This window comes from Lytechinus pictus, chromosome 2 (genome assembly GCF_037042905.1).
Source record: "Lytechinus pictus isolate F3 Inbred chromosome 2, Lp3.0, whole genome shotgun sequence".
Lineage (NCBI taxonomy): Eukaryota > Metazoa > Echinodermata > Echinoidea > Temnopleuroida > Toxopneustidae > Lytechinus > Lytechinus pictus.
In genome coordinates this window covers 31,560,475-31,632,563 of record NC_087246.1, presented here as the reverse complement: position 1 = coordinate 31,632,563, position 72,089 = coordinate 31,560,475, and the positions used below count along the sequence as shown (strand labels likewise).

Genomic DNA, 72,089 nt, shown 5'->3' with positions numbered 1-72,089 from the left:
CTTCCGGGTTGACAAAAAGTTAATGTAGATTATCATTTCGTATCAGAATTGCTTCTTCAATATTTTGACTGGGGAAGGTGGGGCATAACGGACCCTTGTGACAAAATGGAATTTTTTAAATGTGCATAAGTTAATAAAGTACGCCCTCTTTACAAATTCTTTGAAGCAGACAATATGGCGGCATTACATCAACCATAAACTTTCATCCAGCAACATCTGAGCACATCCGAGTAATGTCTCTTAAAATATAATGCACCCTCGTGATCTAAGATAAGTGGTGATTTATATAGAGCTGTAATTTTCCTAGTTGCATGTATCAATTTTGATAAAATATTCGTAAATATTAATTAAAAAGATATCAACGTTATACACATGTTTTACATGCCTTCTTTGCTTCAGGGATTTAGCATGTAAATCTTTTATAAGAAAATACACCATTGGGGCAAAATTGATTATAAAAAGTAAGGGGCAAAAATGGAACCATTTTGTTATAAGTACTATGTTCCATTTTGCCCCAGGTAAAAATATGTTTGCATCACGCGCTTTAAGATCAATTTCATTGTTTGTGGTAGTTGGATAACCTCAATAACTTTCAGGTGTATTGAGGGGCGGATCAAGGATTTTCCAAAAGGGGGGGGGGCACGTTTTTTCCGAGGAAAAACGATGAAAAATATGACAACAAAAAGCTTTTAACAAAAAATTAACGATATTTTGTCCCCTAAAGAATTTGACAAGCCCCCCCCCCAAAAAAAAAAAAAGGTGCCGGGTAAAAATGGCAGAGGTAAAAATGGGAGAGGTAAGAATGGCAAAGGTAAAAATGGCAGAGGTAAAAATGGCAGAGGTAAAAATGGAAGAGGTAAAAATAGCAGAGGTAAAAATGGCAAAGGTAAAAATGGCAGAGGTAAAAATGGCAGAGGTAAAAATGGCAGAGGTAAAAATGGCAAAGGTAAAAATGGCAAAGGTAAAAATGTCAGAGGTAATAATGGCAGAGGCAAAAATGACAGAGGTAAAGATCATGACATGCTAGATCAGCAAGGAAAAAATAGAGCCTATCCAGTTAATATTAGTCATAACTATTGACCTTGAATGGACTCCTATCGACAACATGAGTATTATGAACTGATGAGATATTATTTGATTTTTTTTCTCATCATTTTAGGTCTATATTTCATCGTTGCTATGAGTAAACTAAAATATTTTCATGCCACGAGGATTTCAATTAGTGAGTGAAAGGATTTATCTTGCCCAGTTCGTATAGTACAACAGCACTTCATCACACATACCAAACAAATTGTAATGTAAACACCTATGTCCGCTACCATTAACACACTGAAATAAACGAGTTTGGCATAAATTGATAACAGGAAAATAACAAAACGTTCGTCTGTAATAAAAGTAATTTTTCATATTTCAACAACACAATGGATCCGATATTGATATGATAGGTATATGGTTTAATGTAAATGATATAATGATAGAAACTAGTGCTCATTATTTTCAGAGTAATACCTCATTGCAGCTAGTCCAAGTGGATATCAGATTCCTTAAAGGTCAAGTCTACCCCAGAAAAATGTTGATTTGAATAAACAGAAAAAATTCAAACTACAGGTAGCATAACCCTGAAAATTTCATCAAAATCGGATGTAAAATAAGAAAGTTATGGAATTTTAAAGTTTCGCTTATTTAAAAAAAAAGTGTGATATGAACAATTAGGTGAGTCAGTCGATGATGTCCATTACTCAATATTTCTTTTGTTTTTTTCATTGTTTGAATTATACAATTTTTCATTTTTTTACAGATTTCACACTAAAGACCAACTTGACTGAACCATATAGTATAAACAATGCTATCTACACATGTTCAGGGAGGAATTAATCATTGTTTCATTTGACAATGCGGAGAAAATTCGAATATTTCATATTTCATATAATAAAATACAAAAGAAATAGTGAGTGGATGACGTCATCAGTCTCTTCATTTGCATACCGACCAGGATGTGAATAGAACTGTTTTGTGAAATTAAGCAAAACTTTAAAATGTCATATCTTTCTTATTTCACATCCGATTTTGATGAAATTTTCAGTGTTATGCTTTTTAGATTTTTCTCTTTTTATTCAAATCAATTTTTTTTGTCGGGGTGGACTTGTCCTTTAACTTGTTTCTATGGTAACGTGTACCACATGAATTTTGAAATGTGTAGCGAATCAGGGATTTAAATTTATAGGTGTTTTTTAGGTACCATTCTATCGACCTGTTTTGAAGGGAAAATTCACCCTGACAAATGGTTTACTGTAAAAATAGCAGAAAATATATATTGGTGAAGGTTTGCGGAAAACCTATCAAAGATTAAGAAAGTTATTAGAAGTTTGAGTTTTTGATCTGTAACTTCATATACTAGGAACTACCCCGTATTTTATGCACCAAAATGTCTACTTTTCAATTTTTTAATCAGTGGTTCATGATTGCTAAAAAAAATCTCTCAGGAGCGGATGTGAAATTATTTGTACGTTAATATACTTAAAGTACAATTAAAACCATTTTCATTTTTTTCTTAGAAAATGGCATTTCATTGGGTTTTTTATTACACCATATATGGGGGAAAATTGATGACGTCCCTATTAACATGTATAATTTTAGTAGCTTTCTAAGTCTTTGATGGATTCACTAAAACCCGCATCAATATCATTTAAATAAACTTTATGTCAGTGTGAATTTCCCCTGTAATAAATTAAGTACAATATTTACAATATTAATAAATTAAGTACAATTAAGTACAATATTTGGGATCCAAAGTGTTCTTCAAATTTGAATATTAGAACAGCGATTTGACATGAGAAGGTCGTGCGTGTAAGTCCAGGAAAAAAATAAGAAATACTTAAGTGTTATCATTTTCACCTCTGCCATTTTTACCTTTGCCATTTTTACCTCTGCCATTTTTACCTTTGCCATTTTTACCTCTGCCATTTTTACCTCTGCCATTTTTACCTTTGCCATTTTTACCTCTGCCATTTTTATCTTTGCCATTTTTACCTCTGCCATTTTTACCTCTGCCATTTTTACACCGAGCCAAAAAAAAGGGGGGTTAGCCAAAAATAAATATTTTGTACCCGAAAAAAATTGACAAGCAAAAAAAAAAAAAAAGACAGCCTCACTTTCAAAAGGGGAGGCACAATTCTTTTGCAATGGCATTTTTACATTACAAATGTTGATTTTGCTTCTCAAGGGGGGAGGGGGGCACGGGCCGGCTGTGCCCCCCCCCCCCTGGATCCGCCAGTGGGTGTATTGTTTGCAGGTCGTCATAAAGATGGTCAGGAACTACAAGCGGAAAACGACAAGACAGACATGGGATGAAGACCCAATTAATAGTGCCATAAAGGGTGGGGGGGTCATTTTGCCCCATTTGTGGGGCAAAAGGGATCTTTCTTTTGGAAAAATGAATTCGAATTTCCCTGGAATTTACACCTGGTAATGCATGAATAGTTGATATAACAAAAAGTACAAATGAAATTTATCGGAAATTGTCAGTGTCATTGTCTTTGTGTCATTGATGACGTCTTAAAGCAACTTTGAAATTGAGTATTCTATTATGCCCCACCTGAATTTTACAATTTCAATGTGTGGAAACTATGCCTACACTTACAAAAATACAAGAATAGTTCAATTTACTCACATTTGTCTATATCAGTTAATTCCAGAAGTTGATTTCGTTCTATTTAAAGGCAGGATTATTGGTTTCAGTCCTTCACAATGTCCACACAGAGTTATGCATATCATAATTATGATCTATGATCGTGAACGAATTTTACTTTTTACTATGCAGTCTATTCACGTGACGGGGAATTTTCACCGACCTTTGCTATATCAAATAGTTCTTTGACATATCAAATTAAAATAATGAACGTGACGATGGTGACGTTCTGCTATGATCGCATGCCTCTAGACCTAAATGTTTGTTTGTTTTTTCATATCGGCTAATGACTTAATGTGTATATAGATAAGGAGATTTGAAAAAATAAACACGAGAAATATAATGAAACAAGTTAAATCTTTATCGTATGATAGCATTTCATCAACATTTCATGTCTGACAGGCTGTCACATCTGACAACTTGTCAGATCTAACAACTTTCCACGATTTTGATTGGCTGACAATAAAAAGCACTGATACTAGGGTAATATTGTAGGATAAAAACAGCGATATGAAATGCTCCCCTGGGATGGATCCAGGATTGAACATGCATGGGTACGGGAAGGGCAGTGGTGACATAATGTGCTGCACTCAGCCCAGGTGAGGTAAATGGGTACCGGTAGGAAGTAATTCCTCAAGAAGCTGTGTGCGCTGTGAACGCCTATAGCTTAGCCGGGTAACATACATGTAGGAGCGCCTTGAGCACCTAACAAGGTGGATATTAAGTGCGCAATATGAATACCCTATATATTATTATATCATTATTCTAATAAGCCATTAGAATTTAAAAAAGGGGGATTCTTGAAGGGAAAAAGTTAGTGACAGTGTGAAATCTTCAGCGAGGGTAGGCACTAAAATGGAGTATGGAGAAATGTCGCGATTTTAAAGTACTTTAATACAAATTTCTTGGGAATTAAACGGTATAGTTGGAATTGAATGTGCAGGAATGTAATCATTTCTGAAAACTATTCATGCCTCAGTACTTTTAATGCGAGCGATCGAATGCTTTAGTATTTATGCAGGTTTTCGCACTGATGTACAGATGAGGAGCCCTTGTCCCACCCCCCCCCCCCATTTTTCACGACCTAAGATTTTTTTTTAAAGAGATAAGGGTAGAATGTGATATTATTTTCTGAATATTATGTCAAAATCTATCACAAACTTGGATTTTTGTAATGAAAAATGTCGAAATTACTTTTATGCGATACGCTGTATCGAGCCCCCTCAAAAATTTTGGTGTATTACGCCACTGGGTTTGCAAGTCTGATCAATTAAATTCTGAATTACGCTTTTAATGACTCAAAATATCATAGGTCAGAATTTTCACACCATATCCTTTCAGAAATATTTATTTATACAAGTTTATATACAAAAACGACGCGAGCGAGAGCTCAATCATATAATTTCATTTTTCAAGAACGTTCGTGCATGTATGTGACAAGACTGTGTTTATTAAAGGGATGTTCTGGGCTGAAAATATTTATATCTAAATACATAGAGTAGAATTCACTGAGCAAAATGCCGAAAATTTCATCAAAATCGGATAACAAATAATAAAGTTATTCAAGTTTAAAGTTTAGCAATATTTTGTGAAAACATGAGTCGTCATGAATATTCATTAGGTGGGCTGATGATGTCACATCTCCACTTTCCGTTTTCTTATGTTATTGCATAAAATCATATTTTTTCATTATTTCATACTTGTGTGAATGATATGTCTCCCTTATAATTAAATAAGTTGCAGGAATAAATATAAAATGCACTAAATCAGTTGTCAATCCAATTTTTCTAGTTCTTGGAGGAAAAAATTGAATAAACCTAATTTCATATACTAAAATACAAAAGAACAAGTGGGGATGTGACATCATCAGCCCACCTAATGAATATTCATAATGACTGTTTTCACAAAATATTACTAAATTTTAAAATTCAATAACTTTGTTATTTGTTATCCGATTTTGATAAAATTTTCGGCATTTTGCTCAGTGAATTCTACTTTATTTATTAAGCTATAAATACTTTCAGCCCGGACCATCCCTTTAACCGATATATATAATTCTTCGAGAAATCACTGGCAAGTAGTATGTAATATCACTTTTTGACTCAGAGCACTGTAAGTGATAAATGATTTAGGCATACTGTACATCTAAGTTTGCTCTATTTCCTTTTAGTCCAGTCAATCTAGCCAGAATAGGGGGGGTAACCCACCACTAATTGCAACACGAGATATTCCACTGAAATGCTTTCCAGGAAGGTCCCCTAAACAACATACTAAAAGTCCCAAGAAATCCAAGCAGTGGAAATTTATGAAATTTGCATATTATGCAAATTAGCCATGAAAAATTAGAAAAAGAAGGGAAATAATCCAAAGATTACAAATTAAATGTCCAAAATAATTTGATTTGAATGGAAATTCATGATAAATAACTGAATTCAATGTTTTCAATCAAAAGTGCAAAAATTTCTACTTCATTTGCATATTATGCAAATAAGCATCCTTATATGGAAAAAAATGTCAAGATATTGTGATTTTTCTCATATAGACTGCTTGAAAACATTTCATTAATGTTGGAATTTACATGCTGACATGTTGACATTAATATGCTACTACATCACTAAGCATGAGAATTCATCCCAATGCCTGAAAATTAATTTGCATATTATGCAAATTAGCCATTTAAAAAATAGAAAATGAGGAAATTAATCCAAAGATTACAAATTAATTGTCCACAGCAAGTAATTTTGAACATGATGAATAAATAAGTTCAATGTCTTTATTTTAAAAAGCTAGCAAATCTGCCTCATTTGCATATTATGCAAATAAGTATCCTTATTTGGAAAATGTCAAGAAATTTAGATTTTATCACATTGACTGCAGTGAAAACATTTAAGTTTTTCAAATTAATATGCTGCTATCACTAAGCATTCAAATCTATCCTAATATGATTTATATTCAAGGAAAAATACTGGAAATATGTTCTTCGCTACCTAAGCGTTAGTCTGACAAGATGATGGGATTGGCAAGAACAAAGCGCAGTATTTGAATTGGTGTATAGTTTGTTAGAGTTGACAACCCTTTCTTATATAGATGGGAACGACTTAGACTTTCTTGAAATTTCACCGCATAAACATGATAAAGGGAGGCCAGGAAAAGCAAACTTATGGCAGGTAAGATCTGATGAGTAGTCTCATTAAGAAGTGCAGCAGAGATTCCGTCTGGCCTAGTAGCTTCATGCAGGTTACAATTTCTTCAGTAGTCTGGCTACACCTGCTTGACTAAACAATATGTTATCTGGCCATATCTGGGTCAGGACTGGGTCCCAGGACTTCAGCGTCATCATCATCATGATCAGTGGTGAATACTAAGACTAAAAATCTTTGCCTCCCTTTAATAATGATATTCCAATGTAGTCATAGCTATTGATATTAAGGGCTCCCAACATGCTAATTGTTACAGCCTGGATCATTGTCAATCCGGTCAACAAATTATGTATTATAGGCTTGTCTACAAACCCTCTTATGGTCCTCTTTAATGCATTGTAGCAATTCTGAGCTTTACCTTACTGATGCTTTTGGAGCTCTAAAATGTGCAAGCCTTCCTAGCCTTTCTCTAAAACTCTTGACATCTTCCGACACAACTTATGTCCATTCTCTCATTGAGGCAACTTGTGTCGGAAGAAGACATGGTTAACAGTGTGTTCTTGTTAAAGTCCTCTCGATTGGCATTCAGTCTCCTATGCTCGACTTGTCGGATTTCAGTACAGAGAGCTGTATGATTGTCCAAAGTACATCTGCATGACACTATTAAAGTCAGCATTCCTCCAGAAGAACATCCTTAGTCGTACCATAAAATGTTTATTCCTCTGGATAACCTCACAGTATACCCATGAGTAGCACATAGTGGCAAATAAATCTTGGAAGTGGTACACACTGTCTAATCAATGTTGGATGGTATTTGATGGTGATGTTAAGGGTGTTCCATTATGTTGTGTCCTCTTGTTGGAAAGGCAATAATCTGGCTTAGTTCTCCATCTGGTTTGTTCATTGTCTCACTGAGGAATTTCTGTTTACCATAAATATCAGGAAATTAATATTATAATTTGCATACGACTTACTTAGAAACTATAGCTTTAATATTTGGAGATGGTTGCCATAGGATATTTATCAAAGAGGAGAGAACAGAAAATGGATGCTTCATCATGAAGCAGCAACTGGATTCAGCAAGAAAGTCTAATTACGATTCCTGTATCTGAGAAAGATGCCTATAATGCTCTTTAAGCCTTCATCATGAATTTATGAATGGCCTGCATGTCGCTCGTATAGGCAAATGCCCATTGTTACTCTTATTAAGCATGCCCAGAGATCTTGTGATCCAAGCAAGTACTCATATTCACCACCAAGACAAGTGATGATGATGATGGGTTCTTGTAAAGCGTCGGTATCCGCCTCAGCTGGGCGCTCATGGCGCTTGCTCAAAAATAGGAAATATCTCACAAATTTCAATGTCTTCAAACAGTGCTTAGGATCATCATTCAGTTCAAGTACTGTCCTAGTAATGCTACAATTGAGTTATTCTTGTCTTGGGATAATGTTGGAGTGGGGAACAGAAAGGTCTTCAGGTAAGACTCAAAAGTTGATTGGGTCTCTGCTCTCCTGATAAATTGGGGAAGGCTATTCCACAACTTTGGTCCAGAGATGTAGAAGGCTCTGTCACCCCATGTTGATTGGGTCTCTGCTCTCCTGATAAATTGGGGAAGGCTATTCCACAGCTTTGGTCCAGAGATATAGAAGGCTCTGTCACCCCAGGTTGTGTGGCTGAGAGATTCCCTCAGCAATGCTTGAGCTGCTGATCTGAGACTGCGTGTTGGTCTATGCTGAGATAAGAGCTCTGAGATGTAGGGTGGAGATTTATCGTTAAGCGCTTTAAATACAAGGCCCCCAAGTTTATAAGCTAATTGGTGTGCTACAAGGACCAAATATTCGAAGCTAATGGGCTTTTATTTGTACGGGTGTGACATCTTGTGCTGATCACTTGGCAATCCAGGAGTTGCTAGCGTGGACTATACTCGCAAAAAACGCAAAGTCTCTATACAAAGTCAAGAAGAGAGCAAGACTTGGATGGAAATAATGAAACATTCAAGCAGTGGGATCCATGTAGAATTGACTCATCATTGTACAATATGAGTGGGGTAACTGCTCGTGACAAAACTCAATATCAACCAAGCAAGAAGTGTAGGGAAGGTCATCATGGTTAATACACATAATCTACATGGAATATTAGAGGAAAGTATCACTTATGTGTTTCCTTGAATATTTATAACATGTCGGATGCTTATTTGCATAATATGTAAATTACACTTCAGATATTAAGCTGATTATTAATGTATTTCCCATTCTTAGTGATCAAATCATATTGATCTAGACTGAAATGTTTTCATAACTGTTTTTGTGAGAAAAATCTAAATTTCTGCATTTTTTCCATATAAAGATGCTTATATATATGCAAATGAGGTAGATTTATTTAAGATTTTTTATTTAAAACATAAATAAATTTGTAAAACTTGTCATGGGCTTCAGTTCAATTCGTATTGATTGCACTTGATTTCCAATATTTGGATTATTTTCCTTATTTGTAATTTATTATGGCTAATTTGCATAAAATGCAAATTTTGTGATTTTCCCATATGCTTGTATATTTAAGGACTTTTAATATGGTGTTTAGGAAACCTTCCTGTAAGGTATTGCCATATTCCAATTTCAATAGATAATCTACTTGCAATTTTTGAGGGATGTATCACCAGTGTGTTTTCTTGAATATTTATAACATGTTAGATACTTTTATTTGCATAATATGCAAATTACACTACAGACACTAAGCTGAATGCAAATGTATTCAACGTCCTTAGTAATAGCAGCATGTAAATTCCAACATTAATGAAATTTTCAAGCAGATAATGAGAGAAAAATCACAATACCTACACATTTTTCCATATAAGGATGCTTATTTGCATATTATGCAAATGAGGTAGATTTTTTTTTTGCACTTTTGACAAAAAACATTGAATACAGTTATTTATCATGAATTTTCGCTCAAATTAAATTGTTTTGGACACTCAATTTGTAATCTTTGGGCTATTTTCCTTATTTTTCTTACTTTTTATGGCTAATTTGCATAATATGCAAATTTCATAAATTTCCACTGCTTGGATTTCTTGGGACTTTTAGTATGTTGTTTAGGGGACCTTCCTTGAAAGCATTGCAGTGGAATATCTCGTGTTGCAATTAGTGGTGGGTCAAACCCTATATTGACTGGACTATTTTGGCATTTTAGCACATTTCTATCACTGTTATTATAACTTTGTTGATGAAGTATCAATGCTAAACCAGATTGTTGTATTTTCCATCCATAATCCTTTCAGAAACCTTTTCTTACAATGGGAGTGAAACGACTGAGTGCTCGGATCATCCGGGGGGGGGGGCAGTCAAATATATTGCTGTACACACGCCTGATAAAAAAACGCGTTTAAAAGGTTTTTCAGTTTTGAACCCGGGCCGCGCGTGCACTCGTTAAGGATATCAAATATATATAAAAGGGGTAGTTTTGAAAGATTGGTCAATGATCAATCGCAGGGTCAAACGTATTTAGGGTATGTTTTTTCCAAAGCTTTTTTTTTAAGACTAGCCAAAACTGTTAAGGGTATGTTTTTTTCCCCCAAGCTTTTTCCCGGGGGGGTCATATTCTGGCGACAACTTTGGCCTAGCGTGGCCTAGCGTGTGTACGGCAATACATTTGACCCCCCTCCCCCCCGATCATCTCGTATTTTTATTTGTAATGAACTGTACGACTGTCACAAGTAAATGTTGCTGCAATGCACTTATGATTCAATTTATAGAATACCATCAGAATGGTATAAAACTCTTGACATTGGTTGATTTGTTAATGCAAGGGACTGTGAGGACATTCTATCATCTTCCTGGATGACTTTATCACCATAATACTCTAATGATTCAGTGCCACCTGGTTTAAATAAACAGCATGGTAATGTGTGGTAAGTAAATCAGTCATGTCGAACAAATTTTCTTCTTTTCACAATCAATAAGGGTGTTTTGTTTTTTCTTGTGAAGTAGGCTTTGCAAGATCAAGAAAGAAGGAGGCTGAGTCAACCCTTTCTAAGTCGGCTATTAGTGACCATGATGTCCAAAAGGAGTCACTCGATAAATTGGAATAAGAGCCAGATCCTAGCCAGAGATGACAATAAATACACAAGATGGATTAGAAATACCGGTCATTTACATACAAATGAGAACCGGGCACATTCCATGAACAGAGACGCTGGACAAAATATTTTTTTTTACTCCGTACATTCCCATTCTCACGGACTTTCGCGCTACCGATACTACCCCCATCTACGTCGAGTCAGCGTTAGTGTGAAGAAGCCCACTGAAACGAGTAGGCGAAGGATCACAGGTAAAATCCTAATTGATTGTGAAAAGAGGAAAATTTGTTCGAATTGAATTCTACCAATGAGATGAACCTCTTAACAGTTATCAGCCATGTCTTTTAACTGTAACCAAGTTGTCAAGATTCTGCAAGATAAGCGCTCTGGTTCAGTCTGTTTGGGGTAGCAGAAGCAGATAGCAACATATCGGAAGCAGATAGCTTCTCACATAGGACTTTCTGCAGCTCTGAAGAGGATCATACGATAAAAAAATGCCCCCCCCCCCCCCTCTCCAACCAAAACTAACTTTTTTTTTTGCTTAGGAAAATAACGAGAGATGGCTTGAAACAGGACATACAACACCTCTGCCAGAGTATATGGAGGGATTTTCATCCATTTATGAATATAATGATTATAATGATAATAATAATGATAATGATCCTTAATTATAGAATAAATCCTAAAATGATTGCCTGGCATTTGCCGAAGGTTATATTGACATCTTAGGCCAGAGATTGCATGATCCTGCATCAGTCTGCCGCTTTACCTGTGAGCCACCATATGCCTCTCAACTTGCTCTTTGTGTCCAGTGTTGAGGATTCATCTTTGGTGATGAAAACCTTGAAGATCACTTGCAGTGTGTAGTTCTGGTACAGGATCGGATATGGCAGACCATTTGGTGATTCCTGATCTGACCTTCCTCCCATTCACAAAGCATGCAGGGTCTAGTACTCCCACAGACTCTAGGGCAAGTGTCCTTCAAAAAAACTCTCCTCATGAGAGAGTTGTTTTCGGCGAAGGCAAGAGGGACTGGGGTTTTCAGGTGAGAAGTTATTTGGGACTTGGGAGTTAAATTGATATATTCAGAATGATGATCTACATTCAAATGGCAGGTAGGAAGGAATCAATATTATCAAAGCTGTCATGGAATAATATTGAGAAGAATATTATATTCCATTCAATTCAGTATTTATTTCCAATATAGTAATAAGACTCCCATATTTATTGGCATGATCGTGTACAGTTGAAACCATTTTCCTTTCATGATTTCTCTCCAGAGGTACTAATCAAACCTATCATGAAGAGTATCTTGATAATTGATTATTAATTTTACATTCACGTACATCATCATCCAGAGACATGGTGTCTTTGGACAGTATTTTCGTCTTAGTAATCTCAAATGTTGATTGAATTGGAAATTTGTCCTTGTCCACTACAACTTGAAAGTAATAATTCAAGACTTTTAAATGTACGATTTGGTTCTTCCAGACTGCAATTCTTCTACATATTTTTAACTTTTTTTTCTGACAAATTAAATATATTTGATAAACAGTATGTTTTTAATGAGAATTCTGTTGTATTTTGATTTTATATATCACTTTCACTGATTGAAAACTTTTTAGATATTGATTCTATTAGTGAAATATCTACCATTGTTTGGTCAATGCCTAAAAGTTCTTTGTAGTTGATTTCTTTCCAAAGATGAACCCCTCCCCCTCCTTCTCACATTATGTTTTTTAAATCCTATTTCTCTCTCTCCCCCTCTCTCTACCCCCCCCCCTCTCTCTCCCTCTCTCTCTATCCCCCTCTCTATATATCATGCCCCACCCTCTTGCTCTCTATATACCCCCACCCCTTTTCTTTCTTTCTCTCTCCGTCACCCTTATTAGTTGATTTAACTCTTGAACTAACATAAGACGAAAGCAAAATTCTCGTACAATTATCATGACTTTTATTATGTATCTGTATCTTATGTTTCTGACTATACAAATAATGTACACATATAGTGTGCATGGTATATTTAGATCTTATTGAAAGATGAAAGAGAGAAAGGGAGAGAGTAAAATAGAGAGAGAGAGAGAGCAGAGGAAAGATAACTAGCAGGAATACTGGATAACTAGGAATGTTCAGTAAATGACACAAATGCATACTTAAATTTATTTTGAGTAATCAAATTTTCAGGTTCATAACTAACTTTATTCTTTTTTTTTTTAATAAGACAATTTTCTTGAAAATGATAAAAACATTTTAAATGCAGGTCTAAAACACTCATTTTGATTTCCATATAAATCAGCAATAGAATCCATTCACACCTGTAGTATTATTTTCACTAAATTAATGTAGCATCGTAAACAACATGGCAAACAAATTTTAAATTTTGAGAGTTCAATAACAATATATATATACATTCATATTTTGCATTCTCTTTTCATGTTAGTATAAGGTTTATTGTTGATTATATATTCAAGTAATGTGATTTGGCAAAAACAGCCATATGTATGAAAGCAGAGAGAAGACAGAGTTATCTACTAAAGATGATGAATTAATTTGGTCTTTCACACAAGTCAAGATTCTACAATGTTCATGTACATGTATATGAAAGGATACAGGTAAACATATATACAGATAATAAATCAAAGCCCAATTAATCCTTCATCTTTAAACTATTTTAAGGCTCAGGCTGATGATAACATGAATTGAATGGACTCAAATTGAGCAAGCAAATCACTGAACATTTTCCTCAAAACCTGATGAAAACTAAGGAAGTTGACAGAATTTGAAATTTTATCTATATTGATTATGCATGTCATATTGCAGCAAGTAAGCTGATATAATTATTTCATTGCTTATAAGAGTTTAAACTATGTCTTTATCTCCCAAAACAAGTTAGCTTGATCACCAATGTGGTTCTTATACATCACATTTGATCATTAATAATTCATTTTTGTTATTTCTACGAGTAGAAAAAAAATAATCTTGTAAATTTTCATAATAAAAAAGATATGGTGGTATTGTCAGCTCACTTCATGTTCATATTCATGATGACATTCATAACTGTTTCACCGGTAGAATGCATAATGCAACACGTGAAAATCCCTAATTTTGTCATTTCATTTTAGGTTTTTGAGAAAATCCTATTTTACATAAATAGATGTACTCTTTTACTTCAGATCATATATTTTTTCAGTCTGCACGGAGAACTTAAAGTCCTTTAAAGGCATGGCTTATAACTCTTTTCAGGCAACTACAAAATTAAATATTTGTTTAATATGAAAATATTATGTTACAAGTCAATTGAACACATGATCTATTTCCTTCTTTTTCATCGTACACCTTTTCTTCTACTAGTACAAACCGACTACAAACAAGAAAAAAAATATTATACAAAAAATGTGTTTCTTGCACATCACATTCGGTCAGTAATCAATCATATTTTAAATATTATACAGACAGAAACTAGAATGAATATTATAATTTTTCATAATAAAATACAAAAAAGTATAAGGTGATTGTCAGATCACTCAATCCATATTCATGAACTGTTTCACAGATAACGGGATAAAATGCATGATGTAAAATTTGAAAAGCCATAACTTTGTTATTTCATTTCTGATTTTGATGAAATTCTATTGTTTTACATGTGAAGAAAATCTTTTACTTCTAATCATATTATTTGGAGAATGCAGAGTCCTGTAAACACATATAACTATTTTATTTTGCAGACAAGAAGATCATTATATTTGCTTAATATGAGAAAATAAGCTACAATTCAATTGAACACAATCATGATCCAATTTCTTCCTTTTTTATAGTACACATTGTCCTACAAGTACAAACTGATAGAAATCAACTGTATTGTACAAAATGTATAAATATATACAAATTCTTTTTTAATAATATAATTTCATTTAAATATTCAGTTACATGATTGAGAGAATCTGTGTATGTAAAATTGAGAAATGAATAAACGACTGTAACAACATTTCAAGGAAAAACTCTCACTATTAGAGCAGCCATTATATTTCTTCCTTGAGACACGGCTATATTCCAACAGACCATTCTTCACAACGAGCCTCCAACAAGTTTTATATACATTACATAAAGCATGGGCGTATGGATAGACCCTTCATCTGAAAATGTCGCCGCTGCTCCACACTCTTAAAATGTTGGGCAACATACTGTCCACAGAACATTATTGGTTACAAAATTTATCCAACTCTGGGCAGTTTTCAACCAATACTGAGTAGTTCAAACCAAAGCACACATTATTGGTTTAAAACTACCCAGAATTTGATAAAGTTATAACCAGTTTTTGTGTGGACAGTATGTTGCCCAACATATTTAAGAGTGCATTATCGGCATCAGAAGTTTAGTAAATCATCAGTTAATTTTTATATTTACATAAATGTTTCTTTATATTCTAAGAAATCATGTTTAACCACACTGTACATGAATTTAATTCTAGTCACGATCTCGTCCAAAACAAAAATAGCTCCATGTACTTCCTTTCTTTTGGGGGCATTCTGAAGAATAGAATCGACTGAAAAATAAATTCAATCTTTCTTTGTGGCTTTCAGATATGGAATCATTGCATTAAAAAAAAATGCGTTCAAACAGCCTCTTTTTAAAGGAAATAAAACTGTTAATGATAGAGCGCGATAAAATATGCACGGGCTCGTCGTGGTCTAGTGGTTCTGACTCTCACCTTTCAAACAGAGGGTCGTGGGTTCGAATCCTAGCCATGGCGTGCTTTCCTTCAGCAAGAAATTTATCCACATTGTGCTGCACTCGACCCAGGTGAGGTAAATGGGTACCGGCAGGAAGTAATTCCTCAAAAAAGCTGTGCGCACCAGAATCGTTAGACTAGCTTAGCCGGGGTAATATAGGAGCGCCTTGAGCACCTAGCAAGGTGGATACGTGCGCTATACAAATCCTATAGTATTATTTATTATTTTTATTTATATATATTTTTATTTCTAAACATGTATGTTAATTATATTGTATCATGTATAGGTTATATTTGATTGTTTGTTTTAATAGGAAGGACCCCAATGCAAGGGAATGCAACTCGTATGTTGATTGGACATCCTCTTGAAAAAAATGTTAATAAATGAATACATCACATCTTTGTAAAACTGAAATGTTAGATAAAACTCCATTGTAACTCACTCTATCAAACATTTATAATTAAAAAATATATCAAATGTTTCTGGACAAATGTGGCAAATTTATCAAAATACTAATATTCCATGAACTCGTCACTCAAGGATTTCTCAGAATAACCTACCAAAGCATTGGTTAAAAGTACAATTGTAGGTTGATTTTGAACAATATTGGGAGAAGGGATAGGGGGATCCAGACATGCCAACCATTCCCTTTTTAGAGTATTTGTTCCTCTTTTTTTGCTATGAATACGTCAATACTTTTTTGTATGATTTGTTAGTTTCTTTATTTGAATTTCCGATCATGGAGTATGTAGCGCGCGACACTATAGTGCCGGTCCGACAGTCCCAGATCGGTAAAAATCACTGTCGGGCCAGTAACTTGTTGCATGAAAACAACAAGTAATTTCTTGCCTATGAGCACATGTTTAAAATGTTTTCAAGTCATTTCACATGTTTTTCACCAATCTCACTACAACAGGCTGGCGATTGTTACATTGAAACAAATTTTTAAAAATACTCTTTTTTTGTCAAAAAATACTTTTTTGTAGAAGGTTGGCATGTCTGGGGGTCAGGGACATTTTCACCAAAATTTGTGGTTTTGAGACTTTGATCTTCAAGGATAGACCTAGGCCTCTGAAAAGTGACTGCTACTGTATACTGACTACAAACTTAAAATGTTGGGAAACATACTGTCCACTCTGTTGGGTAGTGTTTGTTGGTAAAAAATATATCTATATATATTCTGGGCAATTATCCAATTAAGCAAAATTATTATTTGTTTTTTTTTACTAATTTGAACAGATTTTAACCAATAGTTTGTGGACAGTATGTTGCCCAGTGATGGTTAAAAAGTTTACCTTTTTTGCCCGACCTTTTTAAGAGTGTAAAATACCACTGTTGATCATTAGGAGGTTCTTAAATCTTTTTCATGTTTTTGTTTTGCATTTGGAATTAACATATAAATTGGCACGAATGTAGCAATACGGTTCAATCAATTTATCAGATTTTCCACAAATCAGTCATATAAATTCAATTAGATTTGAGTTAGATTTAAAAAAAAACAGTATGGGTCGTATTCTAAGCCATGGTTTAGTTAAACCCGAGTTAACTTAGACCACACTTGTATGGAATGCCAGTTGTCAACATTACCAGTTGAAAATTATTCTTATCCTGCTGCCAAAAGTTGTCCAAAAATTGAGTCATGAAATGGGAAGAATACGAAAATTAAAAAGTATGTATCTAGACACTAATGATTTTGGTACATGATAATTTCCAAGATGAAAAAAAGAAGTAAAATGAATCCAGTATTCCATAGAAATGTGGTTAAAATTGTAGTTTAGAATCGGTTAATTATCAGAATACAACCCCTTGTGATTACATAACATCTGGAAAAACTCTTCATTGGCGTTGTCTATGGGACTACTTAAAACCACATGTCAAAGTTGTCAGTCTGTATGTGAGTGCATTGGCATTGAATCATTATTGACAGTATCAAAATATGATACACAGTTAAAGTACTGATTACTGATAATTTCTGTGTTTCATTTAAGAAAGTTGAAGAACTCACATGGTAACATTTACATCTCAAAATGCTAATTCTAATACAGTCATTGCGTATATCTTGCGGTTTCATCTATTATTTATGTGATTATGTAGAGGTTATCTGGAGTACAGAATGCGATCTCTCCTGATCGGTACTGCTGGAGATAATACCAATTTCTCTTTATGGGCTTCTCAATCTTGTACTCATTAACGAGGTTCCGAACGTGCTTCAGCTCGTCTGTGTACTCATCGATGCTCACCAAACCTTCATCGTACTTCACCGTGGCTATCAGGATTGTATTTCTTTGAGACACTGCAGCGTATGGGTAAGTTTTACTTGGTTTGGTTAATGTATGCTTTATATCACCTTCTTTGTCTATCAATCGTACAGTATTACCTGTACTAATGATTAGTGAATCATTGTAAGAAGTGATTTGCCAAGGTTCATATCCTTGGCATGGTATCTCCTTGATTGCCTTCCCACCTGCTGATGAGAACACCAGTATCTTCTTGGGGTTCCTGTAGCTAACATAGATCAGATCATCACTATCAACAGTGAGGTTAGAAAACCCACCTTCATCGTGATTCAGAGTCTCAAACATCACATCCAACTTCGTGAACTCTGGTGTGTACAGTGCTACAGTGTTTGAGTTATCAATTACAACGCATCGACCATCAGAGAGGAAACCTAATGCACAAATCTGAACATCCTTGAGGACTGTCTGCTGGAGACGACCATCAGCAGAGAAGATGTTCACGCCACCTGGATTACATCCTACAGCCATCCTAACATCTGATGTGTTTACCATGTCATTCATGCTATCTTTAGTAGGCAAAGCAATGCTCTTTACAAGCTCGTTAACAATTTTTCCCAGACCTAGTTCGTCCTTTCCAATGTTCCTTTCAAAAAGGGAACTTTTCGCATTCCTGCATGTTTTATTCGGCTGCTCATAATCAGGATTTTCCTGATTTAAGGCCTCTTGTAGGTCTTCACATAAGGTGTCATATACAGCCAAAGTATCCATGTCTACTGGTGCATTTCTCCTATTGGTTACCATCTCAGCGATGGTCGTTAAGTGATTGATGCGCTGCTGAGCTGATTTCTTCATTTCTTCCAGGGCTTCCTCTGCTCTTTCAGTCTTTCCCTTGACTTCACCAAGTAAAATTTTTCTCTTCTCTGTCAACTGTCGAACTGCTTCATCATACGCTTTGTTGATGTCATCTGTACAATGCTTTGTAGCATTATCCACACACTTCTTCTGTTCATCGATGAGATCGATGTAATTTTGAAAGCAAGATTGTTTCTTCTCCACCTGGGATTCAAGCTCTTCGATGGTCTTCGTGTGATTACTTTCATAAGCAGCTGACTCGATGACATGGTGTCCTTGGTCTTTATGTTCCATAACAACACACCTGAAGCATGTGAATCTCTTACAGTTAGAACAGAAGCATTCTTCATCTTCTTTCGGATGTGTCCTGCATTTCCGGTATCTACGTATTGACACCTTTCCTGACGAGATCTCACTCATGGCTATGATCTCATGATTGACGAAGTCTTTCCACTGAGAGTGCATATTATGGCAAGTATTACATAGATACTTGCCACAGTCTTGGCAGTAGACAACAGCTTGAGGATTATACTCGGAATCACAATTCGTGCAAATTTGCTGTTGGTTTTTCACGTCCTCTATAAGATTCCTTAAAGCTAGGCTTGCCGGTAGTTTGCTGACATCTAGATTTGGTACCTGGGTATCATCTCTGCAGACCGGGCATCGGATCATCTGATCATCAGCACGGGATTCCAAGAGCTTTTCCAGACAGACCTTGCAGTAGGTGTGTGAACAAGACAGGATCTTGGGATCAGTGAAGGTAGTCAGACAAACAGGACACTCCAGACTCTGAGCAATCGTGTCTTTTAATTCTTCAGCCATGACCTTAAATCTACATAATCACAAAACAAAATAAAAACAACGAATTCATAAGAAGGGAAAAGAATGCCTTTCTTTCGTCTCTGGAGCGTACCTCTATAGAAGCAGAAGGAATTTGCTGCCACCCCCCCCCCCCCCCCCCCATTAAAAACACAGACACACACGATTTGGAAAGAAACAAAAGAAGGATATATGGCAGCATTTATTTCTAGATTTATTCATAATGATAATGATAATATATGATCATGATAAGAAGATGAATGAATATGTATTATTATATGAATGTATATATGTATAAAATTTAAACTATTATATATATATGTATGTATAAGAGTACAACATAATTCCTTCATTAAAAAAAAAATCCGGGATATACGTTCTTACATTTAAATGAATTTCCATCTTCTGACCACTGAAATTTGTCCTTTCAGATATGAAATTCCGTTGATATGAATATAAAGTAAGCGGAAAATCAAAATGTTAGCAAAATATGATAAAATCATATAAAGCTACCACATTAAGCCTAAATTCGTCGATTGAAAGCAAGCATGACATCACTATATTGAGCTCACAATTAAGGAACAAAAAATTATAATTATCATAATCTGTATATCAATGTGTCATAAGTAAGGTAATTTTTATCATTCATAATAATTCATTCATTTGGTTTTGTTTTTCTAATAAAAAAAAACATAATTCCACAGTGTGGAGTAGGCTGCTTATCATATCTTTGTTATTTCATCCATAATTTTAAAATACCTTTTCCAGCTTTCCTATTCATCTCTAGCTTTTATGGTATTTTCAGTTTCTGTTTGTCTGAATGGCTTTTATCTTTTCAAATGAAAATATACATGATTTTTCAGCCCTACCCCTTCGTAAGAAATATATAAGCGAGTAAATGGTAGTGAATTTTACCTGATTGCTAAGAAAGCATGAATGCTTGCATATGCATTTTCATCTTAAGAATTATTAACATTTCTCAATGTGACAAAGATGACCTATCTATACACATACCTAGCATTTTCAGTCCAAAGTAAATTATGATTCCATGTCGGATATGGGAGACATCCTAAAAAATGATTTGACTTTCATCAATGTAAAATGAGAACACAATATACACAAGTTCTTTTTTACTAGACTAGACTGAAAAGGGTTAATTCACTTACCTTTCCCCCTATGCAGACTGCCCCTATGTACAAAATGATATCGTTTTTTTATAGTATAAATATGCACCGAATTATGAATAGAAGCTGGGTTCTCTTAGCGTAGGCCTATTTAGTAAACTGATCATAATCTATAACACTTCCCTGATAATAATACCATTATCATTGTGTACGAACGGTTCGTTAATCTATTCTTAGCGACTGGGAATTCCCACCGACCTTTGACATTTTCAATAGTTATAATAATACAGTAATAATGCTGTTCTTCTACGGCGCATATCAAAATGTCTTTTTATGTCTTTTATGCTGCATAGGCGAAGCAAGCAGGATATGGATACAGATTCCCCAACCCCCGTATACAAACTTGTATTCAATTGCAATAAGGAGGGTGTCGGAGTTGTACTTTTATACTTCCTTTGCAAACTTACATTGATTTTAAGTGCCATCGACTTGAAGAGATGGCGACATATTTTATCTTGCCATGTCGACATAACGTTATTATATCAAAACGGCGAGATACATTATCTGGTGTCGATCAATGCTTCGGATGCTTCGGATAAAACATATAGGATGATGAAATCGGAGATAGGCATAATGCATGTGATTAAAGCATGTAAATATTTAGTATTAGTAAACTCACAATAAAGTAGGGAATTATTTGGATACGGTAGATTATTACTAAATTGATTCATAAATGAATGAGGGGGTGTTGGGACAACATTGCTACATCACTTGTATAATGTTGTTTATCTCAATCAATGATTCATGCTAATTGTTATCAATACATTGGATCATTTTTATAAAATTAGCTTATAATTCTTGATCAATTATCACTTCAAATATAACAGGGTTTACAATGTAACAGTTACCAATTCCATCTTATGCTTATGTTACATTTATTTATTTATGTATTTATTTATTTATTCATCCTATCTATCTATTCATTCATTCATTTACTCATGTCTTATTGCAAACGATAAAAATGTAAGGAGAAGGTACAATTTTTGTGATTTTCTTTTAAGAATAAATCTGCAGAGGAAACCCGAGGTAACTAAACCATGTGCATAATGTTTCAAGTTTTGGTCAAATTATTTGCCATAACTTGACTTTTCTAGGTAACGGCGGTAGTCACTATTTTCATGCTTTTTCTAAATAAAAACTAGTCTAAATGGCACAAATTTTCCAGTGAAATATATGGTCTTAATACAAAATGTAAAACCTCCAAACAATAAATGTAAAGTATAATTTATACTGAGTAGTGCTGAAATGTTACAAACTTGTTCTAACCCCTAAACAGTACATAGGATAGACGAATGTTGTCCAATTGATTATTCAAAAAGTCCACTAGGAGTTCCATTCCACTTAATTTTTTTTTCACTTCCGGGTTGACAAAAAGTTAATGTATTATAATTATCTCGTAAGGGAATTTCCTCTCCACTATTTCATCTTGCTAATTACTAACGAATTCTCAATGTGCGCCAATTATGCCTACACTTAACAAAATACAAGAATAGTTCAATTTACTCACCTTTGTCTATATCTGTTAATTCCAGAAGTTGATTTCGTTCTATATAAAGGCAAGATTATTGGTCTCAGTCCTCCGCCATGTCCACACACAGTTATGCATATCACAATTATGATCTATGATCGTGAACGAATTTTACGTTTTACTATGCTGTCTGTTCAAGTGACGGGGAATTTCCACCGACCTTTGCTATATCAAATAGTTCTTTGACATCAATATCAAAATAATGAACGTGACGATGGTGGTGTTCTGTCCTATTAGTATACCTATGATCACATGACTCTAGACCTTATTGTTTGTTTTTTCATATCGGCTTGTGACTTAATGTATAGAAAAGGAGATTTGAAAAAAATAAACACGAGAAATATAATGAAACAAATCAAATCTTTATCGTGTGATAGCATTTCATCAACATTTCATGTCTGACAGGCTGTCACATCTGACAACTTGTCAGATCTAACAACTTTCCACGATTTTGATTGGCTGACAATAAAAAGCACTGATACTAGAGTAATATTGTAGGATAAAAACAGCGATATGAAATGCTCCCCTGGGGTGGATCCAGGATTGAACATGCATGGGTAAGGGAAGGGCAGTGGTGATATAAGCTAAATAAAATTAAGAAGCAAAACAGAAGGGATGAAAGGTCTTTATATATTTAAGGGGAGGTAAATCTTGAAGGGGCACAAGTTAGTGACAATGTGAGATCCTCGGCGAGGGCAAGGACTAAAATGGACTATAAATGTCGCAATTTTAAAGTGCTTTAATACAAATTTCTTGGGAATTAAACGGTATAGTTGGAATTGAATGTGCAGGAATGTAATAATATCTGAAAACTATTTATTCATGTACTTTCAATGCGAGCGATCGAATGCTTCAGTATTTATGAAGGTTTTCGCACTGATGTAAAGATGAGGGACTCTTGCCCCCCCCCCCCCTTTCACAACCTAAGAAAAAAAAGAGAAAAGGAAAACGATAAGGGTGAAATGTGATATTATTTTCTGAATATTATGTCAAAATCTATCACAAACTTGGATTTTTTTTATAAAAAAATGTCGAAATTACTATTTTGCAATACGCTATATCGAGCCCCCTCAAAATTGTTGGTGTATTACGCCACTGGGTTTGCAAGTCTGATCAATTGAATTCTGAATTACGCTTTTAATGACTCAAAATAGGTCAGAATTTTCACACCATATCCTTTCAGAAATATTTATTTATACAAGTTTATATACGCAAACGACGCGAGCGAGAGCTCAATCATATAATTTCATTTTTCAAGAACGTTCGTGCATGTATGTGACAAGACTATATTTATTTAAGGGATGATCCGGGCTGAAAATATTTATATCTAAATACATAGAGTAGAATTCACTGAGCAAAATGCCGAAAATTTCATCAAAATCGGATAACAAATAATAAAGTTATTCAAGTTTAAAGTTTAGCAATATTTTGTGAAAACATGAATCGTCATGAATATTCATTAGGTGGGCTGATGATGTCACATCTCCACTTTCCGTTTTCTTATGTTATTGCATAAAATCATATTTTTTCATTACTTCATACTTGTGTGAATGATATGTCTCCCTTGTAATGAAATAAGTTGCAGGAATAAATATAAAATGCACTAAATCAGTTGTCAATCCAATTTTTCTAGTTCTTGGAGGAAAAAATTGAATAAACCTAATTTCATATACTAAAATACAAAAGAACAAGTGGGGATATGACATCATCAGCCCACCTAATGAATATTCATAACGGCTGATTTCACAAAATATTGCTAAATTTAAAATTCAATAACTTTGTTATTTGTTATCCGATTTTGATGAAATTTTCGGCATTTTGCTCAGTGATTTCTACTTAATTTATTAAGCTATAAATACTTTCAGCTCGGACCATCCCTTTAACCGATATATATAATTCTTCGAGAAATCACTGGCAAGTAGTATGTAATATCACTTTTTGACTCAGAGCACTGTAAGTGATAAATGATTTAGGCATACTGTACATCTAAGTTTGCTCTATTTCCTTTTGGCATTTTAGCACATTTCTATCAATGTGATTATAACTTTGTTGATGAAGTATCAATGCTAAACCAGATTGTTGTATTTTCTATCCATAATCCTTTCAGAAACCTTTTCTTACAATGGGAGCGAAACGACTGAGTGCTCGGATCATCCGGGGGAGGGGGGCAGTCAAATATATTGCTGTACACACGCTTGATAAAAAAAAACGCGTTTAAAAGGTTTTTCAGTTTTGATCCCGGGCCGCGCGTGCACTCGTTAAGGATATCAAAAACACAAATTTTTTTTTTTAAAGGGGTAGTTTTGAAAGATTGGTCAATGATCAATCGCAGGGTCAAACGTATTTAGGGTATGTTTTTTCCAAAGCTTTTTTTTTTAAGACTAGCCAAAACTGTTTAGGGTATGTTTTTTCCCCCAAGCTTTTCCCGGGGGGTCATATTCTGGCGACAACTTGTTAAGGGGCCATAATGTGTAAATAAAGCCCGCGAAAAACTTGTTTAGGGGCCATAATGTGTACATAAAACCCGCGAAAAACTTGTTTAGGGGGTCTATTTTGCACACAGAGAAAAACTCGTTTAGGGGGTGTTTGGAAATAATTTGGCCTAGCGTGTGTACGGCAATACATTTGACGCCCCCCCCCCCCGGATCATCTCGTATTTTCATTTGTAATGAACTGTACGACTGTCACAAGTAAATGTTGCTGCAATGCACTCAGGATTCAATTTATAGAATACCATCAGAATGGTATAAAACTCTTGACATTTGTTGATTTGTTAATGCAGGGGACTGTGAGGACATTCTATCATCTTCCTGAATGACTTTATCACCATAATACTCTAATGAGTCAGTGCCACCTGGTTTAAATAAACAGCATGGTAATGTGTGGTAAGTAAATCCGTCATGTCGAACAAATTTTCTTCTTTTCACAATCAATTCGGGCATTTTTTTTTTCTTGTGAAGTGTGCCTTGCAAGATCAAGAAAGAAGGAGGCTGAATCAACCCTTTCTAAGTCTGCTATTAGTGACAATGTAGCCCAAAGGAATCACTCGATAAATTGGAATAAGAGCCAGATCCTAGCCAGAGATGACAATAAATACACAAAATACCGGTCATTTACATCCAGATGAGAACCAGGCACATTCATGAACAAGACGCTGGACAATATAAACTTATTACTCCGTACATTCCCATTCTCACGGACATTCGCGCTACCGATACTACCCCCATCTACGTCGAGTCAGCGTTAGTGTGAAGAAGCCTACTGAAACGAGTAGGCGAAGGATCACGGGTAAAAAAAAACCTAATTGATTGTGAAAAGAGGAAAATTTGTTCGAATTGAATTCTACCAATCAGATGAATCTCTTTACAGTTATCAGTCATGTCTTTTAACTGTAACCAAGTTGTCAAGATTCTGCAAGATAAGCGCTCTGGTTCAGTCTGTTTGGGGTAGCAGAAGCATGCAGATAGCTACATAACAGTAGCAGATCATAGCTTCTCACGTAGGCCTTTCTACAGCTCTGAAGACTGAGGATCATACGATAAAATGCCCCCCTCCAACCCAGTACTGCTCCAACCAGAAGCAAGCACTCCAATGATTTTTTTTTGGCATAGGAAGATAACGAGAAACAGCTTAAAATAGATCATACAACACCCCTCCCAGAGGATAACTCATATTTGAACCGGAGGTATTTTCATCTATTTATGAATATAATGATAATAATGATAATGAAAATAATCCTCAATTATAGCATAAATCCTCAAATGATTGCCTGGCATTTGCCGAAGGTTATATTTACATCTTAGGCCAGAGATTGCATGATCCTGCATCAGTCTGCCGCTTTACCAGTGAGACACCAAATGCCTCTCAACTTGCTCTTTGTGTCCAGTGTTGAGGATTCATCTTTGGTGATGAAAACCTTTAAGATCACTAACCAGTGTGTAGTTCTGGTACAGGATCGGAGGAGGCAGACCATTTGGTGATTCCTGATCTGATCTTCCTCCAATTCACAAAGGTTCTAGTACTCCCACAGACTCTAGGGCAGGTGTCCTTAAAAAAAAACTCTCCTCAAGAGAGAGTTGTTTTCGACGAAGGCAAGAGGGACTGGGTTTTTCAGGTGAGAAGTTATTTGGGACTTTGGAGTTAATTTCATATATTCAGAATGATGATCTACATTCAAACGGCAGGTAGGAAGAAATAAATATTATCAAAGCTAACATGGAATAATATTGAGAAGAATAATATATTCAATTCAATTCAGTATTTATTTCCAATATAGTAATAACACTCCCATATTTATTGGCATGATCGTGTACAGTTGAAACCATTTTTCTTTCCTTCATGATTTCTCTCCAGAGGTACTAATCAAACCTATCATGAAGAGTATCTTAATAATTGATAATTAATTTTACATTCACTTACATCATCATCCAGAAACATGGTGTCTTTGGACAGTATTTTCGTCTTAGTAATCTCAAATGTTGATTGAATTGGAAATTTGTCCTTGTCCACTACAGCTTGAAAGTAATAATTCAAGACTTAAAATGTAGAATCGGGTTCTTCCAGACTACAATTCTTCTACATATTTTTAACTTTTTTTTCTGACGAATTAAATATATTTGATAAACAGTATGTTTTTCATCAGAATTCTGTTGTATTTTGATTTTATATCACTTTCACTGATTGAAAACTTCTAGATATTGATTCTATTAGTGAAATATTTACCATTGTTTGATCAATGCCTAAAAGTTCTTTGTAGTAGAGTTCTTTCAAAAGAGGAACCCCCCCCTCCTTCTCACATTATGTTTTTTAAATCCTATTTCTCTCTCTCCATCTCTCTCTACCCCCTCCTTCTTTCTATATATATATCATGCCCCACCCCTTTTCTTTCTCTCTCTCTCTCTCTCTCTCTTTCTCTCTCCGTCACCCTTATTTGTTGATTTAACTCTTGAACTAACAAAAGACGAAAGCAAAATTCTCGTACAATAATTATCATGACCTTTATTATGTATCATCTTAAAGAATTAGACTTATGTTTCTGACTATATACGCCAATGATATATACACATGTAGTGTGCAAGGTATATTGAGATTTTATTGAAAGATGGGAGAGGGGAAAGGAAGAGAGTGAAAGACAGAGAGAGAGAGAGCAGAGGAAAGAAAACTAGTCGGAATACTTGATAAATAGGAATGTTCAGTAAATGACTTAATGACACAAATGCATATCTAAATTTATTTTGAGTAATCAAATTTTCAGGTGCATAACTAACTTTGAGTTTTATTTTTTTTAATAAGACAATTTTATTGACTAATTAATTTCTAGAAAGTGATAAAAAAGATGAATAGTCTACTCTAAAACACTCATTTTGATTTCCATTTAAATCAGCAATAGAATCCATTCACCTCTGCAGTATTGTTATAACTAAATAAATGTAGCATCGTAAACAACATGGCAAGCAATTTATAATTTTGAGAGTTCAATAACAATATACATAATACATTTATATCTTGCATTCTCTTTTCATGTTAGTATAAGGTTTATTGTTGATGTATTATAATTTATATTCAAGTAATGTGATTTGGCAAAAACAGCCTTGTATGTATGAAAGCAGAGACAAGAGAGAGTTATCTACTAAAGATGATGAATTAATTTGGTCTTTCCAACAAGTCAAGATTCTACAATGTTTATATATATCGAAGGATACAGGTAAACATAATGTACGGTTAATAAATCAAAGTTAAATGAAACCTTCATCTTTCAACTATTTTAAGGCTCAGGCTGATGATAACATGAATTGAATGGAATCAAATTGAGCAAGCAAATCACTGAACATTTTTTTCAACCTGATGAAACCTGATGAAAACTAAGGAAGTTGACAGAATTTGACATTTTATCTCTATCATTCTATGCATGTCAAGTCATGATGCTGCAAGTAAGCTGATGTTCTCACTTTTTTTTTTTTAATATGAATTGTTAATTTTTCATTGCTTATAAGAGTATAAAATATGTCTTTATCTCCCAAAACGAGTTACCTTGATGTTGTTTTTATACATCATATTTGATCATTAATCATTCATATTTGTTATTTATAAGAGCAGAAAAAAATGAATCTTGTAAATTTTCATAATAAAAAAGGTATGGTGGCATTGTCAGCTCACTTCATATTCATATTCATGATGACATTCATAACTGTTTCACCGGTAGAATGCATAATGCAACACTTGAAAATCCATAATTTTGTCATTTCATTTCGGGTTTTTGAGGAAATCCTATTTTACATAAACAGGTGTACTCTTTTACTTCAGATCATATATTTTTTTCAGTCTGCATGGAGAACTCATAGTCCTTTAAAGGCATGTCTAATAGCTCTTTTCAGGCAACTACAAGATTACATATTTGCTTTAATATGAGAATATTATGTTACAAGTCAATTGAACACATGATCTATATCCTTTTTTTTTTTCTTTTTTTTCATTGTACACCTCTTCTTCTACCTGTACAAACCGACTACAAACAAGAAAATAAACATTATACAAACGATGTGTTTCTTGCACATCACATTCTTTCAGTAATCAATCATAATTATTTTAAATATTCTACAGACATAAACTATATATAAAATGATAATTATAATTATTCATAATAAAATACAAAAAAGTATAAAGTGATAGTAAACTCACTCAAACCATATTCATGAACTGTTTCACAAATATAGGAATAAAATGCATAATGAAAATTTTGAAAAGCCATAACTTTGTTATTTCATTTCTGATTTTGACAAAATTCTATTGTTTTACATAATGTACATACCATTTTAAGTATGGAGAATGCATAGTCCACATGTGTAACTCTATGCAGGCAACTGCAAGATTAAATATTTTGTTTTTTTAAATATGATTATAACTGCTACAAGTAAATTGAATACATGATACAATTTATTCTTGTTCATTGTACATCTTTTCTCCGACAAGTACAAATCGATAGAAATGATCAACTGAAATGTACAAAATACAAATATATACAAACTGTCTTAATGATATAAGCATAAAACCCCTGAAAAACGACGAGGAGCAAGATACGCCTGCGTAACACAAACTAGATAACAAAATACAAAATATAAGAACTAAGAGAACGAGAGGGGGCAATTGAGTAACTCCCCTAGAACATGTTTAGAGAAACATGTGTTGTGAATATTTTGCTCGAAAAAACTGCCACTGCTGCTCCATAATATTGGCGTCAAATGATTATCTCTCATGGTCCTGGAAAGCAGGGGGGCCGAGGATGCTGAAGCACCCCCAATATTTTCCTTGGGGGTGCTGCGTGTATTGTTCTCCATAGGCAGCAGCCCCTGGAATTCCGGAAGGTGTGACAACATGGAGAAATGTAATCACCTACATTTTGTAAAGAAACTTTTTTTTCGCTTGCCAAATTTACATCAGCACCCCCAGTCAAACAAGTGGAGCGCCTCTGGCAGTCTCACCTGCATCGCGCGATTCAATATAGCAGCGGTGCTGGCTTTGAAAACTACTATGAAAAAAAATATTCACAAAAACACCATTCATATAATGATACAATACTACGTTCATTGACAATAAATGACATTTGACCTTGATCATGCGACCTAAGACTTGTCAGTAATACTTGATTACCCCTATATCCACATTTTATAAACTATATCTATAAACTTTGAAAGTTATTACAGCTATCTAATAATTACGTTCAAAATGGCCAAAGTTCAATCACCTAAAATGACCTTTGACTTTGGTCACGTGACCTGAAACTCGCATGGGATGTTCAGTGATACTTGATTACTCTTATGTCCCAGTTTATGAACTAGATCCATACACTTACAGAGTTATGATGGTAATTCAACAGATACCCCCAACTTGGCCAAAGTTCATTGACCCTAAATGACCTTTGACCTTAGTCATGTGACTTGAAACTCCGACAGAATGTTTAGTAATACTTGATTAAACTTATGTATAAGTTTCATGAACTAGGTCCATATGTTTTCTAAATTGTAAATTTAGAAGTTGTAAATCATCCATTAATTTTTTATATCTTTATAAATGTTTCTTTATATTCTAAGCAACCTGTTTAACCATACTGTACATGAATAATATTTAAAATGTCACCGTCTTCAATCTTTTACATTAAATTGTGTTTGCATTTGAAATTGATATATTGGCATGAATGTAGCAATACAATTTTATCAATTAAGAATTCATTTATTGTATTTTTATTGATTCATTTCATTTATTACATTTTCCACAAATCAGTCAGATAAATTCAATTTGGTCGGGATTGGATAAGAAAATACCGAGACATCTGAAAACAGATTGTTTTTTAATAATGTCTTGGACTACTTTTAACCATTATGTCAAAGTTTATATCCACCTTCTATTAACTTCTGATGAGCTTAATTGACAGCATCGTAAATTAAAGACACAGCGAAAGTGCCGGTTACTGATAATTTTGGATTTTTTCTAGGAAAGTTGAAGAACTTTATGAAGAAATTTATGTCATCTAGAAAGTCAATTTTAACGCTGTATACAATTTTATTATACGACGTATTTCTTGCGGTCTCATCCATTATTTTATGTGATCATAATATAGAGGTTATCAGAAGTGCAGAAGGCGATCTCTCCTGATCGGTACTGCTGGAGATAATACCAATCTCTCCTAGGCTTCTCAATCTTGTACTCATCAACGAGGTTCCGAACGTGCTTCAGCTCGTCTGTGTACTCATCAATGCTCACCAAACGTTCATCGTCCTTCACTGTGGCTATCAGGATTGTATTGCTTTGTGACACGGCAGCGTATAGGTAAGTATTACTTGTTTTTTTTAATGTATCCACTACATCACCTTCTTTGTCTATCAATCGTACAGTATTATCTGTACTAATGATTAGTGAATCATTGTAAGAAGTGATTTGCCAAGGCACATATCCGTGGCATGGTATCTCCTTGATTGCCTGTCCACCTGCTGATGAGAACACCTGGATCTTCTTGGGTTTCCTGTAGTTAACATAGATCAGATCATCACTATCAACAGTGAGTTTAGAAATCCCACCTTCACCTTTATTCAAAGTCTTAAACATCACATTCAACTTTGTGTAGTCTTGTGTGTACAGTGCTACAGTGTTTGATTTATCAATTACAACACATCGACCATCAGAGAAGAAACCTAATGCACTGATCTTAACATCCTTGAGGACTGTCTGCTTGAGACGACCATCAGCAGAGAAGATGTTCACGCCACCTGGATTACATCCTACAGCCATCCGACCATCTGGTGTGTTTATCATGGCATTCATGCTATTTTTAGTAGGCAAAGTAATGCTCTTTACAACTTCAATTATTTTACCAAGACCTAATTCGTCCTTTCCGATATTTCTCTCAAAACTGGAACTTTTCGCCTTCCTACATGTTTTATTCGGCTGCTCGTTATCAGGATTTTCCTGATTTAAGGCCTCTTGTAGGTCTTCACATAAAGTGTCATACACAGCCAAAGTGTCCATGTCTACTGGTGCATTTCTTCTATTGGTTACCATCTCAGCAATGGTCATCAACTGATCGATGCGCTGCTGAGTTGATTTCTTCATTTCTTCCAGGGCTTCCTCTACTCTTTCAGTCTTTCCCTTGACTTCACCAAGTAGGATTTCTCTCTTCTCCGTCAACTGCCGAACTGCTTCATCATATGCTTTGTTGATGTCATCTGTGCAATGCTTCATAGCATCATCCACGCACTTCTGCTCTTCATCAATGAGATCGATGTAATTCTGAAAGCAAGATTGTTTCTTCTCCACCTTGGATGTAAGCTCGTCGATGGTCTTCGTGTGATTACTTTCATAAGCAGCTGACTCGATGACCTGGTGTCCTTGGTATGTATGTTCCATAACAACACACCTGAAGCATGTGAATCTCTTACAATTAGAACAGAAACATTCTTCATCTTCTTTCGGATGTTTCCTGCATTTCCGGTATCTACGTATTGACACCTTTCCGGATGAGATCTCACTCATGGCTATGATCTGATGACCGACAAAGTTTTTCCACTGAGAGTGCATATTGTGGCAAGTAATACATAGATAGTTGCCACAGTCTTGGCAGTAGACAACAGCTTTGGGCTTATCCTCGGAATCACAATTCGTGCAAATTTGCTGTTGGTTTTTCACGTCCTCTATAAGATTCCTTAAAGCTAGACTTGCCGGTAGTTTGCTGACATCTAGATTTGGTACCTGGGTATCATCTCTGCAGACCGGGCATCGGATCATCTGATCATAAGCACGGGATTCCAAGAGCTTTTCCAGACAGACCTTGCAGTAGGTGTGTGAACAAGACAGGATCTTGGGATCAGTGAAGGTAGTCAGACAAACAGGACACTCCAGACTCTGAGCAATCGTGTCTTTTAATTCTTCAGCCATGACCTTAAATCTACATAATCACAAAACAAAATAAAAACAACGAATTCATAAGAAGGGAAAAGAATGTCTTTCTTTCGTCTCTGGAGCGTCCCTCTGTAGAAGCAGAAGGAATTTGCTGCCACTCCCCCCCCCCCCCCCCCCCATTAAAAACACAGACACACACGATTTGGAAATAAACGAAAGAAGGGTATGGCAGCATTTATTTCTAGATTTATTCATAATGATAATGATAACATATGATCATGATAAGAAGATGAATGAATTTGTATTATTATATGAATGTATATATGTATAAAATTTAAACTATTTTATATATATATATATATATATATATATATATATATATATATATATATATATATATATATATATATATATATATATATATGTGTGTGTGTGTGTGTGTATAAGGGTACAACATAATTCCTTCATTAAAAAAAATCCGGGATATACGTTCTTACATTTAAATGAATTTCCACCTTCTGACCACTGAAATTTGTCTTTTCAGATATGAAATTCCGTTAATATGAATATAAAGTAAGCGGAAAAATCAAAATGTTATCAAAATATGATAAAATCATATAAATCTACCACATTAAGCCTAAATTCATCGATTGAAAGCAAGCATGACATCACTATATTGAGCTCACAATTAAGGAACAAAAAATTATAATTATAATCTGTATATCAATGTGTCGTAAGTAAGGTAATTTTTATCATTCATAATAATTCATTCATTTGGTTTTGTTTTTCTATAAAAAAAAAAACATAATTCCACAGTGTGGAGTAGGCTGCTTATCATATCTTTGTTATTTCATCCATAATTTTATAATACCTTTTCCAGCTTTCCTATTCATATCTAGCTTTTATGATATTTTCAGTTTCTGTTTGTCTGAATGGCTTTATCTTTTCAAATGAAAATATACATGATTTTTCAGCCCTACCCCTTCGTAAGAAATATATAAGCGAGTAAATGGTAGTGAATTTTACCCGATTGCGAAAGCATGAATGCTTGTATATGCATTTTCATCTTAAGAATTGTTAACATTTCTCAATGTGACAAAGTCTAAGATGACCTATCTATACACATACCTAGCATTTTCAGTTCAAACTAAATTATGATTCCATGTTGGATATGGGAGACATCCTAAAAATGATTTGACTTTCATCAATGTGAAATGAGAACACAATATACACAAGTTCTTTCTTACTAGACTGAAAAGGGTTAATTCACTTACCTTTCCTATGTACAAAATGATATCGTTTTTTGATAGTATGCACTAAATTATGAATAGAAGCTGGGTTCTCTGAAGTGCGTATTTAGCAAACTGATCATAATAATACCATTATCACTGTGTACGAACGGTTCGTTAATCTATTCTTAGTGACTGGGAATTCCCACCGACCTTTGACATTTTCAATAGTTATAATAATACAGTAATAATGCTGTTCTTGTACGGCGCATATCAAAATGTCTTTTTATGTCTTTTATGCTGCATAGGCGAAGCAAGCAGGATATGGATAAAGCTTTCCCAACCCCCGTATATACAAACTAGTATTCAATTGCAATGAGGAGGGTGTCGGAGTTGTACTTTTATACTTCTTTGCAAACTTACATCGATTGTAAGTGCCATCGACTTGAAGAGATGGCGACATATTTTATCTTGCCATGTCGACATAACGTTATTATATATCAAAATGGCGAGATACATTATCTGGCGTCGATCCATGTTTCGGATGCTTCGGATAAAACATAGGATGATGAAATCGGAGATAGGCATAATGCATGTGATAAAAGCATGTAAATATTTAGTATTAGTAAAATCACAATAAAGTAGGGAATTATTTGGATACGGTAGATTATTACTAAATTGATTCATAAATGAATGAGGGGGTGTTGGGACAGCATTGCTACATCACTTGTATAATGTTGTTTATCTCAATCAATGATTCATGCTAACTGTAATCAATACACTGGATCATTTTTATAAAATTAGCTTATAATTCTTGATCAATTATCACTTCAAATATAAGAGGGTTTACAATGTTTACAACAGTTACCCATTCCATCTTATGCTTATGTTACATTTATTTATTTATGTATTTATTTATTTATTCATCTTATCTATCTATTCATTCATTCATTTACTCATGTCTTTATATTGCAAACGATAAAAATGTAAGGAGAAGGTACAATTTTTGTGATTTTCTTTTAAGAATAGATCTGCAGAGGAAACCCGAGGTAACTAAACCATGTGCATACTGTTTCAAGTTTTGGTCAAATTATTTGCCATAACTTGACTTTTCTAGGTAACGGCGGTAGTCACTATTTTCGTGCTTTTTCTCAATAACGTTGTTAAAAAACTAAATGGCACAAATTTTCCAGTGAAATATATGGTCTTAATACATAATGTAAAACCTACAAACAATAAATGTAAAGTATAATTTATACTGAGTAATGGTGAAATGTTACAAACTTATTTAAAAAAAAACCTAAACAGTACATAGGATAGACGAATGTTGTCCAATTGATTATTCAAAAAGTCCATTTTTTTCACTTCCGGGTTGACAAAAAGTTAATGTATTATAATTATCTCGTAAGGGAATTTCCTCTCCACTATTTCACCTTGCTAAGTACTAACAAGTTCTCAATGTGTGAAAGATATTCCTACACTTTAAACAATACAAGATTATTTCTCTCACCTTTGTCTATATCTGTTAATTCGTTCTATATAAAGGCAAGATTATTGGTCTCAGTCCTCCACCATGTCCACACACAGTTATGCATATCACAATTATGATCTATGATCGCGAACGAATTTTACATTTTACTATGCTGTCTGTTCAAGTGACGGGGAATTTCCTCCGACCTTTTCTATATCAAATAGTTCTTTGACATTATCAAAATTAAAATAATAAACGTGACGATGGTGGTGTTCTGTTATGATCGCATGCCTCTAGACCTAATTGTTTTTTGTTTTTTCATATCGGCTTGTCTATATCTGTTAATTCCAGAAGTTGATTTCGTTCTATATAAAGGCAAGATTATTGGTCTCAGTCCTCCGCCATGTCCACACACAGTTATGCATATCACAATTATGATCTATGATCGTGAACGAATTTTACATTTTACTATGCTGTCTGTTCAAGTGACGGGGAATTTCCACCGACCTTTGCTATATCAAATAGTTATTTGACATCAAAATCAAAATAATGAACGTGACGATGGTGGTGTTCTGTCCTATTAGTATACCTATGATCACATGACTCTAGACCTTATTGTTTGTTTTTTCATATCGGCTTGTGACTTAATGTATAGAAAAGGAGATTTGAAAAAAATAAACACGAGAAATATAATGAAACAAACCAAATCTTTATCGTGTGATAGCATTTCATCAACATTTCATGTCTGACAGGCTGTCACATCTGACAACTTGTCAAATTAAACAACTTTCCACGATTTTGATTGGCTGCCAATAAAAAGCACTGATACTAGGGTAATATTGTAGGATAAAAACAGCGGTATGAAACGCTTCTCTGGGATGGATCCAGGATTGAACATGAGTAAGGGAAGGGCAGTGGTGATATAAGCTAAATAAAATTAAGAAGCAAAACAGAAGGGATGAAAGGTCTTTATATTTTTAAGGGGGAGGTAAATCTTGAAGGGGCACAATTTAGTGACAATGTTTTTTTTTTATAATTCTGTTTTTATTATTTAAATTGAAATAAATCACAAAATTTACAAATGATTAATAGGTGATTGCAAATCACATAAACACAATTTAGTTACACAAAAAAATAACAACCATAATAATAATTAAAAAAAAACCTACCCACTTATCCTCCCCCGCCCCCCCCCCCAAAAAAAAGGAATGTGGCAATGTGTTTGGTAAATAAAGTAGACAAAGCAAAATATACAAGCTATGATTATATGAAGTGGTTTCCAAACAACTATTCATAGGATTAAAAAGCACAACTGGTTATCCAAGACGACATAATTATAGAGGTTTTTAAACAAATACTAGTAAGTATATCAAGGTGACTGAGATACAAGTTGCATGAAAAAATAAGATCTGATGTCTACAACCATATAACCAATACAGTGCAGTATTATTAAAAAATGGGACACTAAACCTGTTATATAAAATATACAGTGTTAGTTATCGTGTAACCTGCTGACATTTTTGACAACCAAATTATAAGGTGAATCGCCACTTCTTAAAGTGAGCAGGCAACTTATTTTTTTTCTTAGCTATCAAATATTCCAAGTCTTGTTGTTTTTTAACAAATGTTTTAAAAAGAGCAAAACTTGGAGGATTATTCTTAAATTTACATGTATGAATATAATACTTCAAAAGTAAAAAAAGGTATGAAATGAACTTATCAGTTGAGAGTCCGAACATTTTTTCAAAATTAGAACCATTTATTTGAACATTATTTTGGGAAATTTTCGTTAAAAGGGATTGCCAAATAGGAATTACCCTTTCACATTCGCAAAACAGGTGGATAATTGTTTCCTCACTTTTATCACAGAAAACACAATTGGGTGAATCCTTAGATTTAATCTTATACAAAAAATCATTTAATGCTATGGCTTTATGAAAAATCTTAAAATAGAATGATCTTAATTTAGTATCAATGGTACAAAAAAAATTTGTGTAGTGTACCTTTTCCCAATCGATAGATACTGGTATTGGTAAACGTTCATCCCAATAAGTGTATCTTTTGTCAGGTGTGTGTGATCCCCTAAATAAAATGTATGAATGTCTAGGGACTTTTTTATAACTCAACAATTTATGTACAATTGTTTCATGAACACCAATAATATCAGGGTCAAAACTCACTAACCATTCTTCCGGGATGCACTTAATTAAAAAATTATATTTCCTTCTGTCTGTTTCGGGGATTCCAAAATCTAACACAAGCTCTTCAAAGAGTTTGTGACCTAAAAGAGGAGGATTAAATAAGTCAGATAACATTAATACATTTCTCTCATGCCACATTGAATAATTAAGATACTGTTTAGATTTTGAACGAATTAATTTGTTATACCACAGGAGTTGACAACCACTCAAATCTGAAAATTTGTTACCATAAAATTCGACAGCAGCTTCCTCCCTAAATGAATACCACATTCTCAATGCTTCAGCTAATTGTATATTACCAAGACTGTTTAAAATGCTCTCAGGAGCATGAGATTTCCACAAAATTTGAATATCATGATTAAATTTGTCTAAAAAGGCTACTTCAATCTTTTTCCATGGAGCATCAAAATTCTCATCCAATAGGTGTTTTACCCAGACCATTTTTTGAGCACATGCAAAAGAAAAAGGGTCAATCATTTTAAGTCCAGCCTGAGTATAATCATTACACATTATCTTACGTTGAACTCTATCCTTGCCTCCATTCCAAATAAATTTAAAAAATAATTTATTTAATTCTTTAAAAAAGGCTCTGGGTAATTTAACAGAAAGAACAGAAAAAAGATAGATTAACTGTGGCAAAATAAGAGTTTTGACAACACAGATTCTACCAATTAGAGAAAGGTTTCTAGTTCGCCAGCAGTTTAAAATTTAGTGACAATGTTAGATCCTCGGCGAGGGTAAGGACTAAAATGGACTATAAATGTCGCGATTTTAAAGTACTTTAATACAAATTTCTTGGGAATTAAACGGTATAGTTGGAATTGAATGTGCAGGAATGTAATCATTTCTGAAAACTATTCATGCCTCAGTACTTTTAATGCGAGCGATCGAATGCTTTAGTATTTATGCAGGTTTTCGCACTGGGGTACAGATGCGGGGCTCTTTCCCCCCTCCTTCCTTTCCACCACCTAAAAAAAGAGAAAAGGGAAGAGATTAACTTCTGACTCAAAATATCATTGGTCAAATGTATCGTGCAATATCCTTTCAAAAATATTTATTTACACAAATGTATATGCGTGAACGATGCGAGAGAGAGCTCAATCATCGTATAATTTCATTTTTCAAGAACGTTCGTGCATGTATGTCACAAGACTGTGCTTATTAACCACGGATATATATAATACTTCTAGAAATCACTGGCAAGTAGTAATACATGTAATATCACTTTTTGACTAAGAGCACTCTGTGTGATAAATTATTTAGGCATGTCTTCTAAGTTCGCTCTGTTTCCTTATGGCATTTTAGCACATTTTTTTATCACTGTTATTATCACGTTGTTGATGAAGTCACGTTTCGCTTAAAACCAGAAAGTATCACTGCTAAAACCAGAAAGTGGTATTTTACATCCATAATCATTTCAGAAACATTTTCTTACAATGGGAGCGAAACGAATGAGTGCTCAGATCATGTCGTATTTTCATTTTGAACGAACTGTACGACTGTAAATGCTGCTGCAATGCACTCAGGATTCAAATTATACGTCAGTGAGAATGTTAAAGAAGTCTTGACATTGGTTGATTTGTTAATGCAAGGGACGTACTGTTAGGACATTTTATCGTCTTACTAAATGACTTTATCACCTTTCATGGTTGATGAACTAGCCTGAATTGTTGAATTAGACCTCTGACTATATGCATCAAGGATTGAAGAAGACTTGGCATCAATTTCTTGGTAAATCAAAGATATTGTAAAGACATCCCAACCTCTTCCTGACATGAATTCATCACTGTTTATGAGAGATGAACTAGCCTGAAGACTGAAAAGATCTTTGAATGCACCGTGGTCTGTCGCTTCTCTTCAGTAGGATCAGACACCTTAATTGTTTTCTGAAACCAGTGCTTTTATACACAGTGTTTAGAGCAGAAAGAGATAGAGTTGAACATAACTCCAATGCTCAAGCACAAGACCCGGATGAGTCAGGGGCGGATCCAGCTTTTTATAAAGGGGGGGGGGTTGGGGTGGTATGCGAGGGAGCGTAGCGACCAAGTCCAAGCGAGCGGAGCGAGCGAGGGGGGAGGGTGTGGGAGGGGGGTGTCCCCCCTCCCACAGTAGGAAAAAAAATTGAAAATCTGTGTGTGAAAATGGCGTTTTCTTGCATCTAATAAAATTACAAGTTTAAAAAAAAAGATAAGATTTAAAAAAATGGTCCCCGGATTTTTTTTGGGGGGGTTGCAACCCCCCCAACCCCCCCCCCTCTAGATCCGCTTCTGTGAGTGTTCACGATTATTTCTTTGCTGGGTTTATTTCAAACTTCAGACCATATACATGCTTGTGCCCTTTTTATTTTGACAAATGAAATATATTTGATATGTTTTAATAATTATTTTGTATTTGCTTTAAAAGTCAAGAATACTTTTACTGATTGAACTAATGTAATTTTTAGTTTGAATTGATTGCTTTCCACGGAAGAACTCCTTTTCTCAGCCCCTCCCCAACTGTTTTTATTTCTCTTTCCCCCCCCCCTCCCTCTCTACCATATCCCCCTCTCTTTTTATCATTTCACTACCTCCTTCCAAGGAGCTCCTTGCTCCTTCTATTTACCTCCTTTTCTATTCTCTCTCTCCCCCTCCCTCCCTCTCTCTCTCTCTCTCTCTCTCTCTCTTCGTCACCCTTATTAGTTGATTTAACTCTTGAACTAAAAACAAAAGATGACAACAAAATTCTCGTACAATAATTATTATGACCTCTATTATGTATCATCTTAAAGAATAAGGCTTATGTTTCTGACTATATACGTCAATGATATATACACATGTAGTGTGCAAGGTATATTAAGATTTTATTGAAAGATGGGAGAGGGGAAAGGAAGAGAGTGAAAGACAGAGAGAGAGAGCAGAGGAAAGAAAACTAGTCGGAATACTTGATAACTAGGAATGTTCAGTAAATGACACAAATGCATACTTAAATTTTTTTTGAGTAATCAAATTTTCAGGTGCATAACATACTTTAGTTTTCAATTTTTTGAATAAGAAAATTTTCTTGACTAATTAATTTCTAGAAAGTGATAAAAACATTTTAAAGATAAATAGAGTACTCTAAAACACCCATTTTGATTTCCATTTAAAACAGCAATAGAATCCATTATTTAAAATAAATGTAGCATCGTAAACAACATGGCAAACAAAAATTAAATGTGAAATCACAAATTTTGAGTTCAGTAGCAATATATACATTTGTACCTTGCATTCTTTTTCAATTAACTAAGTAATGTGTATTTTTGGGTTAAGTTCGTTATTCTGAAGGTTCGTTATTCCGAAGGTTCGGAATTCCGATGGTTTGTAATTTTGATGGTTCGTAAATCCGAAAACGAAACAAAGTTCGTTAGTCCGAAAATGAAGTAAGGTTCGTTGATCCGAAAACGAAATAAGGTTCATTGTTCTGAAGGTTAGTTAGTCCGAAAACGAAGTAAGGTTCGTTAATCCATAAATGAAATGAAAATAATCTTTGGCGAAGCTGGGAAAACAGGAAGGGCAAGGGACATGCGTGGTGGAGGGGGTGGGGATGGAAACACCGTTGCTGTTTAGTTGTTATGAGGATGGGGAGGCAGGGGCGGCGGTACATATTTTGGTTTTGGGGCCAAAGCCAAGAAGGGCATGTATATGTCAAAATGGGCATTTTGGTGCAAACAGATGATAATCTCATGGTGAAAATTATAGTTAGCACTGAAATGCCAATTTTTACATGTGAGTGCCCTCATTTTTGGCTTTGCCCCCCCCCCCCCCGATTCACGCTCGCAACATCTATCGTACCTTCGGAATAACAAACCTTATTTCGTTTTCTGTTTTCAGATTAACGAACTTTCGGAACAACAAACCTTATTTCGTTTTCGGACTAAAGAACCTTCGGAATAACGCCACAAATGTTCGGATTAACCCTTTTTCATTTTCGGATTAACGAACAGCGAAGTATAGGAAATTTACATGTTTCGGAACTATGAGCCTGTTAATATAAGCCTTATGAACCTTCGGCATAAGGAACCTTCGGAATTATAAACTGTAACCATATGTTTGGATTTATTGTGATTTGACAGAAACAGCCATACATGTAAATGAAAGCAGAGACAAGACAGAATTATCAAAAAGATTATAATTCTACTCTGGTCTTTCCATCAACAGTTACAATTACAATTTTTTTGTTACTTTTAACCGAAAATCGTATGTCATTTCTGTCCAAAAATATTCTCTCTGAAAATGTTTTTATGGTTAGATATTTCCTTAATAATGTTTTTGTCTAAAAGAACACTTGTGTTCACTTTGCCCACATCCACTTATTTTTCAGACAATCAATTTGATATTGTAGTCAAATCCATTTCTGTCCAAAGTGTCCTCTCCAAAATTATGCAATTGACAAAACCTGTGATAAAAAAGATTGAACTCCTTAAAAAAAAATGATAATTTAGTGAATGACCTTATGCCTTACAAAAAGATACATAATTTCACTTGTTTACAACACATACACAAAAATTTAAAGGAAACAACACAACCTTTGTGCAGTCAAACCAGACAGTTTCAGTTTGGTCACACTGTGAAACAACCCATAAGACAGGCGAATATGTGAAACATGGGCAAACAGGCACATATAAAGTCATGCCTGTTTATACCAACTTTTAGGAAAATACTAATACTACAATGAATAAAAGAATATGTACAATTTGCACATGAAAAATCAAGAAATTAAAAATATCTTGTTTCGAAATCCAAAGGAAAACCTCTCACTACTATAACAGTAATTTACAGTAAAATGTACATATTTTTTATTGGGTTATGTACATTTCTGTACATTATCCCTCTCAACATATATCGCACATTCTATTATAGACCTTTCACCCGAAAATGGCATAGCTGTTATAGACTCCACAATTGGCATAATATAATCTTTACTACAATTTTCTAAACTACAGTGCGTATAAAAAAAACGGGACAGTTTTGAAAAGTCTATCAAAATTTTGTTTCAAATTATGATGTCTTTATATGTTTTGATGTTCTTCTCTCTCAAATGCCATTTAAAAAAAATGAACATCAAACGTTTTTGTCAGGGGTTAAGAAAAAGGCTTGCGCCAAATGGCATAAAATGCTGGTCATTAGACTTTTTGCTAATTGCTTTTCTTTTTATTCTGTGAAATAAATCTGAATCTGAATGTAATCAGCATATTATCAAATTACATCAATGTGTTCTGAACTATCTCGATTATAGGTCTACAAGTAGTCGGAATCCCTACCATAACAAAAAAAAAATGGTTTTTCATTTTCGTATTAAACAATCTCTCAAGCATGGGATTGACTGATAATTATGCAGTCATTATTTTTAAGGTAAGTGTTCAGAATTCAGAAGGCATTTCTCAAAACAAGAAAAAGATTAACAAGAGAACGAGGGATATGATATCCTCTGATGTAAAATATCAAATGAAAAAAAAAAGATCACTATACACATTTTATAAGGTAGGCATGTTTTGTTACGATACTGCAACAAATAACAATTAAAATTTAGGTTTAGATTTGATTTCCTTTTTTTATTACAGGAAATAATTAACCATACACAAACACATTTTTTAAAATTAGAACAGTCTTACATCTCTTGAAGTGTTGATTATAGTTCACAGTTACGATAGTCCAGTATATAATCCAGATAAGATCCAAGTTGGCTGGCGAAAATTCCTTAAATTAAAGTTCACAATGATGGCGATGATGAAACTGATGTTGAAACACGATGAATAACAAGAGTCACTGTAACGAGTTGAAATGTCTGTGAAGACGATGTTGATGATGATTAAAAGTCAATTTCAGCAATCCAGTGGTTGAAAAGCGTTCATTAAACAGGTTGATGATCTCGATGAGAACTGAGAATTCCTCTCTCAAAAAAACTGCAAACAGTTCATTGATGGCGTGCAAATAATTCCACAGAAGATAAATATTCCAAGTCTTCCCTCATCTTATTTCATTCACTCGCCTTCATCCTCTTATGTTCCCCCTTTTTTTCTCCTCCCTCTTCCCTTCTTTTTTTTTGCTCCGCCAATAGTTGGGGCCCGGGCCCCCCCCTGGATCTGCCTATGATAATATAGAGGTTATCAGGAGTGCAGAAGGCGATCTCTCCTGATCGGTACTGCTTGAGATGAAACCATTGTCTCTCAGACTTCTCAATCTTGCACTCATTAACAAGGTTCTGAACGTGCTCCAGTTCGTCTGTGTACTCATCGATGCTCACCAAACCTTTATCGTGCTTCACTGTGGCTATCAGGATTGTATTTCTTTGAGACACTGCAGCAAAGGGGAAAGAATTACTTGGTTTTGTTAATGTATGTTTTACATCACCTTCTTTGTCTATCAATCGTACAGTATTATGTGTACTAATGATTAGTGAATCATTGTAGGAAATGATTTGCCCAGGTATATATCCAAGGCATGGTATCTCCTTGATAGCCTTCCCACCTGCTGATGAGAACACATGGATCTTCTTGGGTATCCTGTAGCTAACATAGATTAGATCATCACTATCAACAGTGAGGTTAGAAACCCCACCTTCAATGCAATTCAGAGTCTCAAACATCACATCCAACTTCGTGAACTCTGATGTGTACAGTGCTACAGTGTTTGATGTATCAATTACAACACAACGACCATCAGAGAGGAAACCTAATGCAAAAATATTAACACCCTTGAGGACTGTCTGCTGGAGATGACCATAAGCAGAGAAGATGTTCACGCCCAATGCTTCACCATATCCTACTGCCATCCTACCATCTGGTGTGTTTATCATGGCATTCATGCTAATTTTAGGAGGAAAAGCAATGCTCTTTACAACTAGTACATGTGCATTAACAATTTTACCAAGATCTAGCTCGTCCTTTTCGATATTTCTCTCAAACATGGAACTTTTCGCCTTCCCGCTAGTCTTATTCAACTGCTCGTAATCAGGATTTCCCCGATTTAAGGCCTCCCGTAGGTTTTCACATAAAGTGTCATACACAGCCAAAGTGTCCATGTCTACTGGTGCATTTCTCCTATTGGTTACCATCTCAGCAATGGTCGTCAACTGATTGATGCGCTGCTGAGCTGATTTCTTCATTTCTTCAAGGGCTTCCTCTGCTCTTTCCGTCTTTCCCTTGACTTCACCAAGTAGGATTTCTCTCTTCTCTGTCAACTGCCGAACTGCTTCATCATACGCTTTGTTGATGTTATCTGTGCAATGGTTCATAGCATCATCCACACATTTCTTTTCTTCATCGATGAGATTAATGTACTTCTGAAAGCAATATTGCTTCTTCTCCACCTTGGATTTAAGCTCTTTGATGGTCCTCGTGTGATTACTTTCATAAGCAGCTGACTCGATGACCTGGTGTCCTTGATCTTTATGTTCCATAACAGCACACCTGAAGCATGTGAATCTCTTACAATTAGAACAGAAACATTCTTCATCTTCTTTTGGATGTTTCCTGCATTTCCGGTATCTACGTATTGACACCTTTCCTGATGAGATCTCTCTCATGGCTATGATCTCATGACCGATGAAGTTTTTCCACTGAGAGTGCATATTGTGACAAGTAATACATAGGTAGTTGCCACAGTCTTGGCAGTAGACAACAGCTTTGGGCTTATCCTCGGAATCACAATTCGTGCAAATTTGATGTTGATTTTTCACGTCTTCTATAAGATTCCTCAAAGCTAGGCTTGCCGGTAGTTGGCTGACATCCTGATTTGGTACCTGGGTATCGGCTCTGCAGACAGGGCATCGGATCATCTGGTCATCACCACGGGATTCCAAGAGCTTTTCCAGACAGACCTTGCAGTAGGTGTGGCAACATGACAGGATCTTGGGATCAGTGAAGGTAGTCAGACATACGGGACACTCCAGACTCTGAGCAATCGTGTCTTTTAATTCCTCAGCCATGACCGGAACTCTACATAATTACAAAATAAAAACAACGAATTCATAAGAAGGGAAAACAATGCCACTCTGGAGCGTACCTCAAAATTTAGAAAGGAATGGAAGAAGGGTATGACAGCATACATTTCTTGATTTATCAATTCTTTAGAAGATGTACCTCTGATTGAACAAGTATACGCAGCTATAATTAATTCAGCTGTTTATTCTAATATTCTAATAATGATATAATAGTAATATACTGTTAATGATAAGTAGTAGAAGAAGAAAGAATATATATTATTATATGAATGTATGTACGCATATATATATGTTACTTGTGAAAGAAATGAATGAAGAGAATAATGGTAGGCGTAGCTTAAATCAAGGTTCCCAGACATGCCAGAGCTATCTGCCCTTTGGTGATGCCAAAAAGTGTCTCTGCCGGGAATCGTACCCGGGCACCCAGCTTGGAACGCCGATTCCTTAACCACTAGACCACAGAGACGATTTAGTGGCTAGGGCGACCCCGATCCAATTTCTCACATTTGTACAATTTATCCCATACATGTACTGTATCTGAGCAATAGCTTTGATCCAGCTGAGGCATGGCGGCTTCGCATACATACGTATTTCCGAAGCTTCGTTATTCTGAAGGTTCGGATATTCCGAAGGTTCGTTATTCCTAAGGTTCGTTAATCCGAAAACAAAATGAGGTTCGTAATTCCGAAGGATCGTTAGTCCGAAAACAAAATGAGGTTCGTAATTCCGAAGGTTCGTTAGTCCGAAAAAAAAACGAGTTTCGTAATTCCGAAGGTTCGTTAATCCGAAAACGAAATGAGGTTCGTAATTCCGAAGGTTCGTTAGTCCGAAAACGAAATGAGGTTCGTAATTCCGAAGGTTCGTTAGTCCGAAAACGAAATAAGGTTCGTTAATCCGAAGGTTCGTTAGTCCGGAAACGAAATAAGGTTCGTTAATCCGAAAATTAAATAAGGTTCGTATTTCCGAAAATGAAATTAATTCATTTTGGTATAAAGAAAGGTGCTGTCCTTTCAAGATAACATGATATTATGCAATAATAAAATAACGAACGATGATACATGTGTGTGTTGTGGCCAAACATGTATTGCATTAAGAATAGGCGGCCGGATCAAGCATATACGCTTAATTTCGATTTTTATCTGAGCAATTGCTGCCCAAGCAAATGGTTTAAAGATGCAGTGGATAAAGCGTGATCGTTGCGTGCGAGTAACCTCCAGATAATAGGATTTGTATTGGGGGATGTCATTTTTAATAAGAGCTTCTGCTGGTAATGAAAATAAAAATAATACTAATGATGAATGATCATGATAATCCCAAACGATGATCATTATAAAAATGGTGATAAAGAATATAAATGTTAATAACATTTTATTGATCGTGACGCCTAATGTTAACAATGTTAATCCTTTTTTTTCATGATTACAAAAAATGCTCGGAATTTTTACTTTTTATGGGGGCGTTGTGGACCAGTGGATTAGTCAGTCTTCTGACTATGAAACAGAGGGTCGTAGGTTCGAATCCCAGCCATGGCGTAATTTCCTTCAACAAGAAATTTATCCACACTGTGCTGCACTCAACCCGGGTGAGCTGAATGGGTACCCGGTAGAAAGAAATTAATTAAATGCCTTCCTTTGGCAGCTAAAGCCGGGGTAATAGCAGGGGCCGCTGGGAGATCAGTTTTCAGAACTGAAGTGGCTTCCCTTGGTGGATAATACCAATATTATTATTATTATTATGATTATTATTATGTATTATTAGGCCTACATGAAATTTTTGTAGTTATTAGGTCCATAATTGACCAAAAAGCGAGTTTTACAACTTCAGATTTGATTTTTTTCCAAACCGCTTGCTCGCTACGCTTGCTCGCGAAAATAAAACCTGACTATATATCTTATCAATCAAAAATCAATTAAAAAAACTTTGCTCAACTTAATTACAACAAAGTATACAACTTTACTCAGATGATAATCTCATGGTGAAAATATCCGTTTGCACCAAAATGCCCGTTTTGGCATATAAGTGCACCTTTTTTGGCTTTGCCCCCCCCCCCAAGGAAAATACGTTCCACCGCCCCTGGTTGAAACATGTATCGTCTTCATGGCTAACTGCAAAAAATTCCTTAACATGTCCCTTTTAGATCAAGTCAGAGCTTATATTTAAATTTCTGCTTGCGCTTCTTGCTCGCAATTGTTATCTAGTTACATAGGCATCTTGTTTTGAAGATCTCAAACATATATTGCCCATCATATTTTCAACAAAAAATTTGAACTGCCGGTCGGGGAAATTATGGGTGAAAAAAATTCGCCCCCCCCCCTATTGGCGAAAGTTGGATCCGCCGGGGTCAGGGGGCACTTGCACCCCAAAAATAAATAACAGGGAAATGCTATTTGCTATTTTTCCAAAATGGGAAATTCCCTTTTTTTTCAAAATAAATACTTTTTTTTAAGTATACATTTTAGATAAATTTTCAGGCTAGAATATTACAATTTTTCGGCTCGCGCTTCACACTCGCATTATTTGACTGGTAAAATAATTATGTATCCTAAAGAGGTCACTAAATGCAGTCCTTAACAGGTTCCTTTTCTGATCAGTATATTGTAGCGCCTGAAGGTTCTAACGTAGAGGGCGCAGGAAAAAGGATAAGACGAAGAGAAAACGAACGGAAAATAGATAGAAGATCGGGAGAGATACAAGAACTGTAATCCAGATTAATCGGTAAATTGACCTATATAATCAGTTATTATTGTTCATGATTGGATTGTTGAATACTTACTCAATAAATTGTGTTAATGTAAATTAAAACTGATCACAGAAGGATTCTTATTTTAGCGTGAATCAATGGTGTGTGATTGACGTATACGTGAGTTCAGTGAGAGCTACATTGAAGCACACGGAGAAGATTGATTTGGCGAGATTTGAGTGTGGGGAGCGTTACAATATTCAAGCTCGCATTTTGCGCTCGTGTTAACTGTTTGGTTAATTCATGGACCTAAATGGTTTAATGATAGCAGAAACCTGATCGGAATTTTTTGTTTTCATTTCTTATTGAAATGCCCTGAAGTTTGAGCTTGTGATTTACGCTCGCAACATCTCGCAATAATAAAATTTTAACAGTAATTTACCCCCAAAACGAAAATTCATTCGGCCGCCCTTGCCTTCCCATCCTCATAACAGTTGAACAGCAACGGTGTCCCCCCCCCCCCCCCCCCCCCACCACCACCACAGTTGCCCTTCCTCTGCTTTCCCGGATTTCATTTTTCGGATTAACGAACCTTCGGAATAAAGAACCTTATTTCGTTTTCGGATTAACGAACCTTCGGAACAACGAACCTTATTTCGTTTTCGGAAACGAACCTTTGGAACAACGAACCTTATTTCGTTTTCGGATTAACGAACCTTCGGAACAACGAACCTTATTTCGTTTTCGGATTATCGAACTTTCGGAACAACGAAGCTTGCGTGTTAAGCAACGAAGGCCGCGACGCGGGAAGCGTTGTGATTGGGCATGGTGAGGAGCTGATCTCTGACAGTAGGCACGCGGTTCATTTGGTCAGTGACGAAGGCTGCAACGCACAATGCGTTTTGAGAGGACACAGTGAGGAGCCGATCCCGGACAAAACGCACGCGTTGCGTTCGTTGAGCGACGAAGGCCACAACGCACAATGCGTTTCAAGAGAACGCAATAGGGCGACGACCCCTGATAGCGCACACATGGTGCGTTCGTTGAGCGACGAAAGCCGCAACGCACAAGGCGTTCTGAGAGCACGCAGTAGGGCTATGACCCCTGATAACACACACACAGTGCGTTCGTTGAGCAACGAAGGCCGCAACGTGTGAAGCGTTTTGACAGGACGCAATGATACGTCAGCCCCAGGCCCCATGCACAGGGCAAATACATTCGACAATGACTACCGCAACGCAAGAAGCGTTAGTAGTAGTCACAATGGTTTGATAGCAGACATTGCACACTCATTGCGATCTCAAGGCAGCGAACGCCCAGACGCACAAGGCGATTGGAACTATCGGGAAGGAGAGGCCCTAGATTCGCATCGCGCACGCAATCTGCGTTCATTTGATCACCTAAACTTCGACGCACAGTGTACAAGAAAAGAAAGGAGGCAACCTGAATACTCGGCCATGGATCATGAATACTTGCCTCAGAGGTTAGGCAGGCCTATTGTATCTGTGCGCCCACCTGACAGGACAATCAGAAAGCCAGTGTATGAGCCAGGCACATTCACAGGAAAGGAGGTTTTTGAGAGCTATTTAAGTCATTTTGAAATAGCAGCAGATATTAACGCATGGAACAATCGAGAGAAGGCTGTATTTCTCGCAGCAAGTCTGCGTGGTGGTGCTCAGGAGATTCTAATGGAACTGTCACCATCGCAGAGAGTGAATAATGAGTTTCTAGTAGCCGCCTTGACTACCCGTTATGCATCAAGAGGTCAAGCAGAGTTAAACCGTTTGAAGCTCAAGAACAGGAGGCAGGGAGCGGAAGAAACCCTGACAGAATTGGCTCATAGTGTAAAGTGTCTGATCAGGAAGGTATATCCTGGTGCATCTGAGGAAACAAGAAGGACACTAGCTAAGGACAGTTTTGTTGACGCTCTGAAGGATGCTGAAGTTCGCTTCGAGGTTATGAAAGCCCAGTGTGAAACGATCGACGATGCACTCGTTGTTGCAGCGAGGATCTCTGAGCTCAAGACTACAGAAGCAATGCGAGTAAACTACAGACAAGTTCGGACTCTGAATACAGAGACCGAGGAAGGAAAAAAGCCAACTGAACATCAACTGGAGACATTGGTGAAAGAACTGCAGCTGACTGTCACCCAGTTGAGAAAAGACATGGCAGATAGGTCGAAAGGTTACAGATCTCAATCAAGAACCAAATCATTTGCAGAAAAAAGCAAAGGAGCTACATGCTGGAATTGCGGCAGCGAAGGACACTTCAAGGCTGATTGTCCTGCAATGACAGAAGGAAACAGCAAGCAACAGGAAAACTAGAATCTACCGACTTTAAGGGTCGAGAGCCGGTAGAAATTCCCAAAAGGCCCAATGGAACAAGAATCGAGGAAGCTCGATATATGCATGTTAGATCAGCTAGGTCAGGAGATATTGGTCTTTTTGTTGATGTCATGATTGGTGACCACGCAGTTCGGATGCTGGTAGATTGCGGTGCTTCAGTTTCTGTCATTAAGACAAGTGTTGCCTCACTCATCGGATGTGAAGAGCTCCTTGAGAGAGACATAGGTGTTAAAATGACTACTGCGAGTGATGTGCACAGTATTCCCTTCAAGGGTAAAGGAGAACTGAACATGTGTCTAGGAGGGAAGATACGCAGGAAACTAGTTTGGTTTGCAGACGTAAAAGAAGATGGAATCCTTGGTCTTGATTGCCTTGAGGACTGGAAATGCAAAGTTTATTTTGGTCGTCGGGAAATGTGGGTAGATGGTGTAAAGGTCCCTTGCCATAGCTTTGAAGGACCGCCTGCTTGTTGCAGAGTCACTGTGAGTGATACCGTCACCCTATCACCCCTCACTGGACAAGTTATCAAGGGTCAAATGGAAGACAATTTGGCATTCACTGACGTAATCCTGGAACCTTCGTCTAAGTGGACTGGCTCAGGAAGTGTTCTAGTTGATGCGGCAGTGATGAGGCCGGGCGCCAAGACAATACCAGTGAGAGTCATCAATGTAACCAACCAACCTGTCAAGTTTTACAAAGGGACCACCGTTGGTCAATGTCAGAAAGCTGAGGTAGTTACACAGGAAACTGTCTCCAGAGACAACCCTTCTAAGACCGACAAAACTCCGTACATAACTGTTGATGGAATGAAGATACCAGAACATTTGCAAGACACATGGAAACACAGCGCACAACTTATTAACAAGGACGAGAGGGTGAAGTTGAGTAAGCTCCTTTGCAAGCACTCGGAGGTTTTCTCGAGAGGTAAAGATGACCTGGGGAGAACAGATGTAGTGAAGCACCAGATTGAAACGGGGACATTTCCTCCTATTCGACAGAGAGCAAGGAGATTACCTGTCCATCAAAGACATGAAGAATCGGCACAAATTGAAGATATGACAAGACGTGGTGTGATTGAACCGTCTGAAAGCCCGTGGGCTTCACCAATCGTGTTAGTCAAGAAGAAGGACGGTTCTACCCGGTTCTGCGTTGACTTCAGGAAGCTGAATGATGTGACCACCAAAGATGCGTTTCCACTCCCACGTATTGATGATTCATTGGACAGATTGTCTGGATCAAAATGGTTCTCAACTCTTGATCTGCAAAGTGGTTACTGGCAAGTAGAGATGTCAGAACAAGATCGGGAGAAGACTGTATTCATCACAGCGTATGGCCTTTATCAGTTTCGTGTGATGCCGTTTGGGCTCTGCAATGCCCCTGCAACTTTCGAGCGGCTGATGACAAAAGTCCTGGATGAGTTGATTAACAACATCTGCCTGGTATATCTCGATGACGTCATTGTATACAGTTCGTCTGTACTGGAGCAGCTCGACCGACTGGACACCATATTTGACAGGCTGAAGAGCTTTGGATTAAAACTTAATCCAAATAAATGTGTCCTGCTACAGAAAGAAGTGGCATTCTTGGGTCACGTGGTATCAGCAGCAGGAGTTTCAGCTGATCCCAAAAAGATCAGTAGTGTCAAGGAATGGCCCACCCCGCAGACTGTACACCATGTCAGATGTTTCCTTGGACTATGCTCCTACTACAGAAAATTTGTGAAGGGTTTTGGAGACATTGCAAGACCGCTCCACCAGCTTACAGAGAAGGGACGAGTATTCCACTGGACAGAAGAGTGTGAGGAAGCTTTCAGGAGACTAAAACATGAGCTGACTAACTCCCCAGTCCTTGCATACCCTACTGCTGACGATCCATTTATCCTTGACACTGATGCAAGTGCAAACGGACTCGGAGCAGTCCTCACCCAGGTGCAACATGGTACAGAGAAGGTCATAGCATACTACAGCAAGTCTATGTCCAAGGCAGAGAGGCGTTATTGTGTCACAAGGAAGGAATTACTTGCTGTTGTGGAAGGAGTGAAACAATTTCATCACTACCTCTATGGAAGGAAATTCACAGTGCGGTCAGATCATGGAGCGTTGAAGTGGCTGTTAAACTTCCGCAATCATGTTGTTCAGGTAGCTCGGTGGTTGGAGCTTCTTGGTACCTATGACATTGACATTCAACACAGGGCAGGTCGCATTCATGGAAATGCAGGTGCGCTTTCGAGGAGACCCTGTCAGGACTGTTCACATTGTCAAAGACTGGAAGAAAACGACACCATAAAAACATCTATCTTGAAGGAAGTCTTATCTGTCGGCACTAATACCGAAGATGACTGTCCTGAAGCTGGAATGATCCACGTCGCTACCTTAGGAACCCAGGAGGCAGTTCAGCTGACAAATGGTAGCATTGACGCCCCATCAAATGAACAGGAAGATCCCTTGTGGACAAAGTCCTATTTGAGAGATGAACAGAGCCAGGACCCCGAGTTAGATCAACTCATCCAATGGAAGAAAAAGGGGACACGTCCCTCATGGCGAGAGGTAGCACCCCTTAGCCCCAAAATAAAGTCTCTTTGGAGTCAGTGGGAAAGGCTACAGTTGGAAGAGGACGTCCTGTATCGTCGATGGGAATCCCTCAACGGAAAGGAAGTCTCTCTTCAATTGGTTCTACCTGTTGCACTGCGCAAGAAAGTCTTTGCAGAGTGCCATGAATCCAAGGTTGCAGGTCATATGGGTAGCAAACGGACAATTGAAAGAATTCGACGGCGTTGCTATTGGCCTCATCTTAGTATGGATGTTGAACTTTGGTGCAAACTTTGTCGCACATGTGAGTCCAGGAAGAACCCATCTCGGCGCCCTCGAGCCCCACTCCAGGTATACAACGTCGGTGCTCCAATGGAACGTGTATCAATGGACGTCATGGGACCCCTTCCACAGTCAGACCGAGGCAACAAATACGTGCTCGTAATCTGTGACTACTTCACCAAGTGGACTGAGTCTTTTGCAATGCCGAACCAAGAAGCAGCAACAGTTGCACGAATCTTCGTGGAAGAATTTGTCTGCAGATACGGTGTGCCATTGGAACTTCATACTGATCAGGGTCGGAATTTCGAGGCAGCTCTTTTCCAAAGTGTTTGTGAGATCTTGGGATGTTCAAAGACCAGAACTACAGCATTTCATGCTCAGAGTAACGGAATGGTTGAACGTTTCAACCGGACCTTGGAGGATTTATTGGCCAAGGCTGTTGCTGATCATCAGAAGGACTGGGACGAATGTTTACCTCTGGTCATGATGGCATACCGCTCGTCTCAACATGAAGCTACTGGTTACACTCCTAGTGAGCTGATGATGGGTAGGCAGATGATTCTTCCAGTGGATCTGCTGATTGGAAGCTCTGGGTCTCCAGAATCTAGTTACCCTGAGTTCACAGAGCAACTGCAGGACCGCATGAATTACACCCACCAGTTGACAAGAGAGCACTTGAGGGTTAACACAGACCGGAACAAGCGTACTTACGACACTCACAAGGCAGGGGAAGGTCATCAACAAGGAGATGCGGTGTGGCTTCACACTAAAAGGCGGAAGAAAGGAATTTCTCCCAAGCTACAGAGGAGTTGGACTGGCCCATTCTATGTCATTGATGCTCTTAGTGATGTGACCTATCTGATTCAGGAAACGTCTAAATCAAAGCCAAAGTTTGTTCATTTCAACCGGTTAAAGACGTATGTTGGAGCCCCCGTGCCGAACTGGGCTTTGAAGAAGATCAATGACAAGTCTTCATCTTCAGCCACAGTCGACGTATCCCCAGAGGAACACCTGCAGCCACAGCAGGATTCTCAATCACAGGAAGAAAGTTCTGTAGAAACCGGAGCTAGAGTAGACATTTCTGGCCAAGAGCATGACTGTCCAACAGACACAGATCGTACTGCAGAGGCGGGAAAAAGAAGGAAGAAGCGACTCTACTCAGAAGTGGCTGCTACATCCAATAGCAAAGAAACATCCACACTTGACCAGTAACCACCTCGTGCGAAGGCGCAGAGCGCCGGCAACCAGATGCTACCACGCCGTAGTAAACGCCTACGAAAGACGCCATTGCGTTTTTATTGAAGTCTTTTAAAGCGAAATTTGTTGTTGTTTTTTTAAATGTAAATATAACCTTGCTCTAGATGTGTTTTGCAAATATTGAACCTTGGTTTTGTTTTAATTCTAAACGAGGACGTTTCATTATAAGAAGAGGGTAGTGTAGCGCCTGAAGGTTCTAACGTAGAGGGCGCAGGAAAAAGGATAAGACGAAGAGAAAACGAACGGAAAATAGATAGAAGATCGGGAGAGATACAAGAACTGTAATCCAGATTTATCGGTAAATTGACCTATATAATCAGTTATTATTGTTCATGATTGGATTGTTGAATACTTACTCAATAAATTGTGTTAATGTAAATGAAAACTGATCACAGAAGGATTCTTATTTTAGCGTGAATCAATGGTGTGTGATTGACGTATACGTGAGTTCAGTGAGAGCTACATTGAAGCACACGGAGAAGATTGATTTGGCGAGATTTGAGTGTGGGGAGCGTTACAATATTCAAGCTCGCATTTTGCGCTCGTGTTAACTGTTTGGTTAATTCATGGACCTAAATGGTTTAATGATAGCAGAAACCTGATCGGAATTTTTTGTTTTCATTTCTTATTGAAATGCCCTAAAGTTTGAGCTTGTGATTTACGCTCGCAACATCTCGCAATAATAAAATTTTAACAGTAATTTACCCCCAAAACGAAAATTCATTCGGCCGCCCTTGCCTTCCCATCCTCATAACAGTTGAACAGCAACGGTGTCCCCCCCCCCCACCCACCACCACCACAGTTGCCCTTCCTCTGCTTTCCCGGATTTCATTTTTCGGATTAACGAACCTTCGGAATAAAGAACCTTATTTCGTTTTCGGATTAACGAACCTTCGGAATAACGAATCATATTTCGTTTTCGGATTAACGAACCTTCGGAACAACGAACCTTATTTCGTTTTCGGATTAACGAACCTTTGGAACAACGAACCTTATTTCGTTTTCGGATTAACGAACCTTCGGAACAACGAACCTTATTTCGTTTTCGGATTATCGAACTTTCGGAACAACGAACCTTATTTCGTTTTCGGATTAACGAATCTTCGGAACAACGAACCTTATTTCGTTTTCGGAATAACGCCACAAATGTTCGGATTAACGAACCCTTTTTCGTTTTCGGATTAACGAACATCGAGGTATAGGCAATTTACGTGTTTCGGAATTACGAACCTTCGGAATTACGAAGTGTAACCTGGCGGCTTGTCATTGTTCAAAACCCACCGACACCCGATAAAGGAAATTAGAATTGGTATTATAATAGTGTCGAAAATCTGTTCATCTGGTGATCGATTGGATCGGGGTCGCCCTAGCCAATAACGATCTTAAGTTGTGTGTATGTTTTTTTTTTTTTATTAATATAACTTCCTCATTAATCAGTTTGATTGAAGAGTATGGTAAACGAGGGAGGAAAAAAAAAGAATCTTGTATAACTTGAGTTTTACATACAGATTTTAAGTGTATTTCCGTAATTCAGCTAATAGAGATTTTTGCTGTTGTTGTACCCGGATTCTGTTCTGTATTAATCCCTTCGTGATTATAAGTTGTTAAAGAAATGTGAGCAGATTGATTCTAAGTTTACATTTGAAATTCATATATATTCCTTTTCTTACCATGTTAAAAGGTTTATGCGTAAACTTGAAACAATTATGTTAATAATGTCAAGTTATATTTATTTTTTACATGTGATATGAGGAAGAAATAAAATATGATTTAAAACAAAACAAAAATCTTCAGTCTGCCTGAAGATGGCCGAAAGCGTGAAACCGACGGTAGTAGACCGATCTGACCAAGGTATGAATATATATATATAGGCCCTATATATACTTTACCTTTCATTTTTGAGAGCTATATGTGCTCCTTTTAAAATCTACGATTTTATTTCGACGACATTTTCTAAACTATTTGTGATTATTATATGTAGTTTAAAATTAATTTTTTGCAAAGAAGGGTACAACATAATTCCTTCAAAGTTTTTCACCTTTTCGGGATATACGTTCTTACATGTAAATAAATTTTCACCTTCTAATCACTGAAATTTTCCTTTCATATATTATATTATGTTGATATGAATATAAAGTAAGCATAAAATCATATAAAGCTAACCACATTAAGCCTAAATGCATCGATTGAAAAATTTAGCTTGACATCATTATATTGAGCTCACAATAAAGGAACCAAAATTATAATTATCATATTCTGTATATCAATGTGTCATAAATAAGGTTTTATTATTCATAATAATTCTTTTATTTTTTCTAAAAAAAAACCTCAATTCAACAGTGTGGAGTAGGCTTATCCTCCTATAAATTAGAATAATAAATCATATCTTTGTTATTTCATCCATAATTTTATAATACTTTTTCAAACTTTCTTATTCATCTCCAGCTTTTATGATATTTTCAGTTTCTGTTTTTCTGAATTGTTTTATCTTTTCAAATAAAAATATACATGATTTTCAGCCTTGGGTACCCCTTCATAAAAAAATATATAAGCGAGTAAATGGTAGTGAATTTTCCCTGATTGCTAAGAAAGCATGAGTGCTTGTATATGCATTTTCATCTTAAGAATTATTAGCATTTCTCAATGTGACAAAGATGACCTATCTATACACATACCTAGCATTTTCAGTCCAAAGTAAATTATGATTCCATGTCTGATATGGGAGACTTCTAAATATGATTTGGCTTTCATCAATGTGAACTAAGAACACATATACACAAGTTTTTTTCCTTACTCGACTGAAAAGAGTTAATTCACTCACCTTTCTCCCTATGTACAAGATGATATCGTTTTACGATAGTAATGTAAAGACATCAAAGTTCTATTTGTTTGTTATATATATTTCATTTTGTATATGAATCGAAGTTGTCAATAAAAACTACTCAATAAAAAAAATGAATATGCCCTGAATTATGAATAGAAGCTGGGTTCTCTGACGTGCGTATTTTTTTAATAGTAAACTGATCATAATAATACCATTATCATTGTGTACGAACGGTTCGTCAATCTATTCTTAGTGTCTGGGAATTCCCACCGACCTTTGACATTTTCAATAGTTATAATAGTACAACAATAATGATAATGCTGTTCTTGTACGGCACATATCAAAATGTCTCTTTATTATGCTGCATAGGCGAAGATAGCAGGATATGGATATAATTTTCATGCAGCTTCCCCACCCCATCCCCCCCGTATACAAACTCGTATTCCATTGCATGGAGGGGGATGTTGGATTTGTACATTAATTTGTACTTCTATGCAAGCTTACGTTGATTTACGGAGCTTTAAAGGTCAAGTCCACCCCAGAAATATGTTGAATTGAATCAATAGAGAAAAATCAGACAAGCATAATGCTGAAAAATACATCAAAATGTATTGTTAAATAAGAAAGTTATGACATTTTAAAGTTTCGCTTATTTTTCACAAAATAGTATATGCACAATTTAGTCACATGCAAATGAGAGAATCGATGATCTCCCTCACTCACTGTTTCTTTTGTTTTTTACTGTTTGAATTATACAATATTTCAATTTTACAAATTTGACAATGAGACCCAACTTCACTGAATCATAAAATGTTACAACAATGGTAATTCCAAATATTCAGCTAGGGAGTAATAAAACTTATTTTCACACGACAATGAGGAGAAAATTAGAATATTTCATATTTCATAATAATAAAATACAAAAGGAATAGTGAGAGAGGATGATGTCATCAATTCCTTCATTTGCATACAGACCAGGATGTGCATAAAACTAGTTTGTGAAATTAAGCGAAAGTTTTAAAATGTCATAACTTAACTCTCATTTATATCCGATTCTGATGATGAAAATTTTGGTGTTGTGCTTGTTGGATTGTTCTCTTTGTATTCAAAACAACTTTTTTTTTTGGGGGGGGGTGGACTTGTCCTTTAAAGTGTCATGGACGAGATACGTTATCTTGCCAAGTCGACTTAACATGCTTAGCAGAGGCGTCGATCCATGCTTTGGAGTGGGGGGGGGATTGCGTGCAAAATTGACCATTTTGTTGGTTTCGTATAGCATTTTTAGGCCAAGACGAGTCCGTTATCTACAATATATATTTCCATTTCACAATTGAAAATTTTTCAGGTTATCAGAACCATGGGGGGCAAATCGATATGAGTTTGCCCCTCCCCCGAATATAAGTTGGGGTTATCGCTCCCCCCCCCCCTCCCCCGATCGACGCCTCTGCTTATGTCATGTATGTTGACATGGCTAGTTTTCTTGCCAAGTCGGCTTTAAAAGCTTTTTAATGCTGAAATGGCGAAATACCTTATCTTGCAAGGTTGACTTATAAAAAGTTACAAGTCGTTTAACAATACGTCCACCACGTATCTCGCCAAGTTGACATGCAACTGTATATAAGTCGACACGACATGATAGTGTATCTCGCCAAGCGAAATCAGTCGATTTGGCGAGATATGTGTTTTGCCAAATCGATATGCAACGTTTCAAGAGTCGACTTGGCGAGCTAACGTATCACCAGGTTGACATGATAACGTTATCATGTCGACCTGGCAAGATAAAGGTATCACAGGCCTAATTCATTCCCCATAGACTCGTGTGTTAAATTGGCACTTTAAAAAATTCATAAAAAATAAGGATGAAATTCGGGGGTCGAATGTTTACTACCAGTGAATAGGATATATATCTGGCAATCCATATCTGACCAGAAAAGGGTCCCTCGACTGGCTCATTTTAGAAATAAATTGGCGTGTTTGAAGACATCGTCGGGGGGAGCAGATTCATCACCTCAAACAGCAAAATAGCCCTAATCCTTCCGCCAGTCAAAATATAGTCCAAAATTGGTGATATTTCTTCCCAATTTGGGAAAAGGAAGTTCAGTAATTACCAAAAATAGAATCAGTGTTAGATGGACAATCATATGCATGCACTTTGTCAATCAGCCATATCAAAATAAAAAAAATAGCAATGGGTCGGCTCGAATGAATATCTCTTGCTTTCCCAATGTTAATAGGCCCGTGCGGCCTAAAATATCTGAGGTATTCATACCTGACTTAACTATGTGCATTTTGTTTCAGGATTGGGTGAACTTAATTTCCATAATATGACTTAAGACCGTGTCTATTAGTATCAGTGACATACACTATTTCCATGGGTTTGCTCCATAACTGTCTTCATTAAAGTCGAAATGGCACGACATTTCCAGTAAAATATATGGTCTCAATTAATGTTAAACCTACAAACAAGAATAGTATGATTTAGTATTGAGTGATACTTAAGTGTCACATTTTTTGGAAGTACCCATGGGATAGACATTAAAAAAGTCTACTTTGGGTTCCACTCCACTCTATTTTTTCACCGTACTTCCGGGTTAACAAAATGTTAATGTACATTACAATATTTCGTAACAGAATTTCCTCTCCACATTTTTCATCTTGCAAGTACTAGCAATTCTTAATGTGTGTAAGATACCTACACTTCAAACAATACAAGAATAGTTCAAGTCACTCACCTTTGTCTATATCCGTTAATTCCAAAAGTTAATTTCGTTATATAAAAAGGCAATGTTATTGGTCTCAGTCCTCCACCATGTCCACGGTGTTGTGCACTTATTACAATGTGATTTAATCATCGTGAACGAATTTTACATTATTTACCATGCAGTCTATTCAAGTGACGGGGAAATTCCACCGAGCATTGAAATATCAAATAATTATTACAATAACCATGACGATGATGGTATTCTGTACCTCTATACCATTACCTCTATATAATACGATCGCATGCCTTTAGATATACGTTTTTCACATTACCTCATGACTTTGTGTCAATGAGACTTGGAATTAAAAAAGAGCAATGATTATAATGAAAGAAATTAAACCTTTATCGTATGATAGCAATTCATCAACTTTGTGTCTGACAACTTTCCACGATTTTGTTTGGCTGAAAAACACTGTTTCTATGGTAGCTGTTAGATAGAAGCGGGACTTGTCAGATAAAACGTCAGACAAATCCCTATGAAACGCTTCTATAGGGTGGACCCAGGATTGAGGGGTAAGGGGAGGGCAGTGGTGATATCGGCAATTAAGAAGCAAAACAAGGGGTGGGGGGGGGCAAAATCTTGAAGAGTGCACAACCTTTGTGACAGTGTGAGAGGACCATTTCATAAAGAGTTACAACTATACATGTATAACTTTGACTTTCTGGCAACTACCATTATAACAGGGCTTACCTGTATATCACAATATTAGTAAAGGGTTCCATGTAGTAGGAAAGTTACCGTAGTAATGTTGTTTGTAAGTCTTCTGAAATGGGCCCCTGGATCCACGTTTTATGTCATTCTCATAATGACGGAAAAACAACCTTTTTTCACAAATTGGGTTTGGTTTTTTTCTTCTCTTTTTTGTATACTCGATCATGTTATGATTCGCCTTCTCCATTCCTTTCTCTCCCTCTTTCTTTCTTTTTTTCCTTTTTTTGTTTGTTCTATGCCCCCCCCCCCCCTTCTTATTTCTCTCACTTTCCTTCGTTAAGTAAACTCTCCCCTCCTCAGGTATCTACATTATATGTATATGCATGTGGGCAATTCCATAGGTTGGTGGACATGAGCTCAATGTGTCTTTGTACATATAGCCCATCTGAACCGTAACGTGAGTAACCACTTTATCTGCACCCCTAGTAAAAACCATGTGTTCTTTATTTTTTTAGATATATAAAAATTTGTCTCCCTAATATACTTCTTTGAAATGGATATAATCAACTTTCATAAAAGCCTTGCATGAGGACACTTTTCACTTATGTCCACTTTTCATGTTATGCATGTCCAAATCATGTAACATGAGTAACCGACACTTTTCAAAGATTTGCCAGAAGCATAATGAAATTTCCCAAGTTTTGTTTTTATACAAAGGATAGTCAGACTGCGTACTTTGTTGTTGTGATAAAGAGATGTTTAGTATCAATAATAATGGAGTTACAGCTCCAAGTATGAGTCAAGGTGTCTCCAAATGTAACGTGAGTTACCGTGGAATAGCCCATGTCAGTGCGTTATTAAACATGTTTGAATACTTTTGCTTGTGTAACCAATGGCGGATCCACGGGGGGGGGGGGCACAGACGGCCCGTGCCCCCCCCCCCCCCTTGAGAGTCACAATTAAAATTCGTAATGTAAAAATGCCGTTAAAACACAACTGTGCCCCCCCCCCCCCCTTGAAGATGATGACCTTTTTTCTTTTTTTTTTTGCTTTTCAATTTTTTTCGTGGACGAAATGTACTTAATTTTTTTTTTCTTGTCAAGTTTTTCCTCGGGAAAATGTCCCCCCCCCCCTTTGGAAAATCCTGGATCCGCACCTAAAGGTAACTGTATCATCATAATGTACAAAGTGCGTATGAATAGTCATTCATGATTCCAAATTATATGAACGAGAGTTTTTGATATTTCCTAAATGTTCTAGATGTCCTCAGAGTAAAATGTTTGGTCAGGTCATCACTTAAAAACGTTATTGAACATTATCCTCAAAATGCATAAAGAAAATAATGATACAAAGATCAATTATTTATTCGACTGCGAATACTCAATTCAGAGTGCTGCTTGAATCGTGCGATTTCTTTTATTTTGGCGCATGCCATTTTTGACGCCCTAGACAAAATTGTCAATGTTCAGGGTTTTTATGTACGATTGATTAGATGTAGTTACAGACATCAAAATGCTAGTGATTTGGTTCTAACTGCTCCACGTACCTTGTTCTTGCTAGGTCTTTGAGTTCCACTTTGTCAAATGAATGTCCCATTGCATCATCATTAAATTGTGATTTTTTTTTCTTTCGCAATGAGAACGTGGGGAGCTCTCTTTACCGACAGTGATTAGAATGTACTGCATATGTTTTTAGATCTAATAAAATTTCCAGCTCGCGCTTCGCGCTCGCATCATGTATTTAGTGAGATATGTTCTCTCCACAGTGTTCCTTCATTATGTTCGTGTTGGACAGTGCTTCAAAAGTTCCTTTCGGGTCAGTGTGTTAAAAATTTCAGCTCGCGCTTCGCGCTCGTATTATGTTTGTTGAAATACACAGCTTGTTCAATAAAATATGCGGTACTTTGTTCTTTATATTTAAAATAATGTGAAAATATTAAGTTTTTTAGTAAAAAATATCAAAATTTTTCCGCTCGCGCTTTTGTACCGACAATGATTATTATGTTCTTGCTTAAGGTCAAAATCTCCCCCCAAAAAAATTAACTCGCGCTTTGCGCTTGCATCATTATTTATTGAAATCCATATCCTCTGTACAATTTTCCTTCATGTTGGACAGCGCTTAAAAATAATGACCCCTTTCGGGTCATTATAAAAAAATAACTTTAATTCAATTAAATAATCCTAAAATACAAAAGGATAAGTTGGGTGGCATCATCAGCTCGCTCACGGCATATTCACGAATACGATGCATAGAACTGCTTTAACCGAAATAATGTGAAAAAAATAAATACCATATTAAACTTTTCTTATTCCTCGTAGAGTTTTGACCCGGAGTTTTGATGAAATTTTCATATTTTTTGTTTGTCTGATTTTGCTCTATCTGTTCAAATAAAAGCCTTGAGTATCCCTTCATAAACGGATATAATATTCCTCTCCGCCTTGGAAATTATTAGCATTGTTCAATGTGACAACGATAGGCCTATCTATTATATACCTAGCATTTTCAGTCCAAAGTAAATTATGATTCCATGACTGATATGGGAAACATCCTAACAATGATTTTGACTTTCATCAATGTGACACTGAAAAGGGTGAATTCACTCACCTTTCCCCCTATGTACAAGATGATATCGTTTTATGATAGTAATAAATATGCACTGAATTATGAATAGAAGCTGGGTTCTCTGAAGTGCGTATTTAGCAAACTGATCATAATAATACCATTATCATTGTGTACGAACGGTTCGTTTGTCTATTCTTAGTGTCTGGGAATTCCCAACGACCTTTGACATTTTCAATAGTTATAATAGTACAACAATAATGATAATGCTGTTCTTGTACGGCACATATCAAAATGTCTCTTTATTATGCTGCATAGGCGAAGATAGCAGGATATGGATATAATTTTCATGCAGCTTCCCCACCCCATCCCCCCCGTATACAAACTCGTATTCCATTGCATGGAGGGGGATGTTGGATTTGTACATTAATTTGTACTTCTATGCAAGCTTACGTTGATTTACAGAGCTTTAAAGGAAAAGTGTTGAATTGAATCAATAGAGAAAAAATTATCAAGCGTAACGATGAAAATCATCAAAATCTGATGTAAAATAAGAAAGTTATGACATTCTAAACTTTCGCTTATTTTTCACAACCCTCACTCACTGTTTCTTTTGTTCTTTATTGTTTGAATTATACAACATTTCAATTTTTACAAATTTGACAATAAGGACCAACTTAACTGAATCATAAAATGTTTAAACATTGGTAATTCCAAATATTCAGGGAAGAATAAAACTTCTTTCACATGACAATGAGAAGAAAATTAGAATATTTCATATTTCATAATAATAAAATACAAAAGGAATAGTGAGAGAGGATGATGTCATCAATTCCTTCATTTGCATACAGACCAGGATGTGCATAAAACTATTTTGTGAAATTAAGCGAAAGTTTTAAAATGTCATAACTTAACTCTCATTTATATCCGATTCTGATGATGAAAATTTTGGTGTTGTGCTTGTTGGATTGTTCTCTTTGTATTCAAAACAACTTTTTTTTGTTTTTGTTTGGGGGGTGGACTTGTCCTTTAAAGTGTCATGGACGAGATACGTTATCTTGCCAAGTCGACTTAACATGCTTAGCAGAGGCATCGATCCATGCTTTGGAAAGGGGGGGGGATTGCGTGCAAAATTGACAATTTTGTTGGTTTCGTATAGCATTTTTAGGCCAAGACGAGTCCGTTATCTACAATATATATTTCCATTTCACAATTGTAAATTTTTCAGGTTATCAGAATCATGGGGGGCAAATCGATATGAGTTTGCCCCTCCCCCGAATATAAGTTGGGGTTATCGCCCCCCCCCCCCCCCCTCCCCCGATCGACGCCTCTGCTTATGTCATGTATGTTGACATGGCTAGTTTTCTTGCCAAGTCGGCTTTAAAAGCTTTTTAATGCTGACATGGCGAAATACCTTATCTTGCAAGGTTGACTTATAAAAAGTTACAAGTCGTTTAACAATACGTCCACCACGTATCTCGCCAAGCGAAATCAGTCGATTTGGCGAGATATGTGTTTTGCCAAGTCGATATGCAACGTTTCAAGAGTCGACTTGGCGAGCTAACGTATCACCAGGTTGACATGATAACGTTATCATGTCGACCTGGCAAGATAAAGGTATCACAGGCCTAATTCATTCCCCATAGACTCGTGTGTTAAATTGGCACTTTAAAAAATTCATTAAAAATAAGGATGAAATTCGGGGGTCGAATGTTTACTACCAGTGAATAGGATATATATCTGGCAATCCATATCTGACCAGAAAAGGGTCCCTCGACTGGCTCATTTAAAAAATAAATTGGCGTGTTTGAAGACATCGTCGGGGGGAGCAGATTCATCACCTCAAACAGCAAAATAGCCCTAATCCTTCCGCCAGTCAAAATATAGTCCAAAATTGGTGATATTTCTTCCCAATTTGGGAAAAGGAAGTTCAGTAATTACCAAAAATAGAATCAGTGTTAGATGGACAATCATATGCATACACTTTGTCAATCAGCCATATCAAAATAAAAAAAATAGCAATGGGTCGGCTCGAATGAATATCTCTTGCTTTCCCAATGTTAATAGGCCCGTGCGGCCTAAAATATCTGAGGTATTCATACCTGACTTAACTATGTGCATTTTGTTTCAGGATTGGGTGAACTTAATTTCCATAATATGACTTAAGACCGTGTCTATTAGTATCAGTGACATACACTATTTCCATGGGTTTGCTCAATAACTGTCTTCATTAAAGTCGAAATGGCACGACATTTCCAGTAAAATATATGGTCTCAATTAATGTTAAACCTACAAACAAGAATAGTATGATTTAGTATTGAGTGATACTTAAGGACGTTCCACAGTTAAAGTGAAATCCATGTCATTTTCACCAAACTTTGCACATCGATACTTTAGAACCCTAATATTCGAAATATACAAAATTTAACACAGGTCCATGTGCTTGATTTTTTGCTATAGAGCTTCAAAGTTCACCCAAATTGATGTTCTTAAGAATTGCGCATCCAAAAGAATTTGGCATTTTTAGACCGCCCAAGATTACTTCAATGAGTTTAAACCTCTATTACTCAGTCAAAATACATGAAAAAGTCATCAAATTTCGCAAAAGAGTTAATAATTGTATCGTTAGAATGGAGAATTCATTTATAGTGCTATTTGTTTGCAATTTCAAGTTTAACAGCACTGTCAGTTCTTAAAAAAGGCGTAAACGATAACAAAACCCCAATCTAAAAAATGTAAAATTTTAGTAACAAACAACAAACGTACAATAAATGCTGCACTTTATTCAAAATCCATGTCATTTTCACCAAAATTTGCAGAGTTGTAGAGGAAGGTATACCTAAGAGGTACAAACTTTAAAAAATAGGGGTTCATCTGCTTGTTTTCAAACTATCAGCATTTTTATTAGAGCAAATGTGCTTTTTAAAACACCAAAAATTCGCCGAATGCTTTGTATCTATGTGAAGAAAAAATCAAAACCACTCTACCATTTATTCAAACTCGGGGTAATATTCGTGATTCTTGGCAGCAATGCAGAGTAAAGTATTTTGAAATTGTAGAATTTTTTTTATGAATGGTCCATGGAATAATTCAATTTTTAGCTTCATGAAATAACGCATCGGATCTGCAGTTAAAGTGCAGAAGATGAGAAAAATCAGCTCATACCCGCAGCTAATCAATCACATGTTCATCCATTGTGACGTCAGCGCGCGGAGTGTAAACTATGCGCAGATCATAATGCGCACAAACATAACTGCGGAACGTCCTTAAGTGTCACATTTTTTTAAAGTACCCATGGGATAGACATTAAAAAAGTCTACTTTGGGTTCCACTCCACTCTATTTTTTCACCGTACTTCCGGGTTAATAAAATGTTAATGTACATTACAATATTTCGTAACAGAATTTCCTCTCCACATTTTTCATCTTGCAAGTACTAGCAATTCTTAATGTGTGTAAGATACCTACACTTCAAACAATACAAGAATAGTTCAAGTCACTCACCTTTGTCTATATCCGTTAATTCCAAAAGTTAATTTCGTTATATAAAAAGGCAATGTTATTGGTCTCAGTCCTCCACCATGTCCACGGTGTTGTGCACTTATTACAATGTGATTTAATCATCGTGAACGAATTTTACATTATTTACCATGCAGTCTATTCAAGTGACGGGGAAATTCCACCGAGCATTGAAATATCAAATAATTATTACAATAACCATGACGATGATGGTATTCTGTACCTCTATACCTCTATATAATACGATCGCATGCCTTTAGATATAAGTTTTTCACATTACCTCATGACTTTGTGTCAATGAGACTTGGAATTAAAAAAGAGCAATGATTATAATGAAAGAAATTAAACCTTTATCGTATGATAGCAATTCATCAACTTTGTGTCTGACAACTTTCCACGATTTTGTTTGGCTGAAAAACACTGTTTCTATGGTAGCTGTTAGATAGAAGCGGGACTTGTCAGATAAAACGTCAGACAAATCCCTATGAAACGCTTCTATAGGGTGGACCCAGGATTGAGGGGTAAGGGGAGGGCAGTGGTGATATCGGCAATTAAGAAGCAAAACAAGGGGTGGGGGGGGGGGCAAAATCTTGAAGAGTGCACAACCTTTGTGACAGTGTGAGAGGACCATTTCATAAAGAGTTACAACTATACATGTATAACTTTGACTTTCTGGCAACTACCATTATAACAGGGCTTACCTGTATATCACAATATTAGTAAAGGGTTCCATGTAGTAGGAAAGTTACCGTAGTAATGTTGTTTGTAAGTCTTCTGAAATGGGCCCCTGGATCCACGTTTTATGTCATTCTCATAATGACGGAAAAACAACCTTTTTTCACAAATTGGGTTTGGTTTTTTTCTTCTCTTTTTTGTATACTCGATCATGTTATGATTCGCCTTCTCCATTCCTTTCTCTCCCTCTTTCTTTCTTTTTTTCCTTTTTTTGTTTGTTCTATGCCCCCCCTTCTTATTTCTCTCACTTTCCTTCGTTAAAGGGGAATCCAACCCAGATAAAAACTTGTTTTTATAAGGAAAAGAAAAATCAGACAAGTTGATAGGTGAAAGTTTGAACAATATTGGACAAACAACACGAAAGTTATGAATTTTTAAAAGTTGTAAATATTGGTAATCACGATACCCATGGAGACTTCAAATTGGCCGCATATGGGATGTCATAGTGATGTAAGGCAAGGACTATACTCTTCCATGTACTCCAATACATAATATGGCTAAAATGTCATTTTTCCAAAAAGTTTTATTTCAAATTATATTTTTCTTTCATGAGGACATAAAACAATATACTACCTGGGTTACATTTAGATTACTGCCCCAGGGGAATGGGTACTTAGGAGAAAACCACTAATCCCTGATAATAAAGTACATGGCCTATGGGAAAGTTTTCCTTGCCCCTTGTCATAATTTACTTACTCAGTTGCCAATTTGAAATCTACATAGTATTAGTGATCTCAATTTTAAAGCAACTATAACTTTCTTATTGCTTGTCCGATTTCTTTCAAACTTTCACCATTCTGTTTCATTTATTTTTCTCCTTCCCAACACAACATTTTATGGCCAAGGCTGGATTCCCCTTTAAGTAAACTCTCCCCTCCTCAGGTATCTACATTATATGTATATGCATGTGGGCAATTCCATAGGTTGGTGGACATGAGCTCAATGTGTCTTTGTACATATAGCCCATCTGAACCGTAACGTGAGTAACCACTTTATCTGCACCCCTAGTAAAAACCATGTGTTCTTTATTTTTTTAGATATATAAAAATTTGTCTCCCTAATATACTTCTTTGAAATGGATATAATCAACTTTCATAAAAGCCTTGCATGAGGACACTTTTCACTTATGTCCACTTTTCATGTTATGCATGTCCAAATCATGTAACATGAGTAACCGACACTTTTCAAAGATTTGCCAGAAGCATAATGAAATTTCCCAAGTTTTGTTTTTAGACAAAGGATAGTCAGACTGCGTACTATGTTGCATGGGCGGAAATCTCTCCCAAAAGGTAGGGGGGACACAGGGGCGGATCCAGCCTTCGCCAATAGGGGGGGGGGCGGAAATTTGTTTCAGCCATATTTTCCCCGATCGGCAGCTCGAAGATGATTTGTGTTTGTTTCTTTGAAGGGGTAGTCCTCATAAGTCACTTCTTAGCTTTATTCTCATAAATTCATATATAATATCTTAATCCTTATTTATATGATGCGAGCGCGAAGCGCGAGCTAACTTTTTGGAAATTGTATGTACTTGTTCCTAAAATTTGAACATTCTGGGCAATGTTTGTTATCCTGAAAAAAATGTGTATGCAACTTAATAATTACTACAAACGCAAAGCGCGAGCAGAAATGAACTGATACCTGTTAAAGACTGCGTGCAGTTAGCATTTAACAATCAAATAATGCGAGCGCGAAGCGCGAGCTGATTTTTTTTTACATCTTCACCTAAAGAATGGAAATTCTAAGCACTTTCTGTAACTCAAGCAGAATAGGTATATAAGTAAACAATTGGTGCTAGCGCGAAGCGCGAGCGGAAAATTTCGAGATTTAGTCCTATAATATTTACTGAACGAGACACTCTATTCATGTGTTGTAAATCATGAAAAGGATGAGTATTTACAATGCGATTAAAATTATTATATACGTTTTGAACTGGTACCTGTTGAAAAGGTACCTGTTAAGGACTGCTTGCACTTAGCCATGAAGGCGTTACATATTTCAACAATCAAAAAATGCGAGCGCGAAGCGCGAGCTGAAAATTTTTGAAAATTTCTAAAGAAAGAATGGAAAATTTTAATCAATTTTTGTAATCGTGAACAGGATAGCTATATAATTCAACAATTGATGCAAGCGCGAAGCGCGAGGAGAATTTTTTTCGAGATTTAGACCTAGAAATGGGCCACTCTGTTCATATTTTATAAACAGCCATAGGCTGATCGAGGGCTTTTTACTGTGTTTGAATAAATTAAATCAATCAATATCAATGTTTTGTAAATGATTAAAAGGATGAGTAATAGGGAGTCTTCCTACATTAATAATGCGAGCACAAAGCGCGAGCAGAAAAAAATGTTGATATGTGATCTGAAACTGGATGATTTAAATAGAGAACAAGTTGAGTATTTGAATAAACATGCGCGCGCGTGTTTCATATTTAGACCTAGAATCTAGGCATTCTGAATACATCTTTAATCATGAAAATCATGAAACTTTGATATTCCGATCTGAAAAAAGAGACAATTACAGCTTTATGTTTCAAGCACTTTGTAGGAAAAATGTAAGGTGGATATGGATCGCACTTAAAAAAAGAGTTAAAATTTTCATTATTATTACTTTGAGTTTTGACATAGGACCGGGACATCCTTACGACATGTCATTAAAATGATGACTATCTTCCTATTCCTCTTGCTAAGCGCGAGATGAAACAAAAGGGACAATTTAATTATTAAATTAATATCATATTTATTAATGCATAATGAGGGCGCAAAATCTGATGATATTATGGCATAAAAACTGGACATTTCACTTTTGTAATTAAGAATAGGATGCTTCAGTTAATATATTTTTAACCATTAATGCGAGCGCAAATCGCGAGCTAAATTTTTTGATAAACTGTCATGAAAAGGGGATTTTAACTAGTTTGTTGTATAATCAATATTGAAACATACATAACTCGCCAATCAAAATGCCAGCGTGCAGCGCTATCGGATACGTCTTGACAATCAGACATGAAAAGGGATATTTTGAAAACTTTATGGAATACACGAAAATAATAGGTACCTGATAAATCAAAATTTGCGAGCAAGCAGCAAATGTTGATAACATTATTCAGACCATAAAACTGACATTTTTACAGATCACTTTTTGAAAATCAATTTGTAAATCACACAAAATAATGAAAGTTCGATTTCCGAGGTGAAATATGTATTGTATATTGACTTCCAAACTTGATATTTGAGATTCATATTGAACAAGATATGTAAATCACCTAACAGGTAATGCGAGCGCGAAGCGAAAGCGAAAATTTTATATAGTGGCGCGAAAGATTTTTTTTATTTTCCAAGTCTTCCCCTCATCTTATTTTATGCACTCGTCGTCCTTCTCTTCTTTTTCTCCTCTCTTTTCCATCCTTTTTTCCTTTTTCCTTCTTTCTTTCCCCTTTTTTCTTTTTTTTGCTCCGCCAATAGGGGGGGGGGGGAACCTCGGCCCCCTGGATCCGCCTATGGGGACAGGGGGCGGGAAAATTTGACAACTAAAAGAAAAGGTTATCATCCCAAAAGTACGGTCATCTCGTCCCAACTCGTCCCAAAATACATGTTTTATTTCGATTTAGAATGATGTATTTCTTACCGTCATAAAAGACAAAAAATAGTAGGGGGACATTTGATATTGTGTCCCCCCTACTTTTTTTAGTAGGGGGGACACGTCCCCCCTGTCCCCCCTGGGATTTCCGCCCATGCTATGTTGTGATAAAGAGATGTTTAGTATCAATAATAATGGAGTTACAGCTCCAAGTATGAGTCAAGGTGTCTCCAAATGTAACGTGAGTAACCGTGGAATAGCCCATGTCAGTGCGTTATTAAACATGTTTGAATACTTTTGCTTGTGTAACCAATGGCGGATCCACGGGGGGGGGCACAGACGGCTCGTGCCCCCCCCCCCCCTTGAGAGTCACAATTAAAATTCGTAATGTAAAAATGCCGTTAAAACACAACTGTGCCCCCCCCCCCCTTGAAGATGATGACCTTTTTTCTTTTTTTTTTTGCTTTTCAATTTTTTTCGTGGACGAAATGTACTTAATTTTTTTTTTCTTGTCAAGTTTTTCCTCGGGAAAATGTCCCCCCCCCCCTTTGGAAAATCCTGGATCCGCACCTAAAGGTAACTGTATCATCATAATGTACAAAGTGCGTATGAATAGTCATTCATGATTCCAAATTATATGAACGAGAGTTTTTGATATTTCCTAAATGTTCTAGATGTCCTCAGAGTAAAATGTTTGGTCAGGTCATCACTTAAAAACGTTATTGAACATTATCCTCAAAATGCATAAAGAAAATAATGATACAAAGATCAATTATTTATTCGACTGCGAATACTCAATTCAGAGTGCTGCTTGAATCGTGCGATTTCTTTTATTTTGGCGCATGCCATTTTTGACGCCCTAGACAAAA

General features: G+C 36.2%; 3 protein-coding genes across 3 annotated transcripts; all 3 read right to left on the bottom strand.

Moving 5' to 3' along the window:
- Window positions 1-15,883: 15,883 nt before the first annotated feature.
- LOC135158446 (protein PML-like) lies at window positions 15,884-22,354 on the bottom strand. Its single transcript, XM_064115443.1, has 2 exons — window positions 22,234-22,354; window positions 15,884-19,555 (listed from the first exon to the last, which is right to left on the bottom strand). The coding sequence occupies exon 2, from the start codon at window positions 19,543-19,545 to the stop codon at window positions 17,713-17,715; it is 1,833 nt and encodes a 610-aa protein (XP_063971513.1). The 5' UTR covers window positions 19,546-19,555; window positions 22,234-22,354; the 3' UTR covers window positions 15,884-17,712.
- Window positions 22,355-28,981: 6,627 nt separating this feature from the next.
- Window positions 28,982-32,685, bottom strand: LOC135158430 (tripartite motif-containing protein 3-like). Its single transcript, XM_064115442.1, has one exon. The coding sequence runs from the start codon at window positions 32,677-32,679 to the stop codon at window positions 30,850-30,852; it is 1,830 nt and encodes a 609-aa protein (XP_063971512.1). The 5' UTR covers window positions 32,680-32,685; the 3' UTR covers window positions 28,982-30,849.
- A 7,585-nt stretch (window positions 32,686-40,270) lies between these two features.
- LOC129281408 (tripartite motif-containing protein 59-like) lies at window positions 40,271-45,494 on the bottom strand. Its single transcript, XM_064115441.1, has one exon. The coding sequence runs from the start codon at window positions 45,486-45,488 to the stop codon at window positions 43,539-43,541; it is 1,950 nt and encodes a 649-aa protein (XP_063971511.1). The 5' UTR covers window positions 45,489-45,494; the 3' UTR covers window positions 40,271-43,538.
- Window positions 45,495-72,089: the final 26,595 nt, after the last annotated feature.

Coding starts and splice junctions, on each gene's coding strand:
- LOC135158446 (XM_064115443.1), bottom strand. CDS start 19,545: ATGGCTGAAGAATTAAAAGACACGATTGCTCAGAGTCTGGAGTGTCCT.
- LOC135158430 (XM_064115442.1), bottom strand. CDS start 32,679: ATGGCTGAAGAATTAAAAGACACGATTGCTCAGAGTCTGGAGTGTCCT.
- LOC129281408 (XM_064115441.1), bottom strand. CDS start 45,488: ATGGCTGAGGAATTAAAAGACACGATTGCTCAGAGTCTGGAGTGTCCC.